We start from the raw sequence: 71,254 nt of genomic DNA on the forward strand, positions 1-71,254 counted from the left end.
TAATTATGTCACTCACTAGGCTGGAAAAAAAGAGAGGCACTATGATTCATGAAAATAACAGACATGCCTGCCTATGAATGAAATGTAAATAACAATGCTAGGGTATGGCGTGCATTGAGTGCCAACCCCATTTATGCCAAAGCTGAAACTAATTAAACACTAGTCTAGAGAGTCGGGTTTGTTCAGTTTTGGTCCCAACCAGGGCAGGGCAAACGCTGCTACACGTGATATGTAGGCTAAACAGGATTATTAATTACATCCCGTGCATAATATTAGCTCATATGTAGGCTATAGGGTCTGTAGCAAAATGTTTGCAGAACAGTCCAGATGTGACACGTTAGTTCTTGCGTTAAGTTCAAGGGCTGGCCATGCTGTCATTAGCCAAGATTGCTTAATTGTTTAAGTGAAAAAGCCTATAATAGCCTACATATTTAACTGGGACTCAAAGAAAGGCGCTCTTAATCATTTCTATGAGTCAGTGGGCAGTCTCCAGCACTTGAATAAAAGCTCCAGTTTACTGCTCAGCTGCGGTATTGGGTGGAGTCCTGTGCGCTTAACGCTCCACTGGAACAGGAGACCTGCCACATTACGCACGGGGAGTTCACCAAGTACGCCTGTACCGCGAGGAGACGGGAGGGCAGAGAACTTTGAGAACAAAGCTAACGATTTTATGTTTTTGTTCTACGTAAAGGAAGAGTTTGTTACTCCATCCCTGTATACAGAGTGAAGTTTTGGGACATTTTGATATATTTTTCTCTGTAGCATGTGGTTCTTTTGAGATTATTATAAAGGTAAGTGCATATCTCAATTTTAAGAAAGTTAAGTAAAGTACGTTCAATGTACATGTGTCTACCATACCGTGTGTCTATGGAAGCCTATTTCAAATCTGCAAAGAAAATACTGGGACTGGGAATATGAAGTCTTCCTTTTAGGCTTTATTTGTTCATGACAAACGCATAGGCTACGTCGAAACTAGTGGAGAGAATGGAATCTGTCAAAGCAGTCACCTTGACAAATCACTCATCAACAGCTTTGAGCTTACAATTGAAGGTCCTAAACAAGGAGGGCTTGTCCGGTGGAGCCTGTTTGCTCGTCGCTGACATACCTGATCCAGAATAACTCGTCTATCAGTTTATGAGCTCTGTACTAGTGATGCTGTGCCATGACTACCCACGGAGTGACAGGTGCTAGGTATATTGTAATAACTACCTGCTATAGAGAGTGTAATAACTGTGTTATAAATAACAAGGACGCACAAGTCGAGGGACCTACTGAACAAGGTGCACATTGTTCTTGGCTATGCTTGGGGATGTGTTGCCCCGAGGTGAGGCGACCAGCAATGGCAAACATGAAAACCTGTTGCAAAATGACTTTGATACTTCACTTCAGCTGAGATGGTTAAGTCAGTGTCAGTTTGGAGTTCAAACTTTGGGTTGAGAGTTTGGTATTTACATGAAATAGATTTACAATGAATAAGTGTTTGGGGAGGGGAGGAAGACATTTTTCCAGGGGAGCTGTGGGAGAGTTCTGTTCTCACCAGCTGTCTCCCCTGAGAGTATTGAGACAGTCAACAACATGATATTGATGTTATAGTCAACCAAAACATCACCGTATTATTGCATTCATTCTATTACTGTACAGCCTTTGTTCAGGCTATCAGGGAAGTAGTCTTATACTGTACACCAACTATTCTGTTATTATTTGACCTGGCCTCCTTTCCTTAAAGCCGTCCGTCTTCTCTCTGTGTCCAGACTGTGTTTGAGGAGATTAAAAGGTTATTCAGAGTGAGAGCAGACACGTTCCCGGACTTGCTCTCCAAAGACTGCTCGGAAACCCCTGACCCTTCGTGAGATGCCCACAAGTCGCCTGGCATTTGACCCGATAACCATGGACGCCCGAGTGCAGGCCAATCCGAACCTCAACTTCGGGGTCAACAGGGGTCACGATGGCGCTAATAGAAACTCCCGCAGTAGACCATGTGTGAGTATAACTTATATGAAACCCTTTTAGTTAATGGTTTATTCTCTTGGTATCTTAGGTCAAAAGTTCTCAATAGTTCTCCCTTTGTTCACAATTTATGCACCCATGTTAGGGGGGCATGGCGTTGAAGTATTCACCCACCTGTTCCTGGTTTAGAGCAGTTGCTTTTCATTGTGTGACTGTGAAAAAAACCTGACTGTGCTGTTTATACAGCAAAGTCTGTCTCCACGCCCCCCTCTGTCATGCTGTCACTGAGAAATTACACAGGATTAACCACTACATCCTGTTGCATGCCTCGGGGATGACACATACACACACACACCACGGAGACTGAGGGAAACCGGTTAAGGTGCAGTTTTGTAGGTCCTGCTTCACACAACAAAAGTCAGTGGTCTTTGTGTTTGGTTTCAACTGGGTTTGTCTGCCGGTGTATGCGTGAGTGCATGTGTGTGTGAGTGTGCACATGGGTGCGTGCATAGTGTGTATGTGTGGCTCAGTAGAACAAGTAGGTCTGTGTTGTGGTAAAGATTTACTCTGGTAAAGATTGATCTCTCCATCCCTACAGTGATACCTAGCAACGAGATGGCATCCACCCTAGTAAGAAACAAAACTATTTGGTTTGTCACTGATTGACAGTGGTGGTAATTGTCGATGAAAGGTGTATGGGTGCATCTGTATTTTCTTTTCTTGTTGCAATAGAAATTGCCCATTGTCAGCCAGGTATTTGTGTCTGTTTGCGCTTCCCAGGTTTGTGTGTCTACTGTCTACATGTGTGTATTTAGCTGATACATTGTTTTATGGGGATCTACAGTATATATAGCTAGGTTCTAGCTGGATTGTGCATTCTGTTGACCTAATACCTTTTTCCTAAACCCATTAAGCTTCATTTTAAACAATCTAACCAGGTTGCCCTTTGATTCAGCGCATTATCTTGAGTGAAACAGACCCCAGGGAGCAGTGGAAAAATCTATAGTCAGTGTCATCCAGCAGCCGTCAAAGCAGCCCTATCATTGGATACCCTATGCCTATTGTGTTGTGTTCGTGGCTGTATGTGCTCTGTACAGAGGGACAGGTAGTGATGTAACATGTAGGCAGTGAGGCCTCCCTGTGGGAGGGGCTGGAGGGTGTAGGCTCCTCCCTCCAGGACGGGGGTCTCTGAGCTAGGTTGGGGGGATTAGAAGGTTGGGAGGTGGGAGAGCATGAACAAGCAGCCCTGTGTTCTCACCGTCGCTCATACATACACACCCACATACACAAACATACGAGAGATGGCAGGCAGCTGGATGGATTGGGACACAGGGTCTCTCAGTTAAGAATCGTGCAAAAACGTTGGCAGTCAGATGTCCACCAGCGGGTGGTCCCTAAAACACAGCGCGCCGAACGAACGTCAGACGAACGGCAGATCATCATTCGATGTAGTGTGGTCCTTTAGAGTATGAAGGGAAAGGCTAAACGAACAAGATCTGTGTTTGTTTCCATCCTTTTCATAACGTTTTTGGGCAACAGGAAGTATATTCCATACACTAGACCTGAGATGGAATAGGAGAGACATTACTGTGACATACAGTATAGTATAACAGTAACTCATGCGTGACCAATTACCCCTTAACCAAAGAGCACCTTTAACCTATGTTTTTGATGATCTACTAGTGTGTCCCTGTAGCCGGTGCTTCCCATCCAAGTAACTCATGTGTGTTGTGTTGCCCTGTGCTCTGTGTCGCCTTCTACAGGAGGATAAGTCGCTGCAGTTCCTAAGCCAGGAGGAGCAGGATTGTATCCTGTTCTTTGAGGAGACCATCGACTCCCTGCTGACTACCCCAGCAGTAGCTGAGCTTGATGGACCAAGACCCCCCACCCTGGCATCCGCCCCCAGCCCTGTACCACCCCTTTCAGCCTTGGACAGACCCACCAGCCCCAAGGACCAGGACATCATAGACCTGGTTCGCCCAGCACAGCCTGATCTGGTCCAGCCCATACAGGCACCGTTCAACCCCCCCATGCCAGGCACAGCACAGTCCACTCCTCGCTCCACCCTGAACAGTACTGTTTACATTTGATTATGATTATCAGTCCCTTGGATCATTAGAATTACTACAGTCAAATGAGATCAGACTTTATCACTATCATCAGAATGACAGATTACTCAGCATTGACATTTGTACTGTATAGTGATTCTACAAGAGATATGATTCAGACTTTCAATTGAAGATATAGACTTGCCATTGACCTTGTCTTTTGAAGATACAGAATGTATAGAGAACTGATGAGTTTACTTTCCAAACTCTTTCTCTTCACAGATTTCACCCAGAATATGGTGATGAACAACCCTGAGAGGCATATTGAGAACAAGCCGAGGCGCGAGGCGATGGAAAACTTCCCTACAGAGTACAACCTGCCACACCCTGGCAAGGACAGCGCCCCCTATGGCCACGCCCTGTACCATCCTGTAGGCTCCGTCCCCACCCCCGTCCTCATCGCCCAGAAGATCGCCGAGCACCAGGGGAGCGGGGGGAACACCAACATCCTCTCTTCCTCCCTCCTGTCCAACCCCCGTAGGAGCCTCGACTTAGAGAACATAGAGAGACCACCTACCTCCCCGGATTATCCAATCAAACAGGGCCCGACCACCTCAGCCAAGCCCACCCGTTACCCCGGCAACATCAGCATGATAATGGGCAGCAACCAGCACCACAGCCATTCGCTGGCCAGTGTGAACCTCCAGGACAGAAAGTCTCAGATGCTGGCTAACCTATCAGGGACGTCCCACCCTGTGGAGGCGGAGGAGCTCCATGGGCTGCAGAAGGTCCAGGTAAACCTTCCCACCCGCAGTGAGTCCTTCAGGGATCCCACTCCAAATAAGTCCCGGATGGAGGCATTGTCCAAACTGGGCTTGACCCGAAACCGCTCCCCGTCAGGGGATCTCTCTCTCCTAATCACCCCCAACAGCAGCACAAACACCAAACCCGCTGCTGCCCCGATTCCGGTTGCCACCCCTACACCCGTTCCTACTAATACCCCTACACGGACACCCGTGAGTAAACCAGTCGTGGCCAGACAGGCAAGCCCCTTGCCACCATCAACAGTCAACACCAGCTCTCACTCCAGTATCCATGACAACAAGCCTGCTTCTCCCCCGCCCGAAGTCTCATCCAAGGACTTTAACAGCTACGGCGGGAAGACCATCGTGGTGAACCCCTCTAAGGCTGCTGCTGCTGCTCCCTCCACAGGTGGCCATGGCAATAAGGCCCACCCAGTGACCTCTCACAGTGACTTCAACCCTTACGGGGGTAAGACTAAGGTAATGACACCTGCTCCTGTTACCACAACCAGGGCTGACCCACCACAACCAGACATCCAGAGCAGGGCCATGCCTCCCCCAGCCTTCACCCCAGCCAGAGAGATGCCTCCCACAGTCTCCACCTCCACCCCAGCCAGAGTGATGCCTCCCCCAGCCTTCAACTCCACCCCAGCCAAAAGGATGCCTCCACCAGCCTCCACCTCCATCCCAACCAAAGTAGAAACCATGCCCTACGAGGCCAACAGCTACAGGGGGAAGACCAGAATGGTCAGCCCATCCCACACCACCCCCTCCCCCTTTACCACCCCTGACATCCTCGCACACACCTTAGTGAGGTCCCCCAGCAAAGCTTCAGCCCCAGTGCCTTCTTCAGCCCCCAGACCTTTCCGCTACAGCACTCCCCCTAGCTCCAACAGGGTGGTGGCGTCTCCCCCTTCTCCGGAGTCCCGGCGGAAGTCCATCTCCAAGCCTTCATTCCGACCCCAGGGGATCACTGTGCAGTTCTCCGGACGGGGAGTGACGGATGAGTCGCGCAGAGAAGCGCTCCGGAAACTGGGACTGCTGAAAGACACTTTCTAACTCTCGGATCGCACCGCTGTCTTCCCTCTTTCTCTGTCTCCTCCTCTGCATAACCTCCATTCAGCTTCCAGGTGGACAGACATAGCTAAGGCCTTTGGAGTTTTTCTGAAAGGGTGTGAGGCGTGGCAGGAGAGGATATCTACATTACTGGGGAATGAAACAGGATCCGGGCTGAAACCTGCACACCCGGTTCTGAGCGCTGAATGCTGACAAACAAGTCGGACACGTCACATGGCCTGGTGACAAATGAGCACACATACGTTTTTCAAATACACACACATGTATACACACACACTTGTCAAACACACATACACGCACTCAACAAACACACACGTGCACATGCACTCATACCCACAAATACATACACCCAACAACTCCCACGGAGCTGTTATATGCATCAAAGCTCTGTCTTTTTATTGTGCTCTATTTAACTGTAATCCTACTCAGAGTTTTACATTGCCACTGATCCAAGACATATTGTACTTTATAGTATGCATGTACCTCTATTGTTCTCTCGGCCAAAACAGACAAAAAACAGACCTGTACAAAGGGGAATGCAGACAGCTGAATGTCTTTGGCAATGGCATTGACAGACCTTTTACTACATTTGCCTCCTTCTGATGTCACATACTCAGCGACCAGTGAGAATCATTCCTTACATGCTCTCACTCTCCAAAGATGGATTTATATACCCAATATATTTACATTTACTTTGTATGACACTATATTCATTACTGATCAGTTTGAGGCTGGTACTGCTGGTACTGATTTTAAGTGAACTTGAATCATTATAAACTGACTGTGAAGTCACCTGAGAACTGAAGAGCCTCATAACATGTTATTTTGTTTACCGATTTGAGCATGGTTGTTATCCAGGAGGTTATTATGAGTGTGATGTATCTCACCGTGCAGCTGTTATGAGCATGAACAATGACATAGTTTGAAGCACTTTCCTGGCAGAATAAGGTTGAATTAACTTCACTCACTAATCTTTTAGAATGTATCTATAACCATCCTACTCATGCATATTGATGATATTCTACTTTATAGGTATTTATGCACCCGTTGATTTCCACTGCTGCCTTATGGTCTATCAAAGACAGGTCACTCAGAAGGGGGTACATTCCCCCAGGCAAGCACAAAGCTTAGAAACGTAACGATTGATTGACATACCAAGCAAACTAAGCAGCAATTAAAATAGTTTACCTCATACGCTCAGCTCTAAGGATATAACGTTATTGGACGTTCTGAAGTGACCCCATGTGTTTAACTCCTTATATGGCATTTTTGTGAATGTAAGTTACAGAAAAGAGCACAGGCTTGAGTTTCTATGAAAGGAGTGATATGTAACTACAGCGCTGGCTAAAGGGTATTTTTACTCCATGGACGTGCCTCCCACACAAAACCACTTTATGTGGTTGGCAATGTAGACTTTTACTACTTTGAGGGAAAAAAACTTCACTTAGTGAGGTCGGGCAAGGGCTTGCAATGTCCAAAACACAAACACTTAAGCCACAGAATCCAGAAATACTCACAAAGACAATCCTTTCTTGTTTTGACCTTATTTTATTAATGTATGCTGAACTTGCATTTGCAATATGTAATTTAACTGTCATCATAACTGATGCCTGTTGTTTCTCGCTGGACTGCAGATATATTGGTACATAACCCTGTGTGTGTGTTTGTGTGCGTGCGTGTGTGTGCGTCTGCGTGAAACATGTTTGTCCATTTTAAAGTTTTATTTAATGAAAAAAGTCAGACTCCGGTTTTGTAGTTAATCTACAGTAACTCATGAAGGATCATGTGTTACACCATGCACACATTATTGTGGTTGTGTGAGTGAAACATATTTAACTATTCATATCTCGACTCCGGTTTTGTGGTAAATCTACAGTAACTCTTGAAGTATCGAATACACACACAGGGAAATATACCTGTAGTTTGCAGACCCAGAGAGAGAAACCAAAAAGCCTCACTAACAAAATCTTTGACATTCAATTAAACATTTACAAATTGTCAACTAAAGTTGCTGCTATGGTACAGCAGCGCCTTTATATTTTTTGCTCAGTCATATTGTACACAAAGTTTAATGCACATCTGTGTCACTTAATAAAGAGAGTAATATACATTACTTATCCCATCCAGAGAGTTTGTTATTCTTCCCAGGGTATTTACTATGGAATGTTATGGTGAGTAGAATCTCAGTTTATAGTTTAATGATTGACCTTCCCTGGGAACTAATTCACCATGGTTTTAATGGAACCGTAAACAGACACGCTTTCCAGGGCATCAACTCACCTCAGCCTACACTCTAACCCCTCGTTCTATTACTTTTTTGACTGTCCATCCATGAAGGTCATGATTCCAAAGATCCTTTCTTCTACTAAGATTAAATAACTGGACAGTCAAATTCCCAAGTCTTCCTCAATATTGTTTTTGCCTTTTCCCTTTTTCAGATCTGACGGCAGAGGAAGATGTAAGACTATTGAGATACTTTCTCTTACGTACAGAATATTTCCTGGAGAGCTGTAGCCCACTGTGTACTCTCTCTGCTAGGTGGACGGCCACTCCCAGTTTCACATGGGTATGCTCTCTACACTGCAGAGTCAGACCACTTTACCCAGCCCCAACAGAGAGCCTTTCTTTCCCTCTGTGGGGAATGGGTCTAAGTGTGTATCTGAGTGTGTGTGACCAAGAAGATCTGGGGCATTGGCTTCTTCGGGAGTGTGAGCGAGAGCAATTAAAGCTGTGGTTTGGTAAGGAGTGTGTGTGTGTGTGTGTGTGTGTGTGTGTGTGTGTTGAGGGGAGGTACGCAGGCAGGAAGTGAGGAAATAAGCATGTTTAGGGTCTGTAATTAGAGCCAGCAGACAAACCCTTCAAGAGTGCCCTCTTTCTCTTACACACAGATGCACTAATACAGTCTTGCACTCCCTCCCATACACACATAGGTACATCAATGGAGGAGCTATGGCTCCAAGCCATATAGGTGGGACACAGATCATGGACACAGTAAAGCAGTCGAGCCAGAGAAGTGAGTCACAAACTGACACTTTTACTGAAACACAGGCAGAAATTGGCTTACAGAGCTGGTGCAGAAAGGCCCATGCAGTAGAGTACAGATTATCTATCTATAGATTCAACAGACAGAATAAATCTAACAGAAATTATCATCACTGAGTAGGACTCAGGAGGCAAGAGCACAGATAAGCATGTTATCCATTTGTCAAAAACTACAATACGGCCCACAAATTCCAAATGAACATAAACTCTGTATATCACCCAAAAAAAGATATTTTTCATGAAAATAAAGGAAACATCTAGAAAGCAAAAATGCTGAAAAAATAAAGAATATGCATTATATTCATCATTTATATTTAATTTTTTATTTCTGATGACAAAACGCTGGTCAGTCAACACTGGTCTCGAACCCGCTTCCGGGTCAGGGTCGTCACTGTGACAACAAGGTGTACCACTACCAACAGGGTTAGGAGGAGCAAACCATCTCTATGGTACAGATGTAGGATCTTAATTTGATCACCCTGTTGCAGGAGGACATTTTAAAACTTGTAGTGTATGAGGTTTAAAAAGGCTTCTGAAGTTTGTAATTTGCATTTAGAAATGTCAGACTTGATTTTCCCTTACAAAAATGTATCAACCCCTACAAAAATGTCCATTAATCATAATTCAAATAGTAATTCACATTTCCTGTTCCTGGCTCAAATTAAGATCCCACATCTGTAACCCTTCCTCATATGCACACACAAGCAACCACTGTACATCATCCTGTCCTCCTTGTTCCCTTGTTTGAGTCATTTAGTCGTGGTGACCCCATCTGTTCTCCCTCTCCTCCTCCATCAGAGCTGCCTTTGAACAGTGTGTGATTTAGCTAGATAAAGAGATAAAAAGACTGAACAACAGATCTGTTCCCAGTAAGAGAAGCACAGTCCATCTCCAAAGATGTCACACCCTCACCCGTCCTCTTTGCTTTCATACACATTCTGTCCATTCTCCTCCTCTTGTATTTCTCCTCCTCCACCATATCCTCATCCTTCACGGGAGCAAAGAGAAGAAGACTGTAGTCCCTCGTCCTGCTGTCTGTCCGTGCGTCTGTGTGTCTGCCCGTACATATGTCCGTCAGCTGGTCGGTTGTTCTTTCATTCATTCATTCATCTTTTGGTTCGTTCTCTTGTTTGGGTGTATGTGCTGCTGTGCTGGTGTCGTCCCGGGCAACGCACAGAAAGGAAGGGGTGTTCTCTGGAACGCCTTAGCTGGGTGAATGGGGTGCTCCCCTCTTCCTCACCCCTCGTTGATGCCCCTTCTCCTTCTCTTCCTCCGGCGGGGTTAGGTGTGTGGGTCTGCGCTTGCGTCAGTGGGCGGCTGGCGGACTCACACCCTGCTCAGGCGAGACCGATGGTCCGCTCGCTCTCTGTCTCTCATTCGCTCGCTCCCTCGGCCAGACTCCAATCAGCGTCTCCTAGGGGACAGAGCAGGGCTTTACTGTAGTAGCTGTCTTCCAGAACACTCACTGTAGTATTTATCCCCTGTTCAAATCCCCAAACATCCATCCAAGATCCACCTCCTTTTCTCCACCCATCCCTCCCTCAACCTCCTGCCCCAATATCCATCCTCATTCACTCCTTCAGTACCATCATTACTGCAGCTCCTTCCATCCATAGGTTGCACTGGTCTAGCGTCTGTTTGTGAGAAAATGCATTGTGAGTGACAATCCAAAATAAAGTTTTGTTCTTCGTCAAAAACATAATTGTGTGTATCATGTAAGCATCTGTCAAATGTAAGGTAGGCATCAATATGAAGCGTTATGTCGACTTGGATCTAAATATCTCCTTTCTGAATTCTTTAGTCACTTTTCCAAGACAAACATGAGGAGAGGAGGACAAAGAACCACAAGCTACTTTTGTTCTGATGAAAATAGAAAGTTAATGCAATCTTTATTTCCAAAAATAGAAAGCAATCTTTACAGCTTTTAATGAAAAATAATATTAAAACTCACTTTAGTGCTTGCAAAGCAGAACTGATATTTTTTTTCACAGTGCAAAAAATAAAAAGGGGGATGAGAATACTCATATGCCAACAAAACATCATTTAACAGCTGGGAGGCATTAACCCTTTCCCGTCTCAACATAAGCAGGCCTGAGTGCAGAATGCAGAGTCTGTCAGTATCGTGTCCGGCTGAGCTGGCTGGCCCTAGCCTCCTGGCCCTCATATCTGTCCTTTCTCTCTTGCCTCTCTTGTCTGTCACGCTTTTCGTGCCTTTCATTTCTCTCCTGCTTTGTTTCCTGCTTTCTGTTCAGGTGCAGAGAACAAGGAGGGACAGTAAGTACGTTGACAAGCACCACGTCCTTCGACAGGATCCCATTCTAATGCCAACCCTATTCCCCCCACAGTGAATACAGGTTGTGTGTGCTTGTACTTAGGTGTGGTGGTGTTTAGGGCATTAAACTAACTTTTAATTCCACCACTGTCCCAGCCGCTGTGGCTGGTGAATTAAAGAAAGTTCACCAGTCCCTCAGACTTTCTACCAGCATTTGGCAGGTGGTATGCTGTTAATTCCAGTCCCTGGTGGTGTGTGTGTGATTGTGTAGTGGGTAGGTAGGTTGAGGAGCGAGTCTCACCTTCCTCCGGTCTTGAAGATGAGGTCGGCGTTGGGTGCCCCTTTGGGGTGTTGGTAGCGCGGGCGCCGCTCCCGGTTGGTGTTGGCAGGAGCGGGCCGCTGGGCCAGAGACGCCATCATTTCTACATAATAAAAACCAAGGAGGTTAACACAATGCTACACAAACCAACAATGTTAACACAATGCTACACAAACCAATATAGTTAACTGTCACACCCTGGCTCTGGGGACTCTATATGTTGAGCCAGGGTGTGTATATTCTATGTTTTGTATTTCTGTGTTGGGCAGAGTGGTTCCCAATCAGAGGCAACGAGTGTCAGCTGTTGCTGGTTGTCTCTGATTGGGAGCCATATTTATAGAGGCTGTTTTCCCACAATAGTTGTGGGATCTTGTTTCCGTTTGGTTTGTTTCCGTGTTGGTTGTGTTAACCGTAGGACTGCACGTTTCGTTTGTTGTTTTGTTGTTCTTATTATCACTAAAGATAATAAAGTTTAAGTATGTTTGCAACTAACGCTGCGCATTGGTCTACTCCGTCTAACGATCGTGACAGAAGATCCCACCATACCAGGACCAAGCAGCGTGTCCAGGAGCAGGCGGCCTGGACATGGGAGGAAGCGCCGGGAAAGGAGCTGGAGAGGTTGGCGATGGCCCAGGTGGGCAAATCGTGGTCCTGGGAGGACATGCTCGGGGGCAAAGGGCCATGGGCTAAGATTAAGGCCCTGGCGAGAGAGGAGCAACGGCGTCAACAGTGTCGTCGTCGGACGGACGAGAGGCAACCCCAGAACATTTTTAGGGGGGGGCACACGGCATGGGCGACTGGGCAGCAGGAGGCTGCCACAGGGCGAAATGGGAGACGAGGAGAGAAGGCCACCGGGTTATGGGAGCCATTGGTGAGAGGAGGGAAGGAAGTTGTAGAGGCACGGCGAGAGGTACTGAGGTGTATTGCCAGTCCGGTCCGGCCCGTTCCTGATCCCCGTTTAAGGCCAGTGGTGTGTGTTCCCAGTACGGTCCGGCCTGTTCCTGTTCCTCGCACCAAGCCTACGGTTCGCGTCGCCAGCCCGGACCGGCCTGTTCCTGTCCTTCGCACCAAGCCTACGGTGCGCGTCGCTAGCCCGGCCCGGCCTGTTCCTGCTCCTCGCACCAAGCCTACGGTGCGCGTCGCCAGCCCGGCCCGGCCTGTTCCTGCTCCTCGCACCAAGCCTACGGTGCGCGTCGCCAGCCCGGCCCGGCCTGTTCCTGCCCTTCGCACCAAGCCTACGGTGTGCGTCGCCAGCCCGGCCCGGCCTGTTCCTGCTCCTCGCACCAAGCCTACGGTGTGCGTCGCCAGCCCGGCCCGGCCTGTTCCTGCTCCTCGCACCAAGCCTACGGTGTGCGTCGCCAGCCCGGCCCGGCCTGTTCCTGCTCCTCGCACCAAGCCTACGGTGTGCGTCGCCAGCCTGGCCCGTTCCTGCTTCTCGCACCAAGCCTACGGTGTGCGTCGCCAGCCCGGCCCGGCCTGTTCCTGCTCCTCGCACCAAGCCTACGGTGTGCGTCGCCAGCCCGGCCTGTTCCTGCTCCTCGCACCAAGCCTACGGTGTGCGTCGCCAGCCCGGCCTGTTCCTGCCACTCACACCAAGCCTACGGTGTGCGTCGCCAGCCCGGTCCGGCCCGTTCCTGCTCCACGCACCAAGGCAGGGGTGCGCATCGTCAGCCCGGTCCGGCCCGTTGCTGCTCCACGCACCAAGCCAGGGGTGCGCATCGTCAGGCCGGTCCGGCCCGTTCCTGCTCCACGCACCAAGCCAGGGGTGCGCGTCGTCAGTCCGGCACAACCCGTGCCTGGGTCACCGGTGCCTGGTCAGGTACCGGTCAGCTGCTCCACACCGGAGCTTAAGCAATCCGCTCCTACGATGTCCAGTCCAGCTCCAGCCAGCGGGGCCAGACCGGATCAGGGGCGCTACGGGGGGATTATTGGAGGGTGGTGGGCGAGCCCGGAGCCGGAACCGCCTCCGAGGAGGAATGCCCACCCAGCCCTCCCCTGGTTTGTTTATGTTTAGGCGCGGTCGCAGTCCGCGCCTTTAGGGGGGGGGTACTGTCACACCCTGGCTCTGGGGACTCTATATGTTGAGCCAGGGTGTGTATATTCTATGTTTTGTATTTCTGTGTTGGCCAGAGTGGTTCCCAATCAGAGGCAACGAGTGTCAGCTGTTGCTGGTTGTCTCTGATTGGGAGCCATATTTATAGAGGCTGTTTTCCCACAATAGTTGTGGGATCTTGTTTCCGTTTGGTTTGTTTCCGTGTTGGTTGTGTTAACCGTAGGACTGCACGTTTCGTTTGTTGTTTTGTTGTTCTTATTATCACTAAAGATAATAAAGTTTAAGTATGTTTGCAACTAACGCTGCGCATTGGTCTACTCCGTCTAACGATCGTGACATTAACGTATCTCTATACAAACCAACAAAGTTTTGGCATGTTGAATTTTACTCCTACTGCTTTCTCTCCCCATCTCTTTCCCTAATGCATGCCTCACTCTCCATCTGCCCCTCTTCTTATCAGTACTGTATAATATTAGGGTGTCCAATCAAAAACGCATCTTTCGACCAACAGGTAAAATAACTTTGTGTAGATACTCCTCTAAGAAAACCAATTGTCCAAACCTCACGTCTCTATCATAATCCGTTACAAAAGCTATAGGAGTTTTTACTCTTGTAGGATGGCCAGAACTAAATCAATGGAGGCGCGAGAAGAAAAGTGGGCAAAAGTCAGGACAATTGCATGGGGTCAGCTAGGAGGATTCTGTGCAAGAATTAAGGCTACTGCTACCTGACAGGCTCACCTTCCCATTGAACTCGTCATCTTTCTTTGAATCAGTAGGACATAAAACAATAGAGGTAAGATGGATATCAGTTTTGAGACGTGACATGTAGTATTTCATTTAGAAGATTTCACACAAAAACAAGCGTATCTCTGTGAAATGTCAGTGGCGCACTGAGCGTATACCAAGCTTTTTATTTTCAAAGCCTTTTACATTTAATTCAGCTCGTGTCATGCTAATTTAGCTTTTTTGCGACCTGCAGAAACAACTTTAAAGTTGTTACGAGAAACCTGCACCGCTACGTCAACAGAGCTCGGTGCTTATTCAAATCAAATCAACGTTTATTGGTCGCGTACACAGATTTGCAGATGTTATTGCAGGTGCAGGGAAATGCTTGTGTTTCTAGCTCCAACAGGGCAGTAATACCTACCAATACACACATAATGAATAAAGTAAAATATTAAGAAATATCAGAATGAGCATATATAATAATAAATAAATAAATAAATAAATATATAGAAATGGTGTGTATAGACAGTATGGAATAGAAAAGATGTGTACAGCCGTAGTTATATAGGATGAGCCATGACTAGAATACAGTATATACATATAAAGTTGGTAAAACAGTTTGTAAACATTATTAAAAAAGTGATCAGTGTTCAATGACTATGTACATAGGGCAGCAGTCTCTAAGGTGCAGGGTAGAGTACCGGGTGGTAGCCGGCTAGTAACAGTGACTAAGGTTCAGGGCAGGGTAAAATAAATAAATAAATAATATGCCATTTAGCAGACGCTTTTATCCAAAGCGACTTACAGTCATGTGTGCATAATTTTTTTTTGTGTATGGGTACTGGGCGGAGGCCGGCTAGTGGTGACTGTTTCTTTCTTATCGTCTGTATTAGTTTACGAAATCTGACATTTTGGATATAATGTTAATGATATGTTAGAGAAAGACCCCACCGAATGATTCAGAACATGAATAATCATACTTGTCTTGGTGAAATGTCATCACCAAAGCGTGTTTTCACCCACTCTGGGCATAGTGGGAGGACACCCTATATAATACCTTGGTAGTCCTCTTGCTCCTGTCTCTCGTTGATGTCCAGAGTGAGCTTCTTCATCCTCATCCTCTCCTCCTGCTCTGCCTGCTGCTGGTTGAAGTGGTTGGCAGCCAGGTGGGAAGACAGAGGCACGTTCAGGATCTTAAACTACAAACAAAACAGACAAAACAGAACTTCAAGAACTTGAGTTAGGAGATCTGAAACAGGCACATTAAGCATTGAGAAGGAGCAAGAATTACATCTCATGCTGTAGGCAGACAATGGGACCAGTGCTCAGTATTCACACTGCAGAAAAACGCTCTCCTGGCTTACTATACAACCTTTTTACAACATTCCCTGTGATCCCTTCCCTGTTTTCTCTCTGGCTGTGCTAAAACTCAAAATGTGTTTCCCGGGTGGAGGCCCAGGCAGCAGAGAAAGTGAGGGAGGGCCACTCCCATGGTGTGGAGCTGACAGAGGAATGCAGTGAATGTGTTTTGACAGGGAGGGGTCCAGGTACGTCACATAGAGAAGCTGTGACGCTTACTAACACACACTGAACCATTTTATCCTCACCACAGGAGGGTATAGTGTGTTTACCATGTGGGCGTATGGAGAGACACGTCATCTATAATGCATTAAGTCATATAGCTTCATTTTACCGTCTATAACCAGTACTGTTTTTTTGTAAAAATGTAATGTTTACATAGGGTTTGTAATCCGGTAAATGTCCTTTAAAAGCAGTTGCTGGGAGATGTAGTTGACTGAGTTTAGTGAGCTTTACTTTAACGTCTTGATTTTCTGGGCAGAGACAGTGGACACACCTTGACCCTAATACAGTACAAGTACCCCAAAACCTTACATTCCACCCGCGGACTGGGCCTAAATACACACACACACACACACACACACACACACACACACACACACACACACACACACACACACACACACACACACACACAGCTCAAAGTCAATAGTATCGCTGGGTCTGTCTGACAGTGCTGATTCTGTGGAGGGATCTGACTGAACTAACAGCGAAGGAGACCTCAACAAGTTTGTATGTGTGTGCGCGTGTCCGTACTCTGTGTGTGTGTGTGTGTGTACCTGCTGCTTGTTGCCCTTGCGTGTGAGCATGACAAACTGCATGGTGTCTGAGATGTCTGCGTCTCCCTCTCCAGAGCAGACGGGTCCTCCAGGGCCTTTCTTCAGCTGGCTCTTCAGCTGCAGGGGGATGGCCACGTCCAACTGGTGCACCTTTACCGCCTCCCCGCTCCGCTGCTACACACACAGCGCACGTACACACACAGACACCGCTCCCGTTAAAACCCATTTATTTAACAGGAGTAGCACAGTACTACGGACATACTGACTATGGCACACAGATGAGAGAGAATAGGAGAGATACTGTACCTGCAGGTTCTCCAGCATCATCTTGTCCAGAGCCTGGATGAAGTCCTCATCCTCAGCACATGCCACATGCTTTAGACCGCCACCACGGATGGTCACCTCCTACAGGACAAGACCGTCAGTAACGCAAGAATCTCTCTCTCTCCCCCCCCTCACACAATGACATCTTCTTACATTGTTCTCCTCGTCCGTCTCGTTCTCCTTGTTGGAGTCGGTCAGATAGTCAGTGTTCTCCTCCTCCTCTTCCTCCCGCTCCTCTTCCTCATTCTCAGACCCTTCCTGGAACACACAGCAGGTTCTTAGATAGGGGGTGTGATTGTGTGCTAGCTTCTGTAAGGTAGAAAAACAAAACCGCTAAACCTGGAGAGCTATGTGGTAGGTCTGGCGTGATGGAGTTGATTTATGAAGGAGGAACAAAGAGTTACAGAAGTGACACAAGGTTGACCCGTCATGCTTCTCTGATCGTGGAGTCAACACATCAATCTGGCATCACAACAAGATGACCCGCTTCCTTATACATATCCTGCTTAGGACTTGGCTTCTGTCCTCAGCTTGCCCCTACAAAACTAGGGGTGAGGGCCAAATGAATGAATGAATAAATGGATGGATAGATGAGTGAATGAGTGAGAGATCTAGTATCCACCTATAGACGTGCAATGAATGAATGGATGAATAAATGATTAACATAATCACTTCTTCCTCTGGCTCGTTCATCTCGCTCTCATTGCCAGACTGTTCCTCTGTGTCCGCCCCTCCCTCTTCATCCTCGTCATCGTCATCCTCGTCTAGAGCCTCCCCTTCACTCCCCATGGCACTGGAGGGCCGGCCGTCCTTCTGTCCATCCATGGCCAGACCTGGAGGACACAAAGACATGCGCGCGCACACCTTTATTCGAACGGCACAACGTCAGGTTGCAAGACTTAAGTCTTGAAGCTAGAGACCGCTAAATGCTCAAACATTTGCATAATAGTCATTGATTGCAAGTCCTTAGTAAAAAAGCTCCTCTCGTGAGCCATCGTTCCTTATTCTGAACAGGCTTTTCCCTGGCTCTTTACATAATAATCAGATTATACACAAAGCATAGACATTTACCACAGATTATATCCCAAACTACTTGAAGTATGTCCAGGTGTGAGGACAGATTAACGCAAACAACCAGCCCATTTAGAAACACAACACTTTGTTGGGCTGGAACTGCAGGAAAGGCAAGTCATTGCAAGAAATACAAGTCATAGTGACATTCATTGTGAAACTAAACAGGTGCGTCAACACAGAGCTAGGAGAGACCATGAATGTAACTTCGGAAGCCTAATGAGCTGAGAGCAGTAGAGGAGCAGATAGGTGTATAGTTAAGAGACGCTACTGAGCAGTAAAACTTAGGTAAGCAGGGTTCAACAAAGGCAGAGGAATGCCTTCATTGCCTTATCTTGGTTAAAGGATGAAAGCTGCAACAATGAGGCCACTGTTCACCCTCATCAATGACTCAGAACACACACAGTACAGACAGACACACACACACACGCACAGGGTTTTCGAAAGCGTTCTCTCACATTCCATGTCAACACCTTGAAACCTCGAACAATACTCCTTGTCTGTGTTTTCTTTGCTTTGCTCTCAATCAGATACTGATCAACTGTGTAGAGTGTACTACAAATGAGCATTTCAGCTAAATAAACACTTTCAGTATTGTGCCACATGGAACAGCAGGTGCAATAGGGCAACGTTATATTTGACGAAATATTGACATATCTTGTCATTGGGATGTCACTCGGGTATTGATTCATATTCCCCTTTAACCTTGAAGTGAACACTTACTTGAGTAAATATGTTTTTGTTTGTGCAGACTTAAGCATGTGTGTTTTAAGTGGCAGGCTACAGCGCAGGCAGGTCTGACTGCTGTGTGTTTGTGGTATGTGTGTGAGAGGGCCAGGTATGTGGAATTTGACCTGTCTTGACAGACAAGACAGACAGTTGTGGGAGCAGAAGCAGCCTCCTACACACAGGGGAATGTTGCTCAGCAGGGAGGACAGAGAGCAGGAGTGGGCCAACCTGAGGAACTAGCTGCTACAGAAACACAAGCACACTTCCGAGGCCTGCAGGCAGGCAGGCACACACACACACACACACACACACACACACACACACTGTAGAAACATGTGGGGGACCGAAGTATGACAAGGATCTTTAACAACCTTGTTGTAGTGTGAGTGTGTGTGCGTGCGTGCATGTGTGTGTGCCCCTTTGCATGCGTTCCTGTGTGGGTGTCAATCTCTCTCTCGGTCTCTTACCCAGTTTAACGAGGAACTCCCTCTCCAGCTCGGTGACCTGTCGTGTGGAGTCTTCCAGGGAGATGCAGAGCCTCATCTTGGGCCGGAGCAGCTCCAGGGTGTCACTGATCATGTAGTCAATGTCGATGGGGAACTGGTGCTCCGCACTCCACACCTCCACACTCTTCTTCCACCAGATATACCTCTGGAGAGGACCCACAAAAACACATCCGAATTTAGGGACAGTCTTGTAATGAATGAATGTAATTGACATTATGTCACAACAGTATCAACACCCTTCATAAAGGAGAGAGAGAGAGAGGATAGCGAGACAGAGGCGGAGAGGAGTGAAACAAGGAGAAGTCAAACGGTCATACTGACTGACCTGGAAGTAGATGAGGAAGCAGTCCAGCTTCCTCTTGCTGGAGCCGCGGTCAAAGTACTGGCCGCAGGTGTCCAGCAGGGTGCAGACCAAGCGGATGCGGAACAGGTGCTCGGGGGGGTCCAGGGGGCTGGGGCTGCCGTCCGGGTTCACCCCGAACGAGATGAAGGAGAAGAGGGTGCGGAAGATGACAGCCGACTCCACCATGCGGTAGTTGTAGAGCTCCCCCAGGAACTTGGCACTGCTGATCCGACGCTGGTTGAACTTGGGCTGGTTCACCTGCAAAGGAGAGGGGGAGAAGGAGATGACAATGGGGGGGAAGAGAGAAAGGGAGATAGAGGAGAAAAGGGGGTGAGATGGATAGACAGAGAGAGGAGAGGGAGAAAGAAAGCAGGTGAGATGGAATGGCAGAGAGGTGTTGAAGTTGATTGCATCAGTGCTCAGAAACACCATAAATATGAAGCCCCAGTGAAGACTTCACCCACATGAACCTCAGTTTGTCACTCAAATTGTTACTGCGTGTCACGCAAACCACATGCCTGAACCAGAAACATGCATGTTTGACAGCCTGTTCACACAGTACACAATACGTAGCCTCAACAATCAATCATTCAAATCAATAAAAATGTACAATCAATCTCTCCTTCTAGGGCACTTCACATGGCCCTTACATCCAAGAATGAACTCTTGAATCTGGGCCTGACTCCTGACTCCAATCTGGGCCTGGGCTCCCCCTCCCCGGTCCTCACCTCCAATCCCAGAAACAGCTCACCACCCTAAGCTTGCCTTCACCTCCCCACCCCCTCCCATGGTGCTCACCTCCATTCCCAGGCGGATGTCCTCCAGGACCCCGTCCACAACGTGGATGCCCACGTCCTCCTGGTAGGCCACAAGGCCAGCCAGCAGGTTGGCCACACAGTGGATGCTGTTGTACTTGACGTTCCAGATGTTGACCATGCAACAGATCAGGTAGCCTTTAGACTCTGGGTCCTGCCAGGGGAGTTTACGCATCTGCCTCAACACCTAGGGTAGGTGAGGGAGGAGGGAAGAGGATGGAGAGGAGCGAGAGTTGGAAGAGGGAGACAAGGAAGCGGAGGACGAGAAGGGAGAGGGAAGTTGATAATCTGCAGGTGTTTGTGATACTTCTGTTGTGTGTTTTTTTTTTAAATATATTTATTAAAGAAATTCCAGACTAATCGGGAGGGGGGGAAATCACACCTCTTTTTTCCCCTCAAATCTCTCTATAGTGTTATGATGAATATGCATTAGCCAGTGACTGTATAAATGAGGCACCATCATAAAAAAAAATGAAAGCCTTTAGTGAACTAACACTTGCACGTGACTTTTTTCCACATTACTAGTTTCAAGTTTTATTAGTCGTATGTACGGGATACGCATGGTATACATCGTCCAACTAAATGCTTACTTACAGGTTCCTTCTAAAAAAATGCAACAAGAATAGGAAATAATAAAATATAAGAATACAAAAAATTAAGTAAATGGCTGTAGAATAGAATAATGTATTTTAGCATAAGTATAATACAGGAAGGCACAATTTATAGTCCAATATTGACATGTGTATTGGGGAAGGGGGGAATGGGGGGGATGGGGGCAAGTGTATAAACAGAGCAGTATAATAAGAGTCTGGTAGCTGCAGTTGTGATGTGTGTGTGTGTGTGTGTGTGTGTAGCATGAGCGTACAAAATATTAGGAACACCTTCCTAATAGAGTTGCACCCCCCTTTTCCCTCAAAACAGCCTCAATTTGTGGAGGCATGGACTCTACATGGTGTCGAAAGCATTCCACAGAAAGTTATAGAGGCCTAAATATCATATCCCCCAAAAACTGTTATTGTAATGGTGAGAGGTTAGCATGTCTTGGGGGTATGATATTTGTGCGTCTGTAACTTTCTCACTCATTACGATTCATTCAGGATTATCCATAATCAAGGTAGCATGTGTTTAGAAACACATTCTATTCTTATTTACAATAAAAGTGACTCCAAAATGACACAATATATTATGTACCATTCATTTCTATTGGGCACAAAATAATCTGAAACACAGCAGATGCATCCAAAAAGTTTGTACAGTCATTGCGTGCTAGGAATATGGGACATTTTTACATAAGTGAATTTGACCCAATATTTTTGGTCCCCTAAAATGCGGGGACTATGTACAAAAATGTATGTAAAAAATTGCTGTAATTTCTAAACGGTTCACCCGATATGGATCAAAATACCCTCAACTTAAAGCTGACAGTCTGCACTTTAACCTCATAGTTATTGTATCATTTCAAATGCAAAGTACTGGAGTACAGAGCCAAAACAACAAACGTGTCACTGTCCCAATACTTTTGGAGCTCACTGCATCTTAAGAGTAATGCTCTAACTGTAAGTTGATTTGGATAAGAGCATCTGCTAAATGACTCAAATGTAAATGTAAAATAAACTCTTCATACCTTCTCCGTGGTGACCTTGGAGAGGTCCTTGTAGAGCAGTTTGCGGATGTACTCCTGCAGCGGGGGCCTCTTCTTCCTGACGGTCTTCTCCATGGGCGGGGGGTTGCAGTAGTAGTAGGCATTCTCTACCATGGTCACGTAGCGAGCATCCAGGTGCTGCGCCTGTTTCTTACGCATCATTTGCTCCTGAGATACGCATATATGCAAAAACAAGTGAGTCATTCAATATAGACCAGAACATAGCTAAAAGCCCTCAAAAAGGTGTGTCATCTTATTATCTTGCTAAATGTAACCTAGATGATATGGCAGCTGTGCATGCGACATGAATAACCTCGTCCAAAAGCAATTTAGAGACAATAAAGCTGGATTAATAGCGCTTTATAAACCAGATTTAAGCCTGGATTTCAGCACCAGTTAGGAAGGCCAAGACAGGTCACTCTCCAGGACTTTGGATGCACTCCAAAACCTTTGGGGAATTCCAGTACAGTATTTGATAGGTGTGTGTGTGTGTGTGTGTGTGTGTGTGTGTGTGTGTGTGTGTGTACACCAGTGGAGGCTGTTGAGTGGAGAACGGCTCATAATAATGGCCGGAACGGAGCAAATGGAATGGCATCATACACCTGGAAACAATGTGTTTGATGTATTTGATACCATTCTAATGATTCCACTCCAGTCATACGTGCGTGCATTGCCGTGTGCATGAGTGTGTGTGTACCAGGAGGACGCTGGTCCGCAGGTGGGAGTCGGGGGATCTGAAGAGGAAGCGTCCACTGGTCTCCAGAAGGGTGCAGGCCATCTCTATGTGGTGATGGGAGAAGTCTGACAGCAGCATCTGTAGAGCAGCACACATAGTAACATGATGATGACAGTGTAATACAATACTTGTAACAGTAACCACGTTTCCACCCACAGTTTTTATGCGAGTAAAGTCATGTCATTAAAAAAAGTCTCACGACAGGTGTGATGGAAACAGGAAGTGTCGGTATAATTGGGGCGGCAGGTAGCTTAGTGGGTAAGAGCGTTGTGCCAGTAACTGAAAGGTCGCTGGTTCTAATCCCCGAGCCGACTAGGTGAAAAATCTGTCGATGTGCCCTTAAGCAAGGCACTTAACCCTAATTGCTCCTGTAAGTCGCTCTGGATAAGAGCGTCTGCTAAATGACTAAAATGTAAATGTAAAATGTATAATTTCATAAATGTCGACAAACAATGCGTTCGTTCGACATGGTGGGATCTTTTTGTGTCAATAAAATTAATTATGTGACAATTGCAGTGGAAACTCCATTATGTGCAAATATTGATATAATAAACCATCATGTTGATGTAAACTTGGAGTCACGAGATATACTTGATATGCTAAGTTGTACTACCACTATGAATCGCACTACACTGGCTCTGACGCTCGTCGGATGTGGCAGGGCATGCAAACTATTACAGACTACAAAGGGAAGCACAGCCGTGAGTTGCCCAGTGACACGAGCGTACCAGACGAGCTAAATCACTTCAATGCTCGCTTCGAGGCAAGCAACACTGAAGCATGCATGAGAGCACCAGCTGTTCCGGATGACTATGTGATCACACTCTCCGTAGCCGATGTGAGTAAGACTTTTAAGCTTGTCAACATTCACAAGGCCGCAGGGCCAGACGGATTACCAGGATGCGTACTCCGAGCATGTGCTGACCAACTGGCAAGTGTCTTCACTGACATTTTCAACATGTCCCTGACTGTGTCTGTAATACCTGCATGTTTCAAGCAGGCCACCATAGTCCCTGTACCCAAAAACACTAAGATAACCTGCCTAAATGACTACCGACCCGTAGCACTCACGTCTGTAGCCATGAAGTGCTTTGAAAGACTGGTCATGGCTTACATCAACATTATTATCCCAGAAACTCTAGACCCACTCCAATTTGCATACCGCCCCAACAGATCCACAGATGATGCAATCTCTATTGCACTCCACACTGCCCTTTCCCACCTGGACAAGAGGAACACCTACATGAGAATGCTATTCATTGACTACAGCTCAGCGTTCAACACCATAGTGCCCTCAAAGCTCATCACTAAGCTAAGGACCCTGGGACTAAACACCTCCCTCTGCAACTGGATCCTCGACTTCCTGACGGGCCGCCCCCCAGGTGGTAAGGGTAGGTAAAAACACATCTGCCACGCTGATCCTCAACACGGGGGCCCCTAAGGGTTGCGTGCTCAGTCCCCTCCTGTACTCCCTGTTCACCCATGACTGCATGGCCAGGCACAACTCCAACACATTTACATTTTAGTCATTTAGCAGACGCTCTTATCCAGAGCGACTTACAGTTAGTGAGTGCATACATTATTTTATTTTTCATACTGGCCCCCCGTGGGAATCGAACCCACAATCCTGGCGTTGCAAACGCCATGCTCTACCAACTGAGCTACATCCCTGTCGGCCATTCCCTCCCCTACCGTGGACGACGCTGGGCCAATTGTGCGCCGCCCCATGGGTCTCCCGGTCGCGGCCGGCTACGACAGAGCCTGGATTCGAACCAGGATCTCTAGTGGCACGGCTAGTACTGCGATGCAGTGCCTTAGACCACTGCGCCACTCAGGAGTCCACACAGGAGTCCAACACCATCATTAAGTTTGCCGACAACACAACTGTGGTAGGCCTGATCACCGACAACGATGAGACAGCCTATAGGGAGGAGGTCAGAGACTTGGCAGTGTGGTGCCAGGATAACAAACTCTCCCTCAACGTGATCAAGACAAAGGAGATGATTGTGGACTACAGGAAAAAAAGAGGACTGAGCACGCACCCATTCTCATCGACGGGGCTGTAGTGGAACAGGTTGAGAGCTTCAAGATCCTTGGTGTCCACATCACCAACAAACTATCATGGTCCAAACACACCAAGACAGTCGTGAAGAGGGCACGACAAAGCCTATTCCCCCTCAGGAGACTGAAAAGATTTGGCAAGGGTCCTCAGATCCTCAAAACGTTCTACAGCTGCACCATCAAGAGCATCCTGACTGGTTGCATCACTGCCTGGTATGGCAACTGCTCGGCCTCCGACCGCAAGGTACTACAGAGGGTAGTGCGTACGGCCCAGTACATCACTGGGGCCAACTCTATACCAGACGGTGTCAGAGGAAGGCCCTAAAAATTGACAAAGACTCCAGCCACCCTAGTCATAGACTGTTCTCTCTGCTACCACACGGCAAGCGGTACCGGAGCACCAAGTCTAGGTCCAAAAGGCTTCTTAACAGCTTCTACCCCCAAGTCATAAGACTCCTGAACATCTAATCATGGCTACCTGGACTATTTGCATTGTCCCCCCCCCCCTCTTTTACGCTGCTGCTACTCTCTGTTTATTATCTATGCATAGTCACTTTAACTCTACCCACATGTACATATTACCTCAATTACCTCGACTAACCGGTGCTCCCGCACATTGACTCTGTACCGGAACCCCCTGTATATAGCCTCCCTACGTTTTATTTTACTGCTGCTCTTTCATTATTTTTATTTTTTACTTAACACTTATTTTAAGCATTTCACTGTAAGGTGCCTGTTGTATTCGGCACATGTGGCAAATAACATTTGATTTGATTTGACATGGAAAAGTATTAAGAGTTTATAGGCAGATGAAATAAGTTCTGATGAACTTCATGGTGGTTAAGTGATGGATGGTGATGAGCTTCGAGGGTATTATTTGAATGCTGGTGACATGATGATCGATGCATGGCTGCCAATTATCAAATACAAATTATATTGCTCTTATCCATATAAGTTATAACCTACCCTGTCCACTTTATCAGCAAACTGTTGTCTAGAGAGCATGTGCCAAAACCACATTGGGCAAGTTAGCGATTTATCACAACAGTTTTGGTGACAAAACCATTGGTAGAGTTAAAAATGAGATGGAAACACATTTCACTTTTTTAAATCACGCACAGCATTTTATCCGCAACAAGTCAGTTTGATGGAAACACGTGAATATTGTTTTTATGCAGATTTTTGAATAGTCGCATGAAAATCTGTCACCAATTGGATGGAAACCTATCTGATGATAGTATCATTTCCTGGTGAGAGAGAAGCACCCCCTACCTTCAGACAATGCAGAGTGTCCGTTTTTGAGAACAGCTTGAACTTGGCCAGCTCCCCAATAAACCTTACAGTTTTATTTTTCGTTTCGATGTTGATCTGGTCCTTCTTCCGGATCTACAAACACAGCAAGCATTCTGTATTGAAATCGCATTCAAAAACGTTTGTTTCATTCAGTATAGGTCCTATTTTAATGAGGCAGTGGGTCTGTATGAAAGACACAACAAGGTGTGAAGGTGTTAATAGTTGTAGTAAAGTATTGGGACCTACATGGAACCTGAAGTCTCCTTTGAGTATGGAGCACAGGTCATCCGCCACATCTGACATGCAGGGGTGAAGGGTGGCCACCAGACGGGAGTAAAAGGGCAGCAGATCCAACCTGGAACAACACAACACAACCATGAGCTTAACAATGCCATAAGTACAATTTACTTCCGTTATGCCATTTCAAATTAAATGAGGAACAACAGCACCACCTAGTGGGGAAAGGGGACATAAAACACTTATTCCCACACAAATCAATACATGATTAAATCCTTCCAAATTAACTATCTGCGTGTGTGTGCACGCGTGCGTGCGCTTTGTCTGGGAACGGTGAAGAGAGCCCGGACCAGCTTCCTGATCAAATCCTTCCAAATGAACTATCTGCTTTAAAGTGTGTGTGTGGTACCTTTGTCTGGGAACGGTGAAGAGAGCACGGACCAGCTTCCTCCTGTTTGACTTGGTGTTCATGTTCATGCAGAAATCCATGGCAGCCTGTGAACAAACACATACAGTCAGACTAATTCACTGTACAACTGTGTATTTAGTACTACATTCACTGTGAATCATTGCCTTTGTGGCTGAACTCAAATTGTCACAAGCTGGGAATACATCCTTCTGGTATGCTGAAGGTGTGCGTGTTCTCTCCTTGCCTTGTCTATGAGGTCTCTGTTGACACAGTTGGGAAGCTGCTGGATGAAGGCGTCCACGATGAGCTTCAGGTGGGACCCGGTGCTTGCCTCCTCATCCTCTTGTTCTTCACACAGAAACAGGGAGGACACAGTCAAACATGTATACAATACAGCCATGCACCAAATATCTCCTTAGCTACAGTCACTCACCTACAGAAACAGAAATAGCAAAGCCATAGCATAGGTATAGGCCTAAGAATGGGTTTGATACATGTTGAATATTAGAAACCTTGTGAATGACTGTCTCGTTTCCACATGCTCAGCAACACACCTCTGTTTAGTTGATTGGCCCTGAGCACCCATGAGTGGGCCCTAGCTCTGTTTCCCTGACCTCTTTCATACCCTAACTTGATCCCTGGAAAAGACACACAAACACCAAGATACTGTCCATGTCAATAACCAACATCCTTCCTTTATCTAGAGGTTATAGATATTCGATTATTTCCGCCCTCTTGTTGTCTTTGTCAAAGCGCTGGGTGGTGTGTGCTGCTTGGTGGCTGGCAGGCAGGTGGGTGGCTAGAGAATACCTTCATCTTTACCTTGCTCGTCCAACAGTTTTTTGGCGAGCTCTGCCTCGTTCTCTGCCTCGTCAGGCCCATCCAGCTCCAGAGGGTCATCGGCGATGTCTAGAGCCTCGAGCTCCAGCTCCAACTCCTCTGTGGTGGCCGCAGCATCTTTAGCCTCTGAGGAAAGGATACAGCAACAAGAGCAGGCTCAGTCAGACAGTGTGAGTCTGTGTATGTGTGTATGTGTGTATGTGTGTATGCGGTTGTACCTTTAGCAGCAGCCTCCTCTTTGTCCTTGCCCTTCTCGTTGTCTTTGAACAGGATGGCAGGGACGAAGGCCTTCAGGTCCACCATGTTCTCGTAGAAGTTCCTGGCGTCCTCGTCCTCCCAGATGCCCCCCTCCAGGTCATACTCTCCGGGCTTCCCAGGGGTGAAGATGTCAATGCCAGGGCCGTGCTCTATCACACAGAGAGGAGAGGAGACGGTTAGATACACACAGACGCCAAAAACTGTAGGCTACATATAACCAACAGCAATAAAACATGATAACAATGTGGCTTTATAACAAAATCACCCAAAAGTACAACAAAAAGCTCAGTCTTTACATTGTTCCTATAACATAGTAATAAACAGTATACAAGGGTTGTTACTCTTTACCTTCCTGCACAGTCTTGTCCAGTGGAAGATCTGGCATGTTCTCATCCAGAAAGTCAGCCAGAGACTGGGTGTTAGCCAGCAGCTTCTGGTAGGACGTGGCAAACTCCTCATACTGCTTGTGTCTGTCCTCACTCAGCTCCCCTTTGGAGTGGAGGATACGCCTGTTGGGTGAAAAAACATGGAGGTGTCAGTATGTACACTCAAACACATTTAGCATGTTACTCAAAATGGCTGTACGTCATGTACTGTGGCAGGAGTATACACTGAAACCAATAATACGAGAGAAGATGTGAGCAAGGTCATGTTGAAAAGTTTCTCTGTGTAGCCTAGGCCCCATCACCTGTTCTGCCTCTCGATGTTCTGTAGCTCGCGGTGGTCCTTTTTCAGGTGCTTGGTGAGCGAGGTGAAGTACTCCCTCAGAAGGTTCTGGAAGGGATGCTGCTTCTCCGTGTTGATGATCTCGCTGGGAGGGAAGGCCAGGCCAAACTTCTCCCGTGCAGCCTTCACCTTGCGAGGCACCAGGCCTGCGATGTCATCCCCGCAGTGTTTACAGAAGCTGATGACCACCGATACATGGGTGTGTGTCTCGCGGTCCGTCCCGATTATGCTCTTCAGCTGCTCGTAGATGAGCGACAGGCCCTCCTTGTCCGTGAACAGGCCCACAATGGTGAGCTCTGCGATGAAGCGCAGGTCGGTGCGCAGCTTGCTCACGTTGGGCGCCTTCTCCTCCTTGCGCGCCTCAAAGTGCCTCTTCCAGGCCTGGAGGAGCAGTGGGGCGAATTCGGCGTAGCGCTGGTGGAAGAGGGAGCACAGGTGCACGGCGCAGCCCACGTCAGAGATCTTCAGCTTGGCCTCCACCACCGAGCCCACTGCCTCGCCGATGTACTTGCTGAGGTTGAGCGAGCCGAAGTCATTGGAGAGGGCTTCGCGCTGCTGCTCGGTGAGTGTGCGCAGCTTCTTGACGAAGGCCGTGTTCTTCTTCAAGCTGGAGTCAAGGCGGCTAAAGAAGGTCTCCTCGGGACGGCCCTCGTGGGCGTTCTGGTTGCGGACGCGCAGCTCCTTCCGGCACTGGTGGCGCTCCCAGGCCTCCTGATGGAGCTGGTGGCCCTCCTCCTTCTCCCTGGAGTGGGAAGAAAGATGGAGAATCAAGTCAGCAATTATCTGAATTCAAAAATACTAACCAAACACAAAGTTTCTGATGTTGAGAGCACCTACAGTAGAACATGATACATTATTATGATGGTTCCTCCCCTGAGCTCTTACTTGAGTTCAGCTGCCTCCTCTTCGCGCTGTCTCTTGGCCTCCTCCTCCTGAACTTTCCTCTCCTGCTCCTCCTGCTGCTTCTTCTCCTCTTCCTCCTTCTTCCTCTGCTCCTCCTCTGCCTTCTGTTTCGCCTCCTCTTTCCGTTTCCGCTCCTTTTCTTCCTTCTTTCTTTTGTCCTCCTCAAGTCTCCTCCTCTTTTCCTCTGTGGCCTTACCAATATCTTTCTTGCCACTCATCTTTGCCTCATCCTTCACTTTATCCCGGGAGGAGGCGGGCCGTCTATCACCATCCCTGTCTTTCTCCTTGTTACTAAAGGAGCTCACCTCTTTCTCCTCCATGTTTAATGATCTCTTGCCCTCAGCAGGCATTCTAGAAAAACAAAAAACAAAGTTGAGTCATTCTCATTAGTAGTGTTACACATATCAGAGCTAGGCAAGCCTAGTTAATAACAAACTTTGAATGAACGTTAATTTTCGCTTGTCATAACATTGGCTAATTCACATTGCTAGCTACACATGTATCACAACATTTCGATATGACAGTACTAGCTGTGTTGTGACTGACCGAGTTGCTAAAAGTTTTAGCCAGCCATTGGTGATAGCGTCACAAGATTAAAATGTCAGTGATTGAACATTTCAATAGTTAGCTAGTTATTTTTCTAATCTCCGCGAACTACCATATCTTACTAACTAGGTAACGTTAGAAAATGCACAACCCCACCCAACAAGTTGACTACACGCCAATTAAATCTATATTAAAGTGCGTTATGAACCTATTTTCATCTTAAATTGCAGTTATTTGATAGTGTTATTAAGGTAACGTTAGCTATGTTGACATTGTCTTACGTACGACGCACGTATAGCTAGCCTAACATAACATGCTAACTTAATGAACACACGTTAGGTAAGAACCGTTCGCCGTACAATTGCTAAATTACGACGACTACGTGCAATCATTTTAGAACAATGTAACAAAGTGTACAAGCTTTTAACCACCAGTGTCGACAAAACAGCACACATTAAGCCAACGTTACGTTGCTAACGCGTTAACTTGCTAACTGTTGTTAGGCCGCTTCTGCTTAGTCGAGGTAAACAAATGGCTTGGTAGCCCGCGAGCGCTAAAATCGTCGATGTCAATCGTCTGCATAAACCAAAAATAAGCGGCAATATATACATCAGTAATAATTACATATCGTTCATTATAGAATATAGTCTAAAACCACATTATTACCTTCAATTTCTGTCAACATAAACATCAGACTTGTGTTGATAAGTAAAAATGATTTCCTTGAGCGGGAAAGGACCCCTTGGATTAGGCACCAAACATTCTGCCTGAAAGGAAATGTGGGACGAATCTTCTTTGTTTATTGAATCGAAATGCAGATCGAATGTCTTTCAGACATTTTGACAGTAATAGTTTAACAATACATAATATTTGATCTACAAAATGATATACTTTAGTTATGTATTCATTGTACATTAATTCAGACAGGCAATGTCGCAGATTACATTAGGGAGTGTGTCTCTGTTGTGTCTGCTGGAGCAACAGTTGCAGCAGAGAGGGTTCCAGTCAATGATTTATATATACATTACAGTCATTTCGCAGACTTACAGGAGCATTTATAGTTAAGTGCCTTGCTCAAGGGCACATCTACAGATTTTTCACCTAGTCGGCTTGGGGATTCAAACCAGCGATATTTCGGTTATTGGCCGAACACTCTTAACCACTAAACTACCTGCCGTGGGTAGATAATTATTTTGGTTCAATCTTGACTGATATATATGCGGTTATCACGTTTTATATTTCACTTTTCTGTCAGATCTCTGCATGCATAATAGAAGACAACTAATCGTACGAAATATTATAAATATTCATAAATCATTATCCTATTATCCATTATATAAATTTATAAAAATGTGTTATGGTTTCAATAGTCTAAAAGTTTCCTCACTATTTTTGTCAGTTTCCCCTGATCTATTACGGATAAGAGAACAAATTATATGGAGAAAGCTTTCAGGGGGTTTGCTTTACCGGTCCACAGTGACGATTTTAGCATGTAAGTCTTGGTGGGGCAAAAAAAAGTATAATATGCCAGCAAAGCCACTACACAACACAACACCAAACAATACATTAATTGCACTATAACGGTGACAAACGGTGCCCACAAACTGTTAGGGCCTACATAAAGCTGTCCCAACAGCAGAGCTTTCTTTTCAGTACCATGGAGTGAATCCTTACCTCTACTACACCTGGCAATCAGCGGAGCCTTGTCTGGCAGCAAAACAGTTCATTCAGCCTCATTTACTGCCTTTAACAAAAACATAGCTGATATGGCTGACTTGCTTAAACAAATGTGGTTTCTACTGCCAATTGAAATGTACAAACTATGGCATAAGGGAATGACGAGCGGATAAGAGGCAATCAGTAATTTCGGTTAAGACATTAATGAGCGAGCTAGCACGGATGTAGCCAATATAACTCTTTGTTCAGCACTTTTGAAATGTACAGCGACAGAATTCAGAACATGGGCCGTTCTTACAGTATTCTCCCTGTACACAAAGTCTGAACCGTAAGATAAATAAAGAGGGCATATAAGCAGACAATGAAAGCTCTTACAATATTAGATGATTACATTTCTCTAAAACAGGCTTTAGGCTACATGTTCACCACCAAGTCAGAACAGTAAGCTAAATTATGAGGGGGAAAGGGACCAAATTATTAGGGTGAGGCACATGGGCTACTAACAGCTTACTACACAAAATACACTTAGTATTACTTTTTTAGCTACAGTATACATATCTCCCTGGCATATTACATAATTTATGCAGCGGCATGCAATACATTTTTGGACTCACGTTGTTGTGCTATGCTAACTTGAACAGGAAGGTGGCGCGGCGGTCCTTGTGGGCAAATTTTGTGATCAAACTTATCATAAACGTCTGTCATTCCCTGGATTTATGGTGCTTTCAAGACAACTGGGAACGAGGAAAAAAACAAGGTTGAATCATGACGTCAGTGATCTTCAGGTCGGAGCTCTAGAAAGAGGCCCGAGTTCCCGACTTGGAATTCAGAGTTGGATCACTGTTCAAAACATATTTTCTTTCCGAGTTCCCAGTTGTCTTGAACGCACTGAAGTCTGAGATTTCCCAGTTCCGAGTTTCCAGTTGTTTTGAAAGTGGCAGAAGTCATGCTGGATTGACAGCATGGCCAATGTATTCAACCTTTTCTGAAACGTGGTGTTGATGTTTATCCTTTTTAGCTAGGAAAAAATACCCTTAAACCAAGACTTGGAACACACACCCACTCCACTGAATAGCAGGCTAGTGATTGCTTTGCAAAGCTTGCAGTTAGCCACTGATTCCTTCCAAACCACTCATTGTTGAATTTGCGATTTCCAATGTTTATGTCCAATGGCCTATGAGCACCTATACGTTTTATCCAAAATGTATCTTCATATGACAAGGATTGAAAAGGATTTGCCAGTAGATTGTCTACGTGATTCATGATGATGACTGCTTGCTAGCTAAGATTTTGAAAGTATGATGTTGACATGATCAGTCCAATCAAAGCGACAATAGATATAACGTGATTTTACATAATTTTATCTGTGGCCAATGACCGGTCCTACTCATCCCAAACCATCTCAATTGGGTTGAGGTCGGTTGATTGTGGAGGCCAGGTCATCTGATGCAGCACTCCATCACTCTCTTTCTTGGTCAAATAGCCCTTACACAGCCTGGAGGTGTGTTGGGTCATTGTCCTGTTGAAAATCAAATGGGAGTCCCACTAAGCGTAAACCAGATGGGATGGTGTATCGCTGCAGAATGCTGTGATAGCCATGCTGGTTAAGTGTGCCTTGAATTCTAAATAAATCACAGAACCTGTCACCAGCAATGCACCCCCACACCATCACACCTCCTCCTCCATGCGTCACAGTGGGAATCACACATGCGGAGATCATCCGTTCATCTACTCTGCGTCTCACAAAGACACAGCGGTTGGAACCAAAAATCTCAAATTTGGACTCATCAGACCAAAGGACAGATTTCCACCGGTCTAATGTCCATTGCTCGTGTTTCTTGGCCAAAGCAAGTCTCTTCTTCTTATCGGTGTCCTTTAGTAGTGGTTTCTTTGCAGCAATTCGACCATGAAGGCCTGATTCACGCAGTCTCCTCTGAACAGTTGATGTTGAGATGTGTCTGTTACTTGAAATCTTGAAGCGTTTCTTTGGGCTGCAATTTCTGAGGCTGGTAACTCTAATTAACTTATCCTCTGCAGCAGAGGTAACTCTGGGACATTTCCTGTGGCGGTCCTCATGAGAGCCAGTTTCATCATAGCGCTTGATGTTTCTTGCGACTGCACTTGAAGAAACTTTCAAAGTTCTTGAAATGTTCCGTATTGACTGACCTTCATGTCTTCAAGTAATGATAGACTGTAGTTTCTCTTTGCTTATTTGAGCTGTTCTTGCCATAATATGGACTTGGTATTTTACCAAATAGGGCTATCTTCTGTATACCACCCCTATCTTGTCACAACACAACTGATTGGCTCAAACACATTAAGAAGGAAATAAATTCCATAAATTAACTTTTAAGAAGGCACACCTGTTAATTGAAATGCATTCCAGGTGACTACCTCATGAAGCTGGTTGAGAGAATGCCAAGAGTGTGCAAAGCTGTCATCAAGGCAAAGGATGGCTACTTGAAGGGTGGCAACTATAAAATATATTTTGATTTGTTTAAGACCTTTTGGATTACTACATGATTCCATATGTGTTATTTCATAGTTTTGCTGTCTTCACTACTATTCTACAATGTAGAAAATAGTAAAAATAAAGAAAAACCCTTGAATGAGTAGGTGTGTCCAAACTTTTGACTGGTACTGTATATTTTTAGCTAAACAGGTGGGGCTCAAAACAGGTGGGGCCAGGAAAATAACCTCTTTGTCAACATCAACCAAATGAAGGAGCTGATCATTGACTACAGGAAACAGCAGAGAGAGCACACCCCCATCCACATCGAAGGGAGCCGCAGTGGAGATGGTCAAAATCTTCAAGTTCCTCTGCGTGCACATCACTGAGGACCTGACAGCTTGGTGAAAAATGCGCAACAGCACCTCTTCAACTTCAGGAGGCAGAAGAAATTTGGATTGGCCCCTAAAATGCTCATTAACTTATACAGATGCACCATCGAGAGCAGCCTGTTCACCCCGCTAACATCTAAAAGACGGAGACAGTACAGGGGCATCAAAACTGGAACCGATAAACTGATAAACAGCTTCTATCTTCAGGCCATACTGAACAAAAATATAAACACAACATGCAACAATTTCAAAGATTTTACTGAGTTACAGTTCATATAAGGAAATCAGTCAATTGAAATAAATTCATTAGGCCCTAATCTATGGATTTCACATGACTGGGAGTACAGATACAAAAAAAGTAGGGGCGTGGATCAGAAAACCAGTCAATATCTGGTGTGATCACCATTTGCCTCATGCAGTGCGATACATCTCCTTTGCATAGAGTTGATCATGATGTTGATTGTGGCCTGTGCAATGTTGTCCCACTCCTCTTCAATGGCTGTGCGAAGTTGCTGGATATTGGCGGGAACTGGAACACGCATTCATACACGTCGATTCAGAGCATCCCAAACAGGCTCAATGGGTGACATGTCTGGTGAAAATTTAGGCCATGGAAGAACTGGGACTTTTTCAGCTTCCAGGAATTGTGTACATTATTTTTTATTTAATTTTTTGTCATTTAGCAGACACTCTTATCCAGAGCGACTTACAGGAGCAATTAGGGTTAAGTGCCTTGCTCAAGGGCACATCGACAGACTTTTCACTTAGTTGGCTCGGGGATTAGAACCAGCGACCTTTCGGTTACTGGCACAACGCTCTTAACCACTAAGCTACCTGCCGCCCTACATGGTGCCGTGGTCTGCAGTTGTGAGGCCGGTTGGACCAACTACCAAATTCCCTAAAACGACGTTATGGTAGAGAACTGAACATTTAATTATCTGGCAAAAGCCCTGGTGAACATTCCTGCAGTCAGCATACCAATTGCAAGCTCCCTCAAAACTTGAGACATCTGTGGCATTGTGTTGTGTCACAAAACTGCACATAAAAAAAAAAAATATATATATATATATATATATACACAAATTGTAATAACAATGTATGCACTCACTAACTGTAAGTCACTCTGGATAAGAGTGTATGCTAAATGACAAAAAAAACAAAAAACAAAAAAACAAAAACAGGGATGTAAACAATTTTGTGCACAAAATTTGAGAGAAATAAGCTTTTTGTGTGTATGGAACATTTCGGGAATCTTTTATTTCAGCTCATGAAACATGGGACCAACACTTGACATGTTGCGTTTATATTTTTGTTCAGTGTAGTAGGTGCCAGGCGCACGGTTAGTGTCAAGAACAGTTTCCCGCTTGTATAAAGAATGGTCCACCACCCAAAGGACATCCAGCCAACTTGACACAACTGTGGGAAGCATTGGAGTCAACATGAGCCAGCATCCCTGTGGAATGTTTTCGATACCTTGTAGAGTCCATGCCCCAACGAATTGAAGCTGTTCTGAGGCCAAAAGGGGGGCTGGTGCAACTCAATATTAGGAAGGTGTTCCTAATGTTTGGTATACTCAGTGTACACACCATTCACATACATATATATTTATATTCCGGACTCGGTTTTGTTTTTTTGACATGGGGGTTTTGTACTGTGTATTTAAATACTGTATTCACGTCATAGCTCATTCTATTATGTCTACTACTGGATATTGCATTTTAGTTACACCGTTTATACACACCGCATATTTATTTACATAATGATTCCTGACATAGCTCACCCTAATATATCTACTGATGTACATACTGTATAATTCTTAGTATAGCATGTGTACATTTATCCGGTGTATATAGTATACAGTTGAAGTCGGAAGTTTACATACACTTATGTTGGAGTAATTAAAACTTGTTTTTCAACCATTCCACAAATTTCTTGTTAACAAACAATAGTTTTGGCAAGTCGGTTAGGACATCTACTTTGTGCTTCACACAAGTATTTCCAACAATTGTTTACAGACAGATTATTTCACTTATAATTCACTGTATCAGAATTCCAGTGGGTCAGAAGTTTACATACACTAAGTTGACTGTGCCTTTAAACAGCTTGGAAAATTCCAGAAAATGATGTCATGGCTTTAGAAGCTTCCGATAGGCTAATTGACATCATTTGAGTCAATTGGAGGTGTATCTGTGGATGTATTTCAAGGCCTGCCTTCAAACTCAGTGCCTCTTTGCTTGACATCATGGGAAAATCAAAATAAATCAGCCAAGACCTCAGAAAAAAATGTGTAGACCTCTACAAGTCTGCTTCATCCTTGGGAGCAATTTACAAACGCCTGAAGGTACCACGTTCATCTCTACAAACAATAGTAAGCAAGTATAAACACCATGGGACCACGCAGCCGTCATACCGCTCAGGAAGGAGACGCTTTCTGTCTCCTAGAGATGAACGTACATTGGTGCGAAAAGTGCAAATCAATCCCAGAACAACAGCAAAGGACCTTGTGAAGATGCTGGAGGAAACGGGTACAAAAGTATCTATATCCACAGTAAAATGAGTCCTATATCGACATAACCTGAAAGGCCGCTCCGCAAGGAAGAAGCCACTGCTCCAAAACCGCCATAAAAAAGCCAGACTACAGTTTGCAACTGCACATGGGGACAAAGATCGTACTTTTTTGAGAAATGTCCTCTGGTCTGATGAAACAAAAATAGAACTGTTTGGCCATAATGACCATCGTTATGTTTGGAGGAAAAAGGGGAATGCTTGCAAGCCGAAGAACACCATCCCAACCGTGAAGCACGGGGGTGGCAGCATCATTGTGTGGCTTAAGGACAACAAAGTCAAGGTATTGCAGTGGCCATCACAAAGCCCTGACCTCAATCCTATAGAACATTTGTGGGCAGAACTGAAAAAGCGTGTGCGAGCAAGGAGGCCTACAAACCTGACTCAGTTACACCAGCTCTGTCAGGAGGAATGGGCCAAAATGCACCCAATTTATTGTGGGAAGCTTGTGGAAGGCTACACGAAACAATTGACCCAAGTTAAATAATTTAAAGGCAATGCTACCAAATACTAATTGAGTGTATGTAAACTTCTGACCCACTGGGAATGTGATGAAAGAAATAAAAGCTGAAATAAATCATTCTCTCTACTATTATTCTGACATTTCACATTCTTAAAATAAAGTGGTGATCCTAACTGACCTAAAACAGGGAATTTTTACTAGGATTAAATGTCAGGAATTGTGAAAAACTGAGTTTAAATGTATTTGGCTAAGGTGTTTGTAAACTTCCGACTTCAACTGTATATTGCATTTGGATTACTGTTACAGTGCTATTTGGGTTAATTGGATTTGTTCCTACATTTCAATATATTTATTTTATTTTATTTGTTATGTTGTATTTGTTATGTTATGAGCTAGTAACAAGCATTTCGCTGCACCTGCTATAACATCTGCTAAACTGTGTACTCGACCAATACACTTTTATTAGATTTCTCAGTCAATGTTGCACATGCAAAGTGAGTTTAGCCTACCTCCATTGACAGTTCAATGGGAGGGGGAGGGGGGGAATAACAATTTATGTTAGGGTGAAGTCTAATCGCACAAAAGTTCAAACCCAAATGTTAAACAAGATGTATTATACTGTAAATTCTCTACCATACCCATCTCCCCATAAATGTAATAATTGATCAGCTGCATACATTTAGGTCTTGTCAAAGACACTGAAGACAGCTAGTTAAAGTTGTCAGGTCCACTCAAGACATATGACTAATAGATAGACTGAAACACAGTATGGAGAGAATAATTGTTTTACTTTATACGTATTTCTATCTTATCCAATGTTCACCAGCAACTGCAAAACATTTAAATGTAAACTTCAGTGGATGATGACAGTTCTAGAAAGATTTACTCAAATTTGGAGACGTGGCAATCAGTAGCCAATCAGGTGCCCAGGATGCGGTTTCGGGCAAAGGGACCACAGCGAAGATTTTACCCAATGTAAACACATACTCTAAAACACGATTGGTTCAAACACTACAAACTTTTAATGTAAGCCAATCAAACGTGAATGCAATGAATAAACGTTTTATTATGGAACATAAGGTCATCAGCCAAACGTGCCTTTTTGCTGAAGTTGACCAATCAAAGCTCGCGAAGGCTCAATCTGTAATCTCATTCGATCTCCTTTTAGAAGGAAAGGGTTGATGCTAGGGTGTGTTCATTAAGCTGTTGGCTTGTGAAATAGACATACTGTACATATTGTGTCTGGAATCATCAGCCAGTTAGATAGGTAGGTAATACAATGCTATTACTTCTCTTACAAGCTAACATTGATGCGTTGATTGTGTTACTTTGTATGATCAGCTAACCCTAAATGGTAGGATATGCAATTCAGGCGCATTCCAATAGTTTTACAAGAGAGCTAGCGGCTAGCAGGGGATATTGTTATGATGAAGAGACTGAAGACAAAATGTCTTACGTTACTGTCAACAACTGATTTCTGTTTTATTGTTCCACATTTGGTAATGTAGCTAAATGTGACATTTTACATGGACAGTGTTGTCCGTGTGTGAATGGTGTATATGATGATACATTGTAAGTTAACAATCTGTGCCTTTATTTGTGTTCAGACAGCCAAACGCTACATTCTTTCCACACACCGTTATAGTGTGCAATTTTGCTATTGCGTTCCACTGATCTGTGTTCAAGTACTGTTAACTATTTAAAAACCTCAATGTTACAAATGCCACATCATGACATCATGAATGCACTGCCATGCAGACATGTATTTGGCTTTCCTGCTTGACTCATCTGTCCTATCCTGTCTACAGGACTATCTATTTTCTTCTGTTTTAAATGTCCTATCACAAGTCTATGCTGACATGCTGCCAGCAGCAGCAGTTTAATAAACAACCAACAGTTGAACATGTGAAACAAGTCCTGTAACACCTTAATGTCAAAGAGCTCGTCAATGAAGCAAAGCTAGAAATGTTTACATTCTGTAAGACTTGGAACAGCCCTAATGAGCAGCAAAGGCAGATGCTGCCTGTGAGCTATTCACAGGCTTTGATGTTAACACTCTGGAGGAGGTGTCTTTAATAGCTCTCTCTCTCTCTCTCTCTCTCTCTCTCTCTCTCTCTCTCTCTCTCTCTCTCTCTCTCATAGGATGGAAATCAGGCCGTTGCTCATGTGCTTTGCCCTCTGCGTGGTCTATGCCACCAGTAAACCCACCGAGAAAAAGGAACGCATTCACCACGATGCACCTCTCAGCAGCCGCGAGCACGACGATGCTCAGGGCTTCGACTACGACCACGATGCCTTCCTGGGACAAAAGGAGGCCAAGTCTTTTGACGACCTCAGCCCAGAGGAGAGCAAGCGCAGGCTAGGGTGAGTAGGCTCAGGTCTCTGCCCGGCTGCGTCTCAATAGTCCAATGTGGCCACCTTTCCTCGGCTGTGTATCAATAGTATCAAGTTGAGGGTAGGGGTGTGACGGTAATTGAATGACCGTGTAGCTGACGATTATGGATGAAGAGCATCATGAAAATAAAACCGTTTAAACATTCATTTTAGGATTTAAAAAAATTGTATTAACATTATTTTCATGTAGATAAACCTTACCTAATAGCGGGAGTGTTTACTAATGATTATAAGCAAATGTTTTGTTAACTTTCTACATCTCCTCCTCTTTACAACGTTCCTTTGATGCTTGGGCAGCTAATTGCTTGATGAGCGGGATGTAGAGTGCTATAGGCTATGGCACTTCAGAAAAAAAATTGTTTGATGTGTGGACTTTCTTTTACACAATGCACGTTTTCATTGCTTGCTAGTAAATAATAAATCAGTCTTCTTTTTAAAAAGTTTGGATGTTTCTGACTATTCATTAATTACAACAAGGTTGTTCTGTCTCTGAGGCCTATAATGCGCTAATGTTGTGTGAAATGGACAATTCGCCAAGCCTTTCCAACCTGGCATGGTATAATTTGATACAGAATCTTTTCCTAAGTTATAGACTAATCAACGCTGATCAGGCCCGGTTCTGGCCGATATGCTGCCCTAAACGAGACCAAAAAAATTGCCGTCCTCCTATCCCGCAAAGTAGAATAGTAGCCTAGGCCCGCAATGCCCATGTGGTAGGCTACCGTTTGTAAAACAGGCAATTTACCTTTAATTCCTGTCATCTTGTTACATTAATTTCTGTTAATGCATGTATTAATTATAGTAATTTACCGTTTTCATTCTCATTCAACATTGTTTACACAGTTCATAACCTGCTACACTTGTGAGAAACAAGTTTTGGTTTATTTCATACCATCATTTACGCGCTCCATGTGAGCAATGAGCATGTGTCTGGTTTCTCTGACCTATTAATGTTGACAGAGAGCGTGCGCCTTAACACGCATAGAAGTACCTGGCCTGCTTCTCGCGAATGTCTAAAGTAGGAAAGTGCCCAGCTGGGCTTCTAAGTCATATTTTCTTCACCTCACACAGTAAGTCAACGAAGTCCATTATAATAGTTCCTCACAGTATTTGAAAAATCTTTCCAACACTCTCCCCCTCGATAATCAACGTCGCTGATCAATAGGCTATGGACATGTTGCGTGTATTTGTTTCTATTTTAATGATGGTCAATTTCATCTTCATTCTATAACATGTACAGTGGGGAAAAAAAGTATTTAGTCAGCCACCAATTGTGCAAGTTCTCCCACTTAAAAAGATGAGAGAGGCCTGTAATTTTCATCATAGGTACACGTCAACTATGACAGACAAATTGAGAAAAAAAATTCCAGAAAATCACATTGTAGGATTTTTAATGAATTTATTTGCAAATTATGGTGGAAAATAAGTATTTGGTCACCTACAAACAAGCAAGATTTCTGGCTCTCACAGACCTGTAACTTCTTCTTTAAGAGGCTCCTCTGTCCTCCACTCGTTACCTGTACTAATGGCACCTGTTTGAACTTGTTATCAGTATAAAAGACACCTGTCCACAACCTCAAACAGTCACACTCCAAACTCCACTATGGCCAAGACCAAAGAGCTGTCAAAGGACACCAGAAACAAAATTGTAGACCTGCACCAGGCTGGGAAGACTGAATCTGCAATAGGTAAGCAGCTTGGTTTGAAGAAATCAACTGTGGGAGCAATTATTAGGAAATGGAAGACATACAAGATCACTGATAATCTCCCTTGATCTGGGGCTCCACGCAAGATCTCACCCTGTGGGGTCAAAATGATCACAAGAACGGTGAGCAAAAATCCCAAAACCACACGGGGGGACCTAGTGAATGACCTGCTGAGAGCTGGGACCAAAGTAACAAAGCCTACCATCAGTAACACACTACGCCGCCAGGGACTCAAATCCTGCAGTGCAAGACGTGTCCCCCTGCTTAAGCCAGTACATGTCCAGGCCCGTCTGAAGTTTGCTAGAGTGCATTTGGATGATCCAGAAGACGATTGGGAGAATGTCATATGGTCAGATGAAACCAAAATAGAACTTTTTGGTAAAAACTCAACTCGTCGTGTTTGGAGGACAAAGAATGCTGAGTTGCATCCAAAGAACACCATACCTACTGTGAAGCATGGGGGTGGAAACATCATGCTTTGGGGCTGTTTTTCTGCAAAGGGACCAGGACGACTGATCCGTGTAAAGCAAAGAATGAATGGGGCCATGTATCGTGAGATTTTGAGTGAAAACCTCCTTCCATCAGCAAGGGCATTGAAGATGAAACGTGGCTGGGTCTTTCAGCATGACAATGATCCCAAACACACCGCCCGGGCAACGAAGGAGTGGCTTCGTAAGAAGCATTTCAAGGTCCTGGAGTGGCCTAGCCAGTCTCCAGATCTCAACCCCATAGAAAATCTTTGGAGGGAGTTGAAAGTCCGTGTTGCCCAGCGACAGCCCCAAAACATCACTGCTCTAGAGGAGATCTGCATGGATTAATGGGCCAAAATACCAGCAACAGTGTGTGAAAACCTTGTGAAGACTTACAGAAAACGTTTGACCTGTGTCATTGCCAACAAAGGGTATATAACAAAGTATTGAGAAACTTTTGTTATTGACCAAATACTTATTTTCCACCATATTTTGCAAATAAATTCATAACAAATCCTACAATGTGATTTTCTGGAAAAAAAATTCTCATTTTGTCTGTCATAGTTGACGTGTACCTATGATGAAAATTACAGGCCTCTCTCATCTTTTTAAGTGGGAGAACTTGCACAATTGGTGGCTGACTAAATACTTTTTTCCCCCACTGTATGTCCCCTTCATACTTTCATTGTCAATTAATTACACTACCGGTCAAAAGTTTTAGAACACCTACTCATTCAAGGGTTTTTCTTTATTTTTACTATTTTCTACATTGTACAATAATAGTGAAGACATCAAAACTATGACATACCACATATGGAATCATGTAGTAACCAAAAAAGTGTTAAACAAATCAACATTTATTTTATATTTGAGATTCTTCAAATAGCCACCCTTTGCCTTAATGACAGCTTTGCACACTCTTGGCATTCTCTCAACCAGCTTCATGAGGTAGTCACCTGGAATGCATTTCAATTAACAGGTGTGCCTTCTTAAAAGTTAATTTGTGGAATTGATTTCCTTCTTAATGCGTTTGAGCCAATCAGTTGTGTTGTGACAAGATAGGGGTGGAATACAGAAGATAACCCTATTTGGTAAAAGACCAAGTCCATACCATGGCAAGAACAGCTCAAATAAGCAAAGAGAAACGACAGTCCATCATTACTTTAAGACATGATGGTCAGTCAATCCGGAACATTTCAAGAACTTTGAAAGTTTCTTCAAGTGCAGTCGCAAAAACCATCAAGCACTATGATGAAACTGGCTCTTATGAGGACCGCCACAGGAATGGCAGACCCAGAGTTACCTCTGCAGCAGAGGATAAGTTCATTAAAGTTATCAGCCTCAGAAATTGCAGCCCAAATAAATGCTTCACAGAGTTCAAGTAACAGACACATCTCAACATCAACTGTTCAGAGGAGACTGCGTGAATCAGGCCTTCATGGTCGAATTGCTGCAAAGAAACCACTACTAAAGGACACCAATAAGAAGAAGAGACTGGCTTGGGCCAAGAAACACGAGCAATGGACATTAGACCGGTGGAAATTTGGTGTTTGGTCTGGAGTCCAAATTTGAGATTTTTGGTTCCAACCGCTGTGTCTTTGTGAGACGCGGTGTGGGTGAACGGATTATCTCCGCATGTGTATTTCCCACTGTAAAGCATGGAAGAGGTGTGATGGTGTAGGGGTGCTTTGCTGGTGACGGTGTCTGTGATTTATTTAGAATTCAAGGCACACCTCCAGGCTGGGTAAGGGCTATTTGACCAAGAAGGAGAGTGATGGAGTGCTGCATCAGATGACCTGGCCTCTACAATCCCCCGACCTCAACCCAATTGAGATAGTTTGGGATGAGTTTGACCGCAGAGTGAAGGAAAAGCAGCCAACAAGTGCTCAGCATATGTGGGAACATATGAAGAATATCAAATATAATATATATTTTTGATTTGTTTAACACTTTTTTGGTTACTACATGATTCCATATGTGTTATTTCATAGTTTTGATGTCTTCACTATTATTCTACAATGTATAAAGAATACAAAAATAAAGAAAAACCCTTGAATGAGTAGGTGTTCTAAAACATTTGACCGGTAGTGTATCTTATAGCCTACTCGCAGGAAAGCCTAGATATTTTATTATGTTTTAGTGAAAGGATAAATATTTGCTCTTGTGTCTGATGGTGGTTTTGATTGATGGGTACTTTTATGGGGGTGTGCATGTGTGAGCTCGCTGATTCTCTCTATAGGCCTAAATGTCCATTCAGAAGGTTTCCTAAAGTAGCCTGTCTGGACTCAATCTCTTTAATAAGAATCAAATGCTCCTGTCTTGATTTAATCTAGTAAAAGGCCTCGTTTCAGTAGCTTAGGCTACATTATTTCTCTCACTACGGCATCTTCTCGTTGAAGAAAATATGTCAATGCCACTGCCATCTAATGATCGCAGCAGAGTTTGTGACGTTATGCGAATAATTTGGGAAAAGTGGGAGTTAGTTTGAATGGTTTTGTGCGTCTAAATAGTATATGCAGAAAAGCCAACAGACAAGGACAAGGTAGGCATTTCTCTTTATTTTGTCTCCGTTAATGTTGTGTCAATACAAAAATGTGACCGATCCTCTCCAACCTGGCATTTCTTAAGGTTTTTTTATTTAGTATTTTTTTGGGCCCTTTTGCTGTTACATGTACATTCTACACACATATTTTATATACATGGCACTTTTTTTTCTCACAGTAGGTACATAGCAAGAATAAAGTAATTTGATATACATTACATCTGGATAGATAGTACTTATACATCGTGTTCAGTCATAACTATTATAGAACATGAGATTTTAAATCCACCCCTCAGCTACTCTCAGTCCATCCCACCTATCTCCGTAAACCGCCCTCTTATGATTTCCATGTGCCATATATTTTTCAACTGTGCTGTGATGTTTCACGTCAATTCTGAACCTTTCTAATCGCATAGCATCTACAGATTATAAATTAAAGATAAATATTTTTACTAAATGTATTTTTATGTTGTTGATTGTTTGACTATGTCTTTCCAAATCTCCCAACAGTGCTTTTTGTAGGGTTCATTTTAGATAAATGTTGTGATTTTTCAGCTATTCCTGAACCTGTGACAAGAAACAAGCTACATACAGTGAGGGGAAAAGTATTTGATCTCCTGCTGATTTGGTACGTTTGCCCACTGACAAAGAAATGATCAGTCTGTCATTTTAATGGTAGGTTTATTTGAACAGTGAGAGACAGAATAACAACAACAAAATCCAGAAAAACGCATGTCAAAAATGTTATCAATTGATTTGCATTTTAATGAGGGAAATAAGTATTTGACCCCCTCTCAATCAGAAAGATTTCTGGCTCCCAGGTGTCTTTTATACAGGTAATGAGCTGAGATTAGGAGCACACTCTTAAAGGGAGTGCTCCTAATCTCAGTTTACATTTACATTTTAGTCATTTAGCAGACACTCTTATCCAGAGCGATTTACAGGAGCAATTAGGGTTAAGTGCCTTGCTTAAGGGCACATTGACAGATTTTTCACCTAGTCGGCTCGGGGATTAGAACCAGCGACCTTTCGGTTACTGGCACAACGCTCTTACCCGCTAAGCTACCTGCCACTTGTTACCTGTATAAAAGACACCTGTCCACAGAAGCAATCAATCAATCAGATTCCAAACTCTCCACCATGGCCAAGACCAAAGAGCTCTCCAAGGATGTCAAGGACAAGATTGTAGACCTACACAAGGCTGGAATGGGCTACAAGACCATCGCCAAGCAGCTTGGTGAGAAGGTGACAACAGTTGGTGCGATTATTCGCAAATGGAAGAAACACAAAATAACTGTCAATCTCCCTCGGCCTGGGGCTCCATGCAAGATCTCACCTCATGGAGTTGCAATGATCATGAGAACAGTGAGGAATCAGCCCAGAACTACACGGGAGGATCTTGTCAATGATCTTAAGGCAGCTGGGACCATAGTCACCAAGAAAACAATTGGTAATACACTACGCCGTGAAGGACTGAAATCCTGCAGCGCCCGCAAGGTCCCCCTGCTCAAGAAAGCACATATACAGGGCCGTCTGAAGTTTGCCAATGAACATCTGAATGATTCAGAGGAGAACTGGGTGAAAGTGTTGTGGTCAGATGAGACCAAAATCGAGCTCTTTGGCATCAACTCAACTCGCCGTGTTTGGAGGAGGAGGAATGCTGCCTGTGACCCCAAGAACACCATCCCCACTGTCAAACATGGAGGTGGAAACATTATGCTTTGGGGGTGTTTTTCTGCTAAGGGGACAGGACAACTTCACTGCATCAAAGGGACGATGGACGGGGCCATGTACCGTCAAATCTTGGGTGAGAACCTCCTTCCCTCAGCCAGGGCATTGAAAATGGGTCGTGGATGGGTATTCCAGCATGACAATGACCCAAAACACACAGCCAAGGCAACAAAGGAGTGTCTCAAGAAGAAGCACATTAAGGTCCTGGAGTGGCCTAGCCAGTCTCCAGACCTTAATCCCATAGAAAATCTGTGGAGGGAGCTGAAGGTTCGAGTTGCCAAACGTCATTCTCAAAACCTTAATGACTTGGAGAAGATCTGCAAAGAGGAGTGGAACAAAATCCCTCCTGAGATGTGTGCAAACCTGGTGGCCAACTACAAGAAACGTCTGACCTCTGTGATTGCCAACAAGGGTTTTGCCACCAAGTACTGAGTCATGTTTTGCAGAGGGGTCAAATACTTATTTCCCTCATTAAAATGCAAATCAATTTATAACATTTTTGACATGTGTTTTTCTGGATTTTGTTGTTGTTATTCTGTCTCTCACTGTTCAAAGAAACCTACCATTAAAATTATAGACTGATCATGTCTTTGTCGGTGGACAAACGTACAAAATCAGCAGGGGATCAAATAGTTTTTTCCCTCACTGTAGGGGCAATACCAAAATAAGTGATCTAATGATTCGTAGCAGAAGAGACAGAAAAATTAGTTTCTTAATTTGTTGATTAATATTTATAAGTAATAACCTGAATAATAATAATGAAATGACATGATAATAACAACGTGTAATGGCTTGTTTCAAGTAGGCTTTTATTAAGAAACATATCCATGTAAACAAGTGTACAAACAGAGTTTTGACCTCCCCTTTTCTGACCCCCTATCCCCTGAACGGTTATGTCGGTGACCGTGTACATTGGCCTTGACAATTACCGTTACCTCAAATTCCAAGACTGTCACAGCCCAAGTTGAGGGGCCAATCAGAGACTGTTCATGTAGTTCGCTACCTACAAGTTAACTGTATGATAACATGGCAGAGTAATATACATATAAAAGTACTCATTGCAATGTCAAACTGTCACTCATACAAGGAAGTATGTCCTCTTTTCAGTAAAAGTTAATCAATGTATAGAGTTGTTTGCCAGTAAATGGAGAGGAGGTAGAATTCCCCCTTTCCCATCATCAGATTAAAAGAATAGGCTGTCACTTTCACGTAGACTGTACTAGATCTTGGTGTTGACTGTTATTACATTGGTATTATAGTAAATATAGTTTGACCTCTTTTGAACTTAATTTTTTGTTTTTTAACAGTCTCTTTCTCGCTCTCTTGCTCTTCCCCTTTCTGAGACAGTGTGATTGTAGAGAAGATTGATGGTGACAGTGATGGTTTTGTCACTGAGGTGGAGCTGAAAGCTTGGATTAAGAAGGCTCAGAAGAAGTACATCTATGAGAACGTGGACCGCCAATGGAAGGACTTTGATGTCAACAATGACGGCATGATCTCCTGGGAGGAATACAGGAACGTAACTTATGGTACCTATCTGGGTAAGAAGGGCATGACGTGAGCATGCATGAGCATGAGCCCGGGAAATGCAGTTAGTCCAAAACATAAATGTGTTTGTTATGATTGATTGGATAGTTGCAGGGCCTTTAGTATTAGTTTCACTGATTGGATGATTTACCATATCAATTCAGGTCAGGGTGTATCACGTGGGATTAACTAGAGATCATAGCCGCTTCCCTTTGACCCAACAGATGACCCGGAACCAGATGATGGTAACAACTACCAGCACATGATGGCGAGGGACGAGAGGCGTTTCAAAATGGCCGATCAGAACGGAGACCAGATCGCCAACAAAGAGGAGTTCACCGCCTTCCTACACCCAGAGGAGTACGACCACATGAAGGACATAGTGGTGCTGGTATGTGTGTTTCATACTCTGTGTTCATTAGATTAAGAGGTATTTGGAAAAAATGAAACACAGGACCAGTGTTCACCGGTCGGCTCTCTAACCATCCTCCTCTTTCTCCTTGTTTACCCCACAGGAAACCATGGAGGACATTGATAAGAATGGGGATGGTTTCATTGACCTGAATGAATACATAGGTAAGGACTGAAGTGAACATACTCTGAGTATACAAAACATTATGAACACCTGCTCTTTCTGTGACATACATTGGGGGGGAAAAGTATGTTGGCAGCCACCAATTGTGCAAGTTCTCCCACTTAAAAAGATGAGAGAGGCCTGTAATTTTCATCATAGGTACACGTCAACTATGACAGACAAAATGAGGGAAGAAAATCCAGAAAAGCACATTGTAGGATTTTTAATGAATTTATTTGCAAATTATGGTGGAAAATAAGTATTTGGTCAATAACAAAAGTTTCTCAATACTTTGTTATAAACCCTTTGTTGGCAATGACACAGGTCAAACATTTTCTGTAAGTCTTCACAAGGCTTTCACACACTGTTGCTGGTATTTTGGCCCATTCCTCCATGCAGATCTCCTCTAGAGCAGTGACGTTTTGGGGCTGTCGCTGGGCAACACAGACTTTCAACTCCCTCCAAAGATTTTCTATGGGGTTGAGATCTGGAGACTGGCTAGGCCACTCCAGGACCTTGAAATGCTTCTTACGAAGCCACTCCTTCGTTGCCCGGGCGGTGTATTTGGGATAATTGTCATGCTGAAAGACCCAGCCACGTTTCATCTTCAATGCCCTTGCTGATGGAAGGAGGTTTTCACTCAAAATCTCACGATACATGGCCCCATCCATTCTTTCCTTTACACGGATCAGTCGTCCTGGTCTCTTTGCAGAAAAACAGCCCCAAAGCATGATGTTTCCACCCCCATGCTTCACAGTAGGTATGGTGTTCTTTGGATGCAACTCAGCATTCTTTGTCCTCCAAACACGACGAGTTGAGTTTTTACCAAAAAGTTCTATTTTGGTTTCATCTGACCATATGACATTCTCCCAATCCTCTTCTGGATCATCCAAATGCACTCTAGCAAACTTCAGACGGGCCTGGACATGTACTGGCTTAAGCAGGGGGACACGTCTGGCACTGCAGGATTTGAGTCCCTGGCGGCGTAGTGTGTTACTGATGGTAGGCTTTGTTACTTTGGTCCCAGCTCTCTGCAGGTCATTCACTAGGTCCCCCCGTGTGGTTCTGGGATTTTTGCTCACCGTTCTTGTGATCATTTTGACCCCACGGGGTGAGATCTTGCGTGGAGCCCCAGATCGAGGGAGATTATCAGTGGTCTTGTATGTCTTCCATTTCCTAATAATTGCTCCCACAATTGATTTCTTCAAACCAAGCTGCTTACCTATTGCAGATTCAGTCTTCCCAGCCTGGTGCAGGTCTACAATTTTGTTTCTGGTGTCCTTTGACAGCTCTTTGGTCTTGGCCATAGTGGAGTTTGGAGTGTGACTGTTTGAGGTTGTGGACAGGTGTCTTTTATACTGATAACAAGTTCAAACAGGTGCCATTAATACAGGTAACGAGTGGAGGACAGAGGAGCCTCTTAAAGAAGAATTTACAGGTCTGTGAGAGCCAGAAATCTTGCTTGTTTGTAGGTGACCAAATACTTATTTTCCACCATAATTTACAAATAAATTCAATACAATGTGATTTTCTCAATTTGTCTGTCATAGTTGAAAATTACAGGCCTCTCTCATCTTTTTAAGTGGGAGAACTTGCACAATTGGTGGGTGACTAAATACCTTTTTCCCCCACTGTAGACTGACCAGGTGAATCCAGGTGAAAGCTATGATTTCTTAAATCAAATGTTATTTGTCACATGTGCTGAATACAACTAGTGTAGACTTTACAGTGATATGCTTGCTTACGAACCTTTCCCAACGATGCAAAGTTTTAAAAATTATAATAAAATTAAAATAAAAAACAAACACAAGGAATAAAATAAAATACACAAGAATGGAGCTATATACAGGCAGTACCAGTACCAGATCAATGTGCAGAGGTACAAGGTACTTGAGGTAGATATGTACATGAAGGCAGGGTAATGTGACTAGGCCTTATTGATGTCACTTGATAAATCCACTTCAATCAGTGTAGATGAAGGGGAGGAAACAGGTTAAAGAAAGATTTTTAAGCCTTGAGACAATTGAGACATGGATTGTGTATGTGTGCCATTCAGAGGGTGAATGGGCAAGACACAAGATTGATGTGCCTTTGAACGCTGCTGGGTTTTTCACGCTCAACAGTTTCCTGTGTGTATCAAGGATGGTCCACCACCCAAAGGACATCCAGCCAACTTGACACAACTGTGGGAAGCATTGCAGAAGGTGTTCCTAATGTTTGGGATACTCAGTGTATAGTCACTTTATTCTGTGGTCCCCATTCAATAGATGTACAATATTGATGTTTCTACCTCCTCAGACACACTTTCATCCCCCTCTCCTTCGTTTCATAGGTGACATGTACAACCATGAAGATGAGATGGAGGAGCCAGACTGGGTTGCGACGGAGCGTGAGCAGTTCTCCGAGTTCCGGGACAAGAACAAAGACGGGAAGATGGATCGGGAGGAGACTATGGACTGGATCCTTCCTTCAGACTACGACCACGCAGAGGCCGAGGCCAAACACCTCGTCTACGAGTCTGACTCAAACAAGGTGAGACAATCTCTCGCTCTATTGGTTCTCATTCTATCTTTCTCCCCTTTTCCCTTTCTCTCTTTCACTCACAATGTCTGTCTGTTGAAGCATTCAAGTGACTAAATATCCTTTTTGTTTTTGCTTTCAGGATGGAAAGCTCAGCAAGGAAGAAATCCTGAACAAGTACGACCTGTTTGTAGGAAGTCAAGCAACTGACTTTGGCGAGGCGCTAGTACGGCATGATGAGTTTTAGATGATTTAGTCCTAGCTAGATAAAACCGTTTTAAACTTGATTTGATAAATGATAGAATTTATTTTGTACCAAACCTATTCATACACTACATTGTCTCCAATTAGTTTGTGGTGGATAGCACACAATAGTTGTGTGTGTTTATAGCCACTGACTTCCCAACACTTCATTTTGTTGTTCTGTTACATACATAGGTAGTTTCGATTGGTCATTATGTTTGAAATATGATGATATACTCAGAAGCACTGAATATTCCTTTTGGAGTTGTAATAATTTATACGTTTTCCACCAAATCCTTCATATGTGGTAATTATTTGGTGTTTTTTACTGTCATGTTTTGAATGACACTGATTGTAGTGATAGCCCATCATTTCTTAGTATAGTTAGTAGATGAGAGATGCTACCCAACGTTAGCCTCATACATTTCCTTTTACCCAGTGTGTGCCTTCTCAGAATAGTCTTTTGGGAGCTCAACCTATGAAGCTGACACTAAATATCAGTGGATCAGAGGGTCATGGGAACATGAGTCCACTACAGTGAAATCATCCCTCACCCTGCTCTGTTTCTCCATAAACACTCTGTTTGACCCCCTCTTCTTCATATGTACTGCATTTGTCTATCATGACTAGGGCCGTTATTACGATGTTACCAAGTTCATCACTGCTTCTGTCAATCACTGCCTCTCAATAGTCTACAGTGGCTTCCTCTCCTTCTCCCCTGTCAATCACTGCCTCTCAATAGTCTACAGTGGCATCCTCTCCTTCTCTCCTGTCAATCACTGCCTCTCAATAGTCTACAGTGGCTTCCTCTCCTTCTCTCCTGTCAATCACTGCCTCTCAATAGTCTACAGTGGCTTCCTCTCCTTCTCTCCTGTCAATCACTGCCTCTCAATAGTCTACAGTGGCTTCCTCTCCTTATCTCCTTGCCTTCATCTGCATTGATCTAGAAACAAATGATAGGTGAAAGAAATATGTTAGATGACCAATGTGAAACAAGAAAAGGAAACCATTTTGGACTATTGAGAAGCAGCACAAGTGTGAGAACGCATCTGTTGTTCTATTGGTTAGAAATAAGAGCGGTTGTACTTCCTTCCTATGGGGCATGCTGAACTGAAAGGTTGGTCCATTGCAGCATTGTTACTGAATTCCCCTTGCTCAAAATAGTATTTACATACTCGGCAAGTGTTTATTTTCTGGATTTATGCACAGAATGTATGGACATTCATATTTTGGATGAAATGCTATACTTTGGATTCCACAGCCCATTTCTCAATAAAAAAACTTATTGTAAACTTATTTGTTGAAGTTTGAGCCTCAGTGCACATCTTCTTTCACGAGTTTGTATGTGTGGTTGTGTTTGTGTAAATGATTTTGTTAAGACATCCAGTAAATGGTGTGTGGTTGAAATAAAACACTGTCCACCACTGTGTTTTAAAAGTGCATTGTAATACAATATAAATCTTTATTTACCTTAGATATGTTACAATAAATCAACATGATGAGTATTTCATGAAGGAGTAGATTCAATAAACCCTATTTGCCCTGAACTCACAATTTCAAAAAAGTGTTAGGGAACCTTAGATGGTTTATTGAATCCACCCCAAGACCCCCCCCCCCCCCCCCTCCATACCGGAGATACAAAAATAAAAGTGCTAAACTAATGTTTTTTCATTTTTTTCATGCATTGCTATTTTTGGACTGCAGCTTTGGTAAGCTAATATATGCCATCAGACAGGTTTGGTCAGTATTCAGAATGAAATGTACATGATTCATAACTTTCTTAAACAGGGTGCGATTTGAGAGAGAGAGAGAGAGAGAGAGAGAGAGAGAGAAGAGAGAGAGAGAGAGAGAGAGAGAGAGAGAGAGAGAGAGAGAGAGAGAGAGAGAGAGAGAGAGAGAGAGGAGGAGAAAATAACCCCCTTCTTTTTGGCTCTTATGGTGTCCTAATAAAATGGCCAACAATACCACCGCAAAGCCTATACAAATCGCACACTAATTATAATAAGAATAATACTATGGAGTTTGGAGAAGTTCTCTGAGAGTAGGACCTTCCTGGTATGAAGCAGTGGAGGTAAGGGGTAGTCAGGTCTTGGCTGTTGGGGATGGGCTCCTGAGACCAGCGTCACAGCTTATGCTGTGGAGACCTCAGTCTTGGAGGCTGAAACTGAAGTCTCCTCAATCTGCTTTCCAAACACAGTCTCCATGATGCAGGCGTTGAACTGAGGAGGGAGAAGTAGATTTATATGACAGAGAATGAACATGATAAGGTTGTGTGTTCTGTTCTGACTCACCTCTGATGTGCTTAATTTCTGAGTGTTTGTCAATGACAGTGTGTGTGTGCGACTATGTCGGTGTATATCTATGCATTTGGGGGTTATAGACTCACCTGTTTGTTCATGAAGGCATAAATGAGAGGGTTGTATACACAGGAGCTTTTAGAGAAGAAAGCAGGGATGGTGACCAGGCGGTAGTCTTTGTTCTCCTCTGTTGAATAGGCAAAGTACAAGGCTGCCAGGGCGTAGGGGCCGTAACACAGAATGAAGGAGCACACCATCACAATCACCATCCTGGATACTTCCTTCTCTGCCTTCTGGGTGGAAACTGACTCAGCCTGCGCAGCTGCCACCTACACATACACACACAGGACAAGCTGGTCACGTCTGGGTTCCAAATAATAATAATAATAATATGCCATTTAGCAGATGCTTTTATCCAAAGCGACTTACAGTCATGCGTGCATACATTTTTTGTGTATGGGTGGTCCCGGGGATCGAACCCACTACCTTGGCGTTACAAGCGCGGTGCTCTACCAGCTGAGCTACAGAGGACCACGTCATGACTATTCTGTACTATGTTTTGTTTTTGTTTGTTTTTTTACCGAGAAAGCATTGTACTCACAGCCCGTAGTGCTCCCAGTAGCTGGGAGTAGGAGAAGAAGATGATGATCATGGGCAAGATGAAACAGGTCACCATGAGGAAGTTGGTGTAGCTGGCACAGTGGAACTCCTCGTTGTTTGTGTACCAGTCAGGTCCACAGGAGCAGCCCAGACCCTCAGGTATATACCTGTAAAACAAATCCCTTACTGTAACTGAAGCCCCACACAGTGTCTGTCTGCAGGGTTTCACCCTTGCCTATATCAATCAGCGACTTATCTAGACTTGGAAAGCAGCGAGCGATGCAGACTTTGAAGCCAATTAGTGACATTAATTGCAAACTCAGAACCTTACAAGTGTACGGCAAAACTTCGAATTTGAACTCATTTTAGGATATTTACCATTTTCCCCATCCCCTGTGTGCAATGTGAACCAAATAGCCTAATAGTAGCCAAATACAAATAGTATTTATTCATCAAAACTACACTGAACAAAAATATAAACGCAACATGTAAAGTGTTGGTCCCATGTTTCATGAGCTGAAATTCATGAGCATTTCTCCTTTGCCAAGATAATCCATCCACCTGACAGGTGTGGCATATCAATAAGCTGATTAAACAGCATGATCATTACACAGCTGCACCTTGTAAAAGGCCACTCTAAAATGTGCCATTTTGTCACACAACACAATGCCACAGATGTCTCAAGTTTTGAGGGAGTGCACAATTAGCATGCTGACTGCAGGAATGTCCACCAGAGCTATTGCAAGATCATTTCATGTTCATTGCTCCAACATAACGTTGTTTTAGATCATTTGGCAGTATGTCCAACCGGCCTCACAACCGCAGACCGTGTGGGCAGCGGTTTGCTGATGTCAATGTTGTGAACAGAGTGCCCCAAGGTGGCGGTGGGGTTAGGGTATGGGCAGGCATAAGCTACAGACAACAAACACAATAGCATTTTATCAATGGCAATTTAAATGCACAGAGATACCGTGACAAGATCCTGAGGCCCATTGTCGTGCCATCACCATAATGCATGGCCCCATGCTGCAAGGATCTGTACACAATTCCTGGAAGCTGAGAATGTCCCAGTTCTTCCATGGCCTGTATGCTCACCAGACATGTCACCCATTGAGCCTGTTTGGGACGCTCTGGATCAACGTGTACGATAGCGTGTTCCAGTTCCCACCAATATCCAGCACTTTTGCACAGCCATTGAAGAGGAGCGTGACAACATTCCACAGGCCACAATCAACAGCCTGATCAACTCTATGTGAAGGAGATGTATCGCGCTGCATGAGGCAAATGGTGGTCACACCAGATACTGACTGGTTTTCTGATCCATGCCCCTACCTTTTTTTAAAGGTATCTGTGACCAACAGATGCATATCTGTATTCACTGTCATGTGAAATTCATAGATTAGGGGCTAATGAATTTATTTCAATTGACTGATTTCCTTATATGAAATGTAACTCAGTAAAATCTTTGAAATTGTTGCATGTTGCATTTATATTTTTGTTCAGTATATAATACAGTACAAGATCAAAGTGGGTGTGAGAGGCTGGGGATCAGTACCTGCTCCAGCCGAAGAATGGTGGGGTGGCACATCCGATCCCCATGACCCAGGTGAAGGCAACAGCCGCCAGAGCCTGGTTGTTGTCAAATTTGAAGGTGCCGAAGGGTTTGCAGATGACCACGTATCTTTCAAAGGCAAGGACAGCCAGGGACCAAGCTGACACCAACCCTGAGGAAGAGAGAAGGAGACATCAAAGACATCAAACACAAGAACTTTGCAAATAGTTTGCATGCATATAATCAGAAAGGTAAAATGAATCACTAAAGTTGTTGTTGCTTTTTTTGTTCTTATGATGATGTTTGAATTTACCTGCTATTGAACCCATGCAAGATTCCATTGCACACAAGGTGTGACCCATGAAGAAGTATCCTCTCGTACTAGCGATGAACACCTGACTCACAGAGAACGTCACAAAGATGAAACCTGCTAACGAGACATTGACCAGAATGTAGTTCAACGGTTGTCTCAGCTTCTTGTACTTCACTGTCACCAGGAGAATTACAAAGTTTAGGGGTGTTCCAGCAAAGAACACAAAGCCCATGAAAGCGGTCTGTAGGTAGAAAGCCCATGCTGGGGCCAGGTGATACTGTGGCCCCTCGAATGGGCTGATCTTAGAGATGTTTTCGTACAGATAGAAGTCCTTTGCCATTTTGGCTCCTCTCTGCATCTGAACACTACCCGTACGTCCCTGAGATGTGCACTGCCATACTGGAAGTCTCCCTTTTATACGACCATAAACCACGTATAAACCTCTTATAAATGATGTCAGGAACAAGCTTCTCCTGTGGATCTTCCTGATCTTGTTGGTGGAAGAATAAACTTTAGGATTAAGCTGCCCCTGTGACAGTGACCTTCTGCCAGAAGAGATCTTACTTTGTTGGGCGCAGTAATCCACCTTAAAAGAGCCAGTGAGAAAGAATGGAATTCAGAAGAATAATTGAATTTATAGCAAAGACATGCTGTTTTTGTTGGTGCGGACAGTGCTAGGATAGAAAGCATCACCATACTTTTGGAGTTTGTAAAGTATAACACTGATTCAAGCTAGGCTGTGTTAGCTGCTCTTATGAGGAGGTAACTTCCTTATCCAGTTCCCATTCATCTTTGCGGGACATTAACCTTCCTCCGAACAAAACCCAGGGGGTGCGGGAAGGGGATGTTGCGAACAGGGTTAGAAAAAACAAGCTGACTGGGCAGTGGCACTCACCTTCACAATGTTTGGAAAACCCACTTTAACAATTAATTATGTTAAATGTTAATCCATCAACACATTAACTCATTCATTACAGATTCTAAGCAAACCTAGAGAGCCTTGCTCCCGTTGTCTACCTTTCTACAGGGAAGCTCTTGCACACTGAGCATTTTGCACAATCTTACATTTAAAAGTCACATTCAGGTCTAAATGTACCAATTGGCATCAAGATGTAGCTTGCATGGAACAAAAAAGGAGGGCCATATAACAAATAGCAGGTAGGTTAGAGAGCAACCTGAGGGCTTCCAGTTTGAATCCCCAATGAAAAATCTGGCCCTTGAGCAAGGCATTTAACCCTCAAACTGCGCCTTGGATTACACTATCTGAATTGATGACCTTTGACGAGGGACAGAGAGTACGGTTTAGAGTTAGAAATAAACTTTGATCGGGTGAAAATGGAAAGCTTACGACTATCCGGCAGCAAGCCAATTAGAGCACCATCAGCCCCCATACACCCCACCCCCCTCGTCCATTCCTCCCTCCTTCACTGGAAAGGGTGTCTAGTAGGTTTCTGAGAGTTGACATCAGGTTGAATTCTGATCATCATACCTCACTAACAAAGAATATGTTTTCACTACCATGATTCTTCTCTGAGCAGGACATGGATATTCAGAACATTTTGTATATTTTTCCTCTTCACGATATTATAGCATATATTGTCAGGGATGGCAGCCGTTACTGTCTTTTTGCAATAACTCATGCAGACACACCAATAGGCAAACATACTGTACTCTCATGACACCACCCCACTGTGTAAACATGGAAAAGTGTTCCCCATCTTATTGATTTACTTGATCAACTGTATTCTATAGTAGTTGGACTTGTTTTTTAAACTCATACATGGTCATGGCTAACAGGTACAGCTAATGTTAGCTACATAAGATGCTAAGTTTGTTGTCAGTGGCCCTTTCCCTGAACCCTTTCTTCCATCAACCTGCTGCCTGGTGCCTGCCATGTATATTAGATCGCTTGACATTGTGGTCTTAAAATGCCACAATACAGGGATGAGCCTTAATCTGGAAACAAGAATTACCTGAGATGTACCTGGCCAATCCTTAAAATCTCTGCAAACTGCAGGGATGTAACATGGGATTAGGATCAAACTACAGGATCATCCCTTTAGCCACAGATTGTGAGGTCAAATGACTAATTTGAGGAAGGATCAAGGGTGGGTTTACTGGTAAATCTCCCTACTCCTCCTCACCGCACCCCCCGTCCTCCTTTTTATACACCTGCACACAGTCAGCCTATCCTCTTTTCCAAGGAACCTTTTCCTCTTCCATCCTCCTCCTCTGTCCTCCTCTGCTCTCTCATGTATTTTCAGATTAGTGCTACTCTGGTTAAGTTTAAGGCAGTAGGGACCAGCTAGATTGATCTAGTGTTGATATAGTTTTTGCTTGTAAACCAGAGCTTCTTCCAATTTACCAGCAGCAATAAAGGTATGCTTTTTCCATTTCCAGTATTTTTGTATGGGTGAGTAGGCTTGTTTAACAGACTATATTTCAGCTTAGCATATGGGTAGGTCGTTTTAATTTTAGGTATATTGATCAGCTTTAAGGAGAAATCTCAGTTGACAATACTTAATTGACTGAGATTGGATCTTTGGAAAAATGTACAGTGAGGGAAAAAAGTATTTGATCCCCTACTGATTTTGTACATTTGCCCACTGACAAAGACATGATCAGTCTATAATTTTAATGGTAGGTTTATTTGAACAGTGAGAGACAGAATAACAACAAAATAAATCCAGAAAAACGCATGTCAAAAATGTTATAAATTGATTTGAATTTTAATGAGGGAAAAAAGTATTTGACCCCTCTGCAAAACATGACTTAGTACTTGGTGGCAAAACCCTTGTTGGCAATCACAGAGGTCAGACCTTTCTTGTAGTTGGCCACCAGGTTTGCACACATCTCAGGAGGGATTTTGTCCAACTCCTCTTTGCAGATCTTCTCCAAGTCATTAAGGTTTCGAGGCTGACGTTTGGCAACTCGAACCTTCAGCTCTCTCCACAGATTTTCTATGGGATTAAGGTCTGGAGACTGGCAAGGCCACTCCAGGACCTTAATGTGCTTCTTCTTGAGCCACTCCTTTGTTGCCTTGGCCGTGTGTTTTGGGTCATTGTCATGCTGGAATACCCATCCACGACCCATTTTCAATGCCCTGGCTGAGGGAAGGAGGTTCTCACCCAAGATTTGACGGTACATGGCCCCGTCCATCGTCCCTTTGATTCGGTGAAGTTGTCCTGTTCCCTTAGCAGAAAAACACCCCCAAAGCATAATGTTTCCACCTCCATGTTTGACGGTGGGGATGGTGTTCTTGGGGTCATAGGCAGCATTCCTCCTCCTCCAAACACGGCGAGTTGAGTTGATGCCAAAGAGCTCCATTTTGGTCTCACCTGACCACAACACTTTCACCCAGTTCTCCTCTGAATCATTCAGATGTTCATTGCCAAACTTCAGACGGCCCTGTATATGTGCTTTCTTGAGCAGGGGGACCTTGCGGGCGCTGCAGGATTTCAGTCCTTCACGGCGTAGTGTGTTACCAATTGTTTTCTTGGTGACTATGGTCTCAGCTGCCTTGAGATGATTGACAAGATCTTCCCGTGTAGGGCTGATTCCTCATCGTTCTCATGATCATTGCAACTCCACGAGGTGAGATCTCGCATGGAGCCCCAGGCCGGGGGAGATTGACAGTTATTTTGTGTTTCTTCAATTTGCGAATAATCGCACCAACTGTTGTCACCTTCTCACCAAGCTGCTTGGCGATGGTCTTGTAGCCCATTCGAGCCTTGTGTAGGTCTACAATCTTGTCCCTGACATCCTTGGAGAGCTCTTTGGTCTTGGCCAAGGTGGAGAGTTTGGAATCTGATTGATTGATTTCTTCTGTGGACAGGTGTCTTTTATACAGGTAACAAGCTGAGATTAGGAGCACCCTTTAAGAGTGTGCTCCTAATCTCAGGTCGTTACCTGTATAAAAGACACCTGGGAGCCAGAAATCTTTCTGATTGAGAGGGGGTCAAATACTTATTTCCCTCATTAAAATGCAAATCAATTTATAACATTTTTGACATGTGTTTTTCTGGATGTTTTTGTTGTTATTCTGTCTCTCACTGTTCAAATAAACCTACCATTAAAATTATAGACTGATCATTTCTTTGTCAGTGGGCAAACGTACAAAATCAGCAGGGGATCAGATACTTTTTTCCCTCACTGTATATAACTTTTAGCATTAAAAAGGATTTGATATAGTTTGACACTAATGACAAACAAAATGGTGTTTGTACTGTACAGCAAACCGAAGTGCATTCATTTATTTTTTCCTCAAACTAGGTGAAGATGAAGGACGACTACAGTCCTTCAAGATACATGGTCAAGAAAAGATGGAGAGCGAGTGAGAGAATGGTGCAAGATAGATATTATCCCCAGACTCAGGGTTGTATCATAACCAAGCTGTATGGTTTAGAGGTATGGGGATAATACGACCTGGGTTTGGCGGTGGTCTGCTGCTGCCTTCAAAAAGAGGATGCTAACACCAATGACTCTCTGAGTATTTGGCGTGTATTTTCTTCCCTTTTACTTTTCCTTTCCATTTGCCAAGAGAAGAATGTAATAGCAGCCAAAAAAGATTTTTTTTAACAGCTGTAAATTGCTTAAAATGACACTCTTGACTTTTGTATTTTGTGTTTTGTGACAAAAGTATCCTCCAAAAAGTGATCCACAAAATAAACTGAATGGAACGACCCTTGTACTTCTGTCCACTCTGCCCTTGGGAGATAATGACCAATAGAAACGCATCCATTTGAAAACCCTTAGATTAGCAGTTGTTGGGGTTGGTGACACCAGTGGGATCTACCTGGTACAGCCAGAAGAGGACTGGCCACCAAGTTTTTCCTAGCCACTGTGCTTCTGCCTCTGCATTGCTTGCTCTTTGGGGTTTTAGCCTGGGTATCTATAAAGCACTTTTTGACAACTGCTGATTTAAAAAAGGGATTTATGAAATAAATGTAATCTTGTGAAGTAACAGCATAATGATCCTAAAGGGGTAAACCACACCCTCTTGGTGCGCCAGGCAAGCTAAATCAAGTGCACCTAAGAGTTGCTCTTTTAAAATATAGTGATGCTTTAATCAAAGCTTTCACACACAGGCTTCTAAAAGTATGTGGACACCCCTTAAAATGAGTGGATTCAGCTATTTCAGCCACACCCATTGCTGACAGGTGTATAATCTCCATAGACAAACATTGTCAATAGAATGGCCTTACTGAAGAGCTCAGTGACTTTCAACGTGGCACCGTCATAGGATGCCACCTTTCCAACAAGTCAGTTCGTCAGATTTCTGCCCTGCTAGAGCTGCCCATGTCAACTGTAAGTGCTGTTAATTTGAAGTGGAAACGTCTTGGAGCAACAACGGCTCAGCCGCAAAGTGGTAGATCACCATGCACAATGCCAAGTGTCGGCTGGAGTGGTGTAAAGCTTGCCGCCATTGGACTCTGGAGCAGTGGAAATGCATTCTCTGGAGTGATGAATCACGCTTCACCATCTGGCAGTCTGACAGACAAATCTGGGTTTGGCTGATGCCAGGAGAACACTACCTGCCCGAATGCATAGTGCCAACTGTAAAGTTTGGTGGAGGAGGAATAATGGTCTGGGGCTGTTTTTCATGATTCAGGCTAGGCCCCCTAGTTCCAGTGAAGGGAAATCTTAACGCTACAGCATACAATGACATTTTAGACGATTCTGTGCTTCCAACTTTGTGGCAACAGTTTGGGGAAGGCCCTTTCCTGTTTCATGACAATTCCCCCGTGCACAAAGCGAGGTCCATACAGAAATGGTTTGTCAAGAACTTGACTGGCCTGCAAAGAGCCCTAACCTCAACCCCAATGAACACCTTTGGGATGAATTGGAATGCTGAGTGCGAGCCAGGCCTAATCACCCAACATCAGTGCCCGACATCACTATTGCTCTTGTGGCTGAATGGAAGCAAGTCCCCGCAGCAATGTTCCAACATCTAATAATAACAATAATAATATGCCATTTAGCAGACACTTTTATCCAAAGCGACTTACAGTCATGTGCACATACATTTTTACGTATGGGTGGTCCTGGGGATTGAACCCACTACCCTGGTATTACAAGCGCTATGCTCTACCAATTGAGCTACAGAGGACCACGTCTTGTGGAAAGCCTTCTCAGAAGAGTGGAGGCTGTTACAGCAGCAAAGGGAGGACCATCTCCATATTAATGCCCATGGTTTTGGAATGAGATGTTCGACAAGCAGGTGTCCACATACCTTTGGTATTGTAGTGTACTTACACCCATGAAGCATCTATAGTGCCAGGAGTTTTTCTAACCATGTGACCTGACCAGGAAAAACTTGGGGTCCAATGTCTCCTTTGCATCAGGTTACTCTCCTGCAGGGCAACTATTGACAACTGCTTGGAAGACGCAAACCTGTAATGAGCCACTATCTGGTTCGATTGCTGTAAGCGGTTTTCAACCTTTTTTGGTTACTATAATCACATTTCGCTCAGTCTGAACTGAAGTAACCCCTCATGTTCCTCTGATAAGTAAGCAAATGTTATTATGCATATTCCCAAACACCCCCTGTGGATAGGCAGGTAGGTACCCCTAGGGGGTACTCCTAGCACAGATTAATAGGTATTTTTGGTACTAGTACCCCAATTTGAGAACAACTATTGTAAATCATGCACTTTGCTGACATCTAGAGGTCTTTCAGTGTATATTGGAGTTCTCTTACAAAAACATGTACATACCGCCTAGCTACATAGTTATACATTGTAACCATACATTTAATTAAATTGATATGGTGTTTCTCGTTTTTACTGCTTGTTTTACAATAACATAAAAGAGACCCGCCCACTGTGTCCCTCGAATATGTGAAGTACAGCCTTTAGTTCCTGTATCTGTATTTCTAGACGGGGGCGTTTGTCGGCAACACACACGGGGAACCTGTGTGCAATTGAGATGGCGGTCGGAACAGCGAGCACAAGGAACGAATAAATATTACCCTGTCTAAACATAAACTGTGGAACTTGTAGCGCCTTCGCAGTTACCCTAAACTACAACCCGCAACGTAGCATAGCGCTATGGAGAAACCGACAGTTGCACTTGTGTATCAAGCTGTGCAGGCTCTTTATCATGATCCGGACCCCGCCGGTAAAGAGCGAGCCTCGGTGTGGCTGGGGGAGCTACAGAGATCGGTAAGTGAACTCGAGAGATGGGGGGGGACTTGGAATGGGCCTAGAACTAGACATGGCTAGGCAGGTCGTGTGAGGCCGAAAACAAAACATTGCATCAGAATGCGTAATACCATGGTGATATAAAAACATGTATTTGTGTATGCTAAACCAACAACGAATGAATGAGCATATAATCACACGCTAGCTAACAACACACTCTGCATAGTATTAGTTAGTTAGCTATCTACCAAACTAGATTGACTAAGCTAACTAACTAGTTAGCATTAGCAACACCGTTCCATTTTTCTACTAGCCTGCTAGTAACTGTCAAGTGGAAACGGGGTTAAATCTATGGGGATTTCTAGGTGCAACGAAGATAATAAAGGCAAACATTCGCTAGCTTTCTCTCGCGTGTAGTCATCATAAACAATCCATGGTGTTTGAAATGCTAGCTAGTTAGCCACACATAGCAGATAACTAGTTAACAACAATGTATTGCTAGCTAGTTGTTTAGTTAGCTACTGTAGTTAGCTACTGTAGTTGGCTAGCTACTGTAGTTGGCTAGGGACGGTTATCTTTACATAATTAGTAGCTCGTGCTAATGACAGTAACGTTAGCCGGCCATAGCACAGGAAGAGCGCGAGGCGAGGGTGGCTACCTAGCTAGCGTCCAATACTTGCTAGCAAAGTATTGGACGTGATGTCTTGCTAGAAAACGTTAGCTAGCGAGATAACGATATTGCCAGGGATGCTTTTGCTTTGAGGTAGTTAACGAACGTTAACTTGGCAAGCTACACTAACAACTTCCATTTATGTTGATAATGTGTAAATGGTATGTGCCACTTAAAGTTGTTTGCTGTTGGTTAGGGTTAATGTTAGCCGTTTTATTATTTCCGCATTTGTTTGTTTTTTCCTCCGGTGGTCCTGCATCGGTCTGGTTTCCGCATATTCATTGGTTACTACTTCCTTAACTCCTGCAGGAAATGCAATCATTGTCTGTCATCGGACAATCAATGATTGAAATACGGCACACCTACATGTTGCTGCTACGTATTCCTACCAACTTTAACTTATTTTTGTGATAATTTCTATAATAGATGGCCCGCAGGTTGCATTGAGAGACACAGCCTTAGGGTAACTGGATTCAAAACCGCTATTTCTCCCCACTATCATGCAATTCCCACAGAAAGGCCTCACAAAGCCATGTATTGATTCCCTAAGAAAAAATGCAATGTCGCATAACGTTTTAAAACACGTTAGACTGTGACACCAGCAACTTCCTAAATTTGCTGGCACTTGGGGATCTGAACGGTCTAATTTGGGAGAGCAGGAGCCATCTGAGTGATGAACGCAGTGTGTGCTCTGTGCTGTCAGCAGCTTTTTCACCCAGGCTGCCAGGACATACTGGACACTGATGGACAAATGGGGGAGGGGCTTGGCTGTTTCAATTTGCAATATAAATTCTCATACACACTTTACCAGGTTTTACTTTACAGTCCTTATACCATACTCCAGAATATCTAACAGCTGACCAACTGTTGGTTAAGGCAACAAGCCCTCTATCAAGGCAGCTAGCTACAGACACCTGATGGTGTTGCATAGGAAGGATATCAGATTTGGCCTACTGTATTTGTAAATAGGCCTACTCCCTTTGGGTCTTTGCGTGTATAGGGTGGTTTTGAAATCATTTGAGTGGGTTGGGACGCAGACCTGAGAATGTAAGCATAGTGATCCATTTACTAGGGATGAAGGGCATTTCAAAAAATGTTGACTGTTGGAGTACTCACATAATTTTTTCCCCATAGACCTCGAATAGGAAAAAATAATTATATATATATTTAAAATACACAAAAAAATATGTTCACATTTTTCTGTAGGCCTATTCCAACAGTGCGCAACAATGCCTAATTTATCATAACCATACAGATAACAAATCCTAATTGCTAAATTGCCCCATATATATTCAGTCAATTTAAAAGCAAGGTAAGTTATTGAAGCCTTAATATCAACTGATTATATTATATTGTGGAACACAATCTTCAAAAAGACAGTAACCTCAGCAGTGGCGCGTGCTTGTAGAAGCCTATGGTTGTGCAATGGCATAGCCTTGCTTTGTTAATTTAGCAGACAAGACACTTATTTCCCGAGCCCTTATCACAGTCAAGACACCTATTTTATAGTAAAAATATATATATAACAGAATAAAATATAACCCAATGATTATCCAAATGGAAAAAAGTTGGCAGTGCGACTAAGTGATGCGTATCTCAAGTCTGGAACGGTTATTCTCAGTGATAATTTGAAACAGGGCTCAATTTGGCGAGTTGAAATACCATTTTTTCCCCAGGGTTACAAACCAAAATCCGTCTTTTCAATATACAGACGTTCGATTTAGTTTATTCTGCCTGTTCTTTGGAATTTTCTAAATGGATTAAAAATTCCACATTGAACACTGCATGGTGTTGAATTACGGCCATGACATCTGTTTTGTGAGTAGGCCTATGCTTAATTATTCTAATGAAAATATGCTCTGTCTTTATCAAACCAATACGTTTGTGTATTTTCAGTGTGGAACCTGTCTGTTTAGGGGGTTATAGCCTAGGCTAATGGAGTGGATGAACATGCACAGGTAGCCAACTTTTTGAAGTAATTTTTTTGACAATCGGATGAAAACATCATGACTGATTAGGCCCATCATTTAGTTATTTTTAGGGGCCTAATAGTAAAGACATGCCATTTTAACGCAATAAATGTATTACCCTTTAATGTGGCATGAATCTGATTGTCAAACAAATCACTTCAAAAAGTAGGCTACCTGTGCATGTTTGTCCACTCCAAAATAATTCCATCTAAAACAGTGCACTGTGAGACCATTTGATATATGGAAAGAGACATCTGTTACAAAACACCAAAAAGTGTGATTGTCATTTGGTGTACATTCTTGTATCCTGAATCAATTGATGCGTCTCGCTGACAAAGGGACCTTTTTTGTAGAAAGAAATGTCGGGACACCTGAAAAGGGGCTGATATACTGGACTGTCCCGGGATGACAAGTGAAGCAACATGGGGGGGGGGGGGGGATTGTTTAAAACCATGACATGTAGCAGTTTTTTTTTTTTGGGTTTAATTTGGAATAAGCTTTCATTTTCATATTTACCACTGTAGCAGTTACACATTAATTTTAACAACTGGGAAAATTGTTAAATTAGCATTATTAGAATTTGACTTTTGCTGCATTTTGGGGGGCTCATCTCTCATTCAGGGTGGTTGCGCGCCCCCCCCCTCCCCAAGCTGGTAATTCTGACAATGTTTTCAAACCACAAGCAAAAACAACACACGGCTACGCCTTCTTATCCTCATTCATATAACTAACAAAAAGAGTATACAAAAAGGAATGAGTCCTACAAGCAGCAATGTGCCTCCTTTCCATCCTGTTTGGTCAGTTGATTGTTCCTAGGGATCCTTTACAGACCATTTAGGTGTATAGGCCTATGTGTGTAAAATTACCGGATTTACCAGTATCCCTGTTTTTCACGTCCCTTGTTCCGGTAACCTTCCTGTCTGAATAAAGTTAATGGTGGCGCTAACTGTTCTCCCCCTGTCCCCACAGATGTACGCGTGGGAGATGGCAGACCAGCTCCTCCAGCTGAAACAGGACGTGGAGTCTTGTTACTTTGCCGCCCAGACCATGAAGATGAAGATCCAGACTTCGTTCTTTGAGCTCCCCCCAGAGACCCACATCGCCCTCCGAGACTCCCTGCTCTCACACATACAGAGCCTCAAAGACCTCTCCCCCATCATCGTCACCCAGGTAATGGCCTCCCCGCCCATTGATGTAACCTAGGGTAACGCCCCTCCCATCCAATTATTGTCCATCAGGTGTCAGTCTCTTTGTCACAGTGACCACTGAAACTCCAAGAACGACTTGGATTTCTGTCTGTAGCCTTTATGCTCCTAGAATGCACTCTAGGAATGTCCCACTGCCCATCTAAATGTCCCATAGGCTTAGCAATGCACATGGCACAGTAGCAACTCTAGCATTTACCCCAATGTACCACTACCACTACAGAGGAGTAGCTGTGGTACAATTTAACAAGTACAATATTACGTGGCATTAAGATACTCTAATCCTTACAAGTTCTTCCTGGTTTCTTGTCTCATTTCTTTCCTCCCTCTCTCAGCTCGCTCTGGCCATTGCAGACCTCGCCCTACAGATGGCCTCCTGGAAGGGCTGTGTCCACACCCTCATTGAAAAGTAAGGCCCCTCCCATTACCACTCAACCATCCATCTCGGATCACACCTGTGGATAACAAATGCAAGAGTTACATGATATTAGACCGTTGTAGGTGGTTCTATAAAGTCGAATGCCATTGCGTTGGTATGTTTGAGGTGACATTAAAGCTTCAAATACATCTCCTTCATGCTAATTTTCTCATAACTGCCTGCTGCCATCTCTCTCCTCCACTCTCCTTGCCTCTCTCCCTGACTCCTCTCTCTCTCTCTCTCTCTCTCGCTCTCTCTCAGGTATAGCAATGACGTCAGCTCCATGATGTTTCTGATAGAGATCCTTACAGTGCTCCCCGAGGAGGTCCACAGCCGCTCCCTTCGCATCGGAGCCAATCGCAGGACAGAGATTATCGAGGACCTGGCCTATTACTCCAGTACTGTGGTCACTCTACTGGTGAGATTTGTCTCTCTCTGGCCGACACACACACTATCCATTCATCTTTCTCTCGCCAACACTCTCACAGACTAGCCTATTTTACCCACCTGATTAAGCTGGTCTAAACTAGAGCACCCGCCACCACTCCCCCTTACTGGATAAGCAGACCTCCCATGGGTTCATCCTCTCATTATAAAACTCTGGGGTGTACATCCTCATTATCACACAGCTATTCAACTACTACCACTACCTTAGAGGGACAAACCAAACCACTCACTTTGTAGTATATTTTTCTCTGCAGAATGTCCAAGTTTGACTGTAGATGTTTTTGAGGATTAAGCATGAGAATGTAGGAGTTGTCCTCCCAAAACCAACAGAAAATAGATTAGCTATACTGTTTGTGTTGAGGGTTACCTCAACCTACAATCAACAATTTGCCTTGAATCAATATTGATAACACCTGTCGTGACTCCTGTTGTTTCGTTGGGTGAACTTCCTCGTGCATTTGGCTTCAGACACAGCATTGGGGTTTTGATAAGGGTCAGTGTTGTTGATAGCGCGTGTGTGTTGTCTCTCTGTCTCCAGGTGACGTGTGTGGAGAAGTCTGGCAGCAATGAGAAGATGCTGATCAAGGTGTTCCGCTGTCTGGGCAGCTGGTTCAACCTGGGAGTCCTGGACAGCAACTTTATGGCCAACAACCAGCTCCTCATGGTCCTTTTCCAAGTGCTGGTATGCCTCTGTCTGTCTCTCTTTCTCTTGCGCTCTCATCTAATTTTGGAAGCACAAATAAACAGTGCTAGTGACAAACATCCCCAAAAAGACTAACAACTTTTAGAATACTCCCAAAGTCTCTCAATATTATAGCAGAATTCGTTCCAAACCCTTATTTGTGCAACAACCATGGGATGGGGGGGGGGGGGGGGGGCAGCAGGGCAATAATTTATGCAGTTTAGAATGCTAATCGCTTGTATACATAATGCATGAGTTTCAGCCATGGAACATCTCTTTGACATACTGTTCTTTTTTGTCTCTGTTTGGTAGCAGAGAGACGAGACGTCCACTAACCTTCACGAGGCTGCGTCCGACTGCGTGTGTTCAGCGTTGTATGCCATCGAGAACGTGGACACACACATGTCCCTGGCCCTGCAGCTCTTCCAGGGCGTCCTCACGCTGGAGACGGCCTACCACATGGCTGTGGCACGGGAGGACCTCGACAAGTACGAACACACACACGCCTACTCCCCTTTTCATACATACACCAAGATCACCTATCCAGTCACCGCATCACCACACCCCTTCTCCCACTCCTTCCTGCCCCAAACCTATCCTTCCTCTCCATTGCTCATGATGTTGAACTCTTCTGACTCTTCTCCACACTGTCCTCTGTGTGGAAGAAAATAATACCTTTTATCCTCAACTCTCTCCTTCTCCCTTGTTCTGTCAGAGTGTTGAATTACTGTAGGATCTTCACTGAGTTGTGTGAAACGTTTCTGGAGACCACAGTCAGGAGTCCAGGCCAGGGCATGGGAGACCTGCGGACGCTTGAGCTACTGCTCATCTGTGCAGGACACCCCCAATATGAGGTACACAACATATGATAGACACTCAGACACACACACACACACACACTGTCGCTTTGGGTGGATTTCAAGTGTGTGTGTTCTCTTCTGGTGCATCTCAGGTTGTGGAGATCTCCTTTAACTTCTGGTATCGTCTGGGAGAGCACTTGTATAAGACCAACGACCCTGCCCTCCACGGCATCTTCAGACCCTACATCCAGAGACTGCTGCACGGCCTGGCCCGCCACTGCCAACTAGACCCTGACCACGTAAGGACCACCCACCACATGACAAGGAGTCCTTAACCAACTCCAATGATGCCAACCATACTCCCAATACTCTTACAGTGAGGGAAAAAAGTATTTGATCCCCTGTTGATTTTGTACGTTTGCCCACTGACAAAGAAATGATCAGTCTATAATTTTAATGGTAGGTTTATTTGAACAGTGAGAGACAGAATAACAACAAAAAAATCCAGAAAAACGCATGTCAAAAATGTTATAAATTGATTTGCATTTTAATGTAGTATTTGACCCCTCTGCAAAACATGACTTAGTACTTGGTGGCAAAACCCTTGTTGGCAATCACAGAGGTCAGACGTTTCTTGTAGTTGGCCACCAGGTTTGAACACATCTCAGGAGGGATTCTGTTCCACTCCTCTTTGCAGATCTTCTCCAAGTCATTAAGGTTCCGAGCCTGACGTTTGGCAACTCGAACCTTCAGCTCCCTCCACAGATTTTCTATGGGATTAAGGTCTGGAGACTGGCTAGGCCACTCCAGGACCTTAATGTGCTTCTTCTTTTGCCACTCCTTTGTTGCCTTGGCCGTGTGTTTTGGGTCATTGTCATGCTGGAATACCCATCCACGACCCATTTTCAATGCCCTGGCTGAGGGAAGGAGGTTCTCACCCAAGATTTGACGGTACATGGCCCCGTCCATCGTCCCTTTGATGCGGTGAAGTTGTCCTGTCCCCTTAGCAGAAAAACACCCCCAAAGCATAATGTTTCAACCTCCATGTTTGATGGTCATTAAGTCTCCCGAGTGGCGCAGTGGTCTAAGGCACTGCATCGCAGTGCTAGCTGTGCCACTAGAGATCCTGGTTCGAATCCAGGCTCTGTCGTAGCCGGCCATGACCGGGAGACCCATGGGGCGGCGCACAATTGGCCCAGCGTCGTCCAGGGTAGGGGAGGGAATGGCCGGCAGGGATGTAGCTCAGTTGGTAGAGCATGGCGTTTGCAACGCCAGGGTTGTGGGTTCGATTCCCACGGGGGGCCAGTATGAAAAATATAATGTATGCACTCACTAACTGTAAGTCGCTCTGGATAAGAGCGTCTGCTAAATGACTAAAATGTAAATGTAAATGATGGTGTTCTTGGGGTCATAGGCAGCATTCCTCCTCCTCCAAACACGGCGAGTTGAGTTGATGCCAAAGAGCTCGATTTTGGTCTCATCTGACCACAACACTTTCACCCAGTTCTCCTCTGAATCATTCAGATGTTCATTGGCAAACTTCAGACGGCCCTGTATATGTGCTTTCTTGAGCAGGGGGACCTTGCGGGCGCTGCAGGATTTCAGTCCTTCACGGCGTAGTGTGTTACCAATTGTTTTCTTGGTGACTATGGTCCCAGCTGCCTTGAGATCATTGACAAGATTCTCCCGTGTAGTTCTGGGCTGATTCCTCACCGTTCTCATGATCATTGCAACTCCACGAGGTGAGATCTTGCATGGAGCCCCATGCCGAGAAAGATTGACACTTATTTTGTGTTTCTTCCATTTGCGAATAATCGCACCAACTGTTGTCACCTTCTCACCAAGCTGCTTGGCGATGGTCTTGTAGCCCATTCCAGCCTTGTGTAGGTCTACAATCTTGTCCCTGACATCCTTGGAGAGCTCTTTGGTCTTGGCCATGGTGGAGAGTTTGGAATCTGATTGATTGATTGCTTCTGTGGACAGGTCTTTTATACAGGTAACAAGATGAGATTAGGAGCACTCCCTTTAAGAATGTACTC

The 71,254-nt window shown here is 44.3% G+C and overlaps 5 protein-coding genes across 18 annotated transcripts in view; 3 read left to right on the plus strand and 2 right to left on the minus strand.

Moving 5' to 3' along the window:
- The first annotated feature begins 529 nt into the window (after positions 1–529).
- Positions 530–7,988, plus strand: LOC311129706 (uncharacterized protein). Its single transcript, XM_084162115.1, has 4 exons — positions 530–791; positions 1,752–1,980; positions 3,711–4,020; positions 4,278–7,988. The coding sequence occupies exons 2-4, from the start codon at positions 1,852–1,854 to the stop codon at positions 5,855–5,857; spliced, it is 2,019 nt and encodes a 672-aa protein (XP_084018241.1). The 5' UTR covers positions 530–791; positions 1,752–1,851; the 3' UTR covers positions 5,858–7,988.
- A 900-nt stretch (positions 7,989–8,888) lies between these two features.
- Positions 8,889–30,635, minus strand: LOC311129665 (regulator of nonsense transcripts 2-like; the record flags this gene model as incomplete). Of its 13 annotated transcripts, none has more annotated exons than XM_084162040.1 (23): positions 30,533–30,635; positions 29,303–29,671; positions 28,380–29,159; positions 28,040–28,200; positions 27,652–27,840; positions 27,416–27,559; positions 26,838–26,941; positions 26,594–26,679; positions 26,194–26,302; positions 25,927–26,040; positions 22,555–22,671; positions 21,840–22,025; positions 20,199–20,402; positions 19,383–19,658; positions 19,019–19,202; positions 17,424–17,584; positions 16,905–17,009; positions 16,734–16,832; positions 16,428–16,601; positions 15,347–15,488; positions 11,491–11,611; positions 10,504–10,551; positions 8,889–10,328 (listed from the first exon to the last, which is right to left on the minus strand). In XM_084162040.1, exons 2-22 carry the CDS (start codon positions 29,668–29,670, stop codon positions 10,545–10,547), a joined length of 3,831 nt encoding a protein of 1,276 aa, XP_084018166.1. In that variant the 5' UTR covers position 29,671; positions 30,533–30,635. The 13 variants fall into 13 exon arrangements, with proteins under 13 accessions (XP_084018166.1, XP_084018173.1, XP_084018165.1 ...); XM_084162047.1 differs by having other exon boundaries at positions 8,889–10,331; positions 16,905–17,060; XM_084162039.1 differs by having other exon boundaries at positions 8,889–10,331; positions 30,533–30,605.
- A 7,943-nt stretch (positions 30,636–38,578) lies between these two features.
- On the plus strand, positions 38,579–52,430 carry LOC311129897 (calumenin-A-like). 2 transcript variants are annotated; one of them, XM_084162426.1, is made up of 7 exons: positions 38,579–38,679; positions 39,555–39,776; positions 47,603–47,796; positions 48,007–48,173; positions 48,298–48,358; positions 50,689–50,888; positions 51,019–52,430. In XM_084162426.1, the coding sequence occupies exons 2-7, from the start codon at positions 39,556–39,558 to the stop codon at positions 51,121–51,123; spliced, it is 948 nt and encodes a 315-aa protein (XP_084018552.1). In that variant the 5' UTR covers positions 38,579–38,679; position 39,555; the 3' UTR covers positions 51,124–52,430. The 2 variants fall into 2 exon arrangements, with proteins under 2 accessions (XP_084018552.1, XP_084018553.1); XM_084162427.1 differs by having other exon boundaries at positions 47,603–47,784.
- An 818-nt stretch (positions 52,431–53,248) lies between these two features.
- LOC311129393 (putative violet-sensitive opsin) lies at positions 53,249–56,221 on the minus strand (the record flags this gene model as incomplete). Its single annotated transcript, XM_084161678.1, has 5 exons — positions 53,249–53,338; positions 53,506–53,745; positions 54,018–54,183; positions 55,572–55,740; positions 55,882–56,221. 5 exons carry the CDS (start codon positions 56,219–56,221, stop codon positions 53,249–53,251), a joined length of 1,005 nt encoding a protein of 334 aa, XP_084017804.1.
- Positions 56,222–62,780: 6,559 nt separating this feature from the next.
- Positions 62,781–71,254, plus strand: part of LOC311129837 (transportin-3-like) — a 23,551-nt gene continuing 15,077 nt past the window's right edge. Inside the window, exons 1-8 of the mRNA XM_084162320.1 lie at positions 62,781–63,044; positions 66,633–66,833; positions 67,204–67,277; positions 67,548–67,704; positions 68,272–68,415; positions 68,728–68,903; positions 69,131–69,269; positions 69,368–69,514. Coding sequence (XP_084018446.1) covers positions 62,931–63,044; positions 66,633–66,833; positions 67,204–67,277; positions 67,548–67,704; positions 68,272–68,415; positions 68,728–68,903; positions 69,131–69,269; positions 69,368–69,514 — 1,152 coding nt within the window. The 5' untranslated portion in view covers positions 62,781–62,930. The remainder of the gene's footprint in view (positions 63,045–66,632; positions 66,834–67,203; positions 67,278–67,547; positions 67,705–68,271; positions 68,416–68,727; positions 68,904–69,130; positions 69,270–69,367; positions 69,515–71,254) is intronic.

Source organism: Coregonus lavaretus (assembly GCF_964263955.1).
Source record: "Coregonus lavaretus genome assembly, chromosome: 5".
Classification (NCBI taxonomy): Eukaryota; Metazoa; Chordata; class Actinopteri; order Salmoniformes; family Salmonidae; genus Coregonus; species Coregonus lavaretus.

What these genes read in the sequence shown, in the direction of transcription:
- LOC311129706 (XM_084162115.1), top strand. Translation starts at nt 1,852, where the DNA reads ATGCCCACAAGTCGCCTGGCATTTGACCCGATAACCATGGACGCCCGA. An exon ending in ACTCCCGCAGTAGACCATGT is followed by an intron (nt 1,981 to 3,710) that starts GTGAGTATAACT and finishes CGCCTTCTACAG; the next exon opens with GAGGATAAGTCGCTGCAGTT. An exon ending in TCCTCGCTCCACCCTGAACA is followed by an intron (nt 4,021 to 4,277) that starts GTACTGTTTACA and finishes TTCTCTTCACAG; the next exon opens with ATTTCACCCAGAATATGGTG.
- LOC311129897 (XM_084162426.1), top strand. Translation starts at nt 39,556, where the DNA reads ATGGAAATCAGGCCGTTGCTCATGTGCTTTGCCCTCTGCGTGGTCTAT. An exon ending in AACTTATGGTACCTATCTGG is followed by an intron (nt 47,797 to 48,006) that starts GTAAGAAGGGCA and finishes TTGACCCAACAG; the next exon opens with ATGACCCGGAACCAGATGAT. An exon ending in TGAAGGACATAGTGGTGCTG is followed by an intron (nt 48,174 to 48,297) that starts GTATGTGTGTTT and finishes TTTACCCCACAG; the next exon opens with GAAACCATGGAGGACATTGA.